Source organism: Malania oleifera, chromosome 13 (genome assembly GCF_029873635.1).
Source record: "Malania oleifera isolate guangnan ecotype guangnan chromosome 13, ASM2987363v1, whole genome shotgun sequence".
In the NCBI taxonomy this organism is placed as follows: Eukaryota; Viridiplantae; Streptophyta; class Magnoliopsida; order Santalales; family Ximeniaceae; genus Malania; species Malania oleifera.
In genome coordinates this window covers 77,574,981-77,647,069 of record NC_080429.1, presented here as the reverse complement: position 1 = coordinate 77,647,069, position 72,089 = coordinate 77,574,981, and the positions used below count along the sequence as shown (strand labels likewise).

General features: G+C 34.9%; 1 protein-coding gene across 2 annotated transcripts; it reads left to right on the top strand.

Moving 5' to 3' along the window:
• Positions 1–38,561: 38,561 nt before the first annotated feature.
• Positions 38,562–67,373, top strand: LOC131146633 (DNA mismatch repair protein MSH2). Of its 2 annotated transcripts, none has more exons than XM_058096343.1 (13): positions 38,562–38,746; positions 38,838–38,887; positions 39,026–39,058; positions 41,146–42,219; positions 42,577–43,131; positions 43,206–43,316; positions 43,440–43,529; positions 43,624–43,695; positions 43,849–43,959; positions 48,044–48,170; positions 49,416–49,621; positions 64,765–64,917; positions 66,544–67,373. In XM_058096343.1, exons 1-13 carry the CDS (start codon positions 38,698–38,700, stop codon positions 66,742–66,744), a joined length of 2,832 nt encoding a protein of 943 aa, XP_057952326.1. In that variant the 5' UTR covers positions 38,562–38,697; the 3' UTR covers positions 66,745–67,373. The 2 variants fall into 2 exon arrangements, with proteins under 2 accessions (XP_057952326.1, XP_057952327.1); XM_058096344.1 differs by having other exon boundaries at positions 38,603–38,746; positions 43,440–43,499.
• Positions 67,374–72,089: the final 4,716 nt, after the last annotated feature.

Sequence of the window (72,089 nt, the reverse complement as noted above, 5' to 3'; positions counted from 1 at the left end):
TTGTTTAGATGGCGAGATTGCTTATAAACCTAAACTCTAAACCCTAGAGCACCACTTTTTGTACATCTATTGGGAGCCTTGAACCTTTACACATCTCTTGAGAGCATTGAACACACTGCTAAGCTCTTGCCTATGATTTCAAAGCATTCACATCAAATCTAAGCTTGAGTTACATTGATTTTTAAATGGCGTTCCAGTGAATATTGTGCAAACAACTTGGGAATTGAGGTTTGGTGATAAAACTACTTGTTTGCTTATTCTCAAAAACTTTTTTTCTCTCACAAATTTATTCTTGAATATTCTTTGAAAGATTGATTTTGAGTTATTAATTATATATACATTTTGTGAAAGATCATTACTTGAGAAAAGTTTTTGTTTAAAACTAAAATCTTGGAGATAGTTTTAAATATATTTTTATTCAAAGATTTGCTATTTGATTAGTGCAAAAATTATTTGATAGCAAATACTAAAAGCTTCTAAATACATATTCCTGGAGAATTTTAAAAATATATATATTATTTAAATCTTTGCAAATATTCAAAGTCATATATTTATACAAAGATTCATTTTTACAAATTATTTGATAGCAAGAACATAGATCTGCACATTATTCAAGATTTTTTTTTAAAGGATCTTATTTTCTATTCTTGCATAAAGTATTCTGAAATCGAATCCTAAGATCTCATAAGCATTTACTTATAAAATTATTTTTGGAAGATATTGATTAAAGGGTAGATTTGTGAATCATCTCATTCTTCATATAAAGATCATATTGATACATACATATTGAGTTTCAAGTTTTATCATATAAAGTATGTACTAGAATTTCTATTGTACTCACTAGCTTTGTGCAGAAGCATTTGAGTTTTTGTAGAAATTGTAATTTTCTATTATATTCACGGTTTGGGCTATGAATCGGGGTTGAGGAGGAAGCTACACCTCTTGTAAGTAGCAAATTGTAAGGGAAGCTCCGTCCTCGTTAAAAGAGCGGATTTTTGGTGGAATCTTTGAGTAGGTTGCTCAAGGCGAGGATGTAGGCTTGGGTAGGACAAACCTCATAAAAAATCGTGTTTGTCTTCTCTCTTCCCTTAACTCACTTAATTTTCGCCTACATTTAAATTATCTATTTATTGTGCATGAATTAAGCATTTGATAAGTTTGTTTGTAAGTGAGTAAAATTGTATGTTTGATAAGAACACACATTAAATTGATTAATTGTGAAACATTAAGTGAGGTATTAAGTAGATTGCAAGTTCATAATTAATAGTTTTCCAAATTAGAACTTAAGGGACTTAATTTTTGAAAATACTCAATTCACCCCCCCTCTTGGGATAACACCGTAATTCACAAGTTAATTTGATTAAATTAGGATTATTGAATCAGGATTTGGGTGAGCGCCACAGGCGTCGTTTTGGAAGCACTTTGCATTTAGTTTATCATCTCAAGTGCTCAAAATCTCTCTTGCTCTTTAATCTGGTGTTGATTCAATACTTGAGAGATTTGTGGGAGGTTTGTGTTGTATCAAATATCCACTCATTCAATGATATTTGTTTGTAATTCTTTTTCATTTTGTAAGGGTTCTTTGTGAACCAAGTGTTAAAGGGATTGGTTCCCTTGTTTGGGCTCTTTGTGAGCAATAGGGATTGGTTCCCATGTGAAGGTTTTTGGTCAACTGGATTGCAAGGGTTCTTGGTGAACCATGCTGAAAGGTTCTGGGTAAGCAACGTGTAAAGGCTTCTCCACCGGTGAAGGGGGTTGATAGTGCATTGAGAATTCTTGAGTGTGTCTCAAGGTGTGGATGTAAGCAAGGGGTTGAACCACGTTAATATCATTTTTCAAGCTTCTCTTCCCTATAATCTTTAATTTACGTCTTGTGCATGATTTATATTCTTTATATTGTGATATAATTGTTTGTATCTTGCCAAACTTTATTATTTTGTAGAGGAAAGCCTAAATACGAAAAAGAGTCCATTCACCCCCCCTTCTAGACTCGACTTTAGGGCCACCAAATTATCATATTAGAATCCCCATAGACTTCTATGTGCGAAATTCCTATCTTAGTTGCCATCCATAATCCAATAATTAGGGTTTTATGCTTAGCGACATTATTTGAACAAAGCTTTCTAAGCACAAAAGAATATGGGAATATTTGTCATTGTGATGTGACAAACACTATACCAGTCTTAGCCCCATCCTTGCGAGCTGCCAACACCTCCCCATCTACAAGATCGTCGAAAAAGTTCCAATCTAATGAGACGAGATGATTTACCAAAAAAAAAATGTCAATACTTGTTCTTTGATAGCTTTTTTTGGGATATACACAAAGTCATATTGATGTAAAATGACTTCCCACTTTGCCAAACATCATGATAGGACAGGTTTTAAGATAATATACTTAATAGGATCGACTTTAACAACTATATGAACTATATGTGCTTGTACGTAATGTCTCAACTTATTGATAGGAAAGAAATGTGTCAAACACATTTTCTCAGCTAGCGAATAATTAAACTGAACTCCTGCAAGAGTTCTACTTAGATAATATAAGACTCTTTCCCTTCCTTTTTCATTTTCTTGTGCAAGCAAAACTCCTAAAGACTTCTCTTGGCCAGTGACATATAGTAACAATGGCTTCCCAAAACTAGGAGCACCCAACATAAATGGTTTAAGCAAATATTTTTTTTTATACTTTCAAATACATTTCCACATGCTTCATCCTATTCAAATGGTATATCTTTCTTCATCAAGCGATTAAATAGTTAACATCGACCAACTAAATTTGAAATGAAACAATGAATATAAGCGAGGCACCCTTGGAGACTTTTCAACTGACATAGATTTCTTTGAGGCATCTTCTGGATAACATTAGTCTTTGACTGATCTATTTTAATACCTTAATAGCAAACAACAAACTTTGACAATTTTCGTGATATGCACCCAAGGCACACTTTAAAGGGTTCATCTTGAGTTGATATTTCTAAGGACGATCAAGTATCACCCTCAAATCTTGTAAATGGTCTATTATAGACTGAGTCTTTACTATCAAATCATCAATATAACATTCAACATTCTTACATAGAATATTATCAATTTTTTTTATATTACATGTTGATAAGTGGCACATGTATTCTTTAATCCAAAGGACATGACCTTGTAACAATATTTTTTTTTTGGAGTTTGAAAAATAGTTAAGTTCTCATCTTTTGACGTCATCCTTTTTTGGTTGTAACTAGAGGAACCATCCATAAAGCTTGGGCTTTCAATCAATGCTTAGATATGCTCCGTTATCATGACAATAATTGGAAGTGGCCTAGTGGAGTTTCAAAAAATGTTGTTAATCTAAAATCCAAAAGAAGAAACTGATGATATAATTTCTTGGAACTTAACCTCCAATATGAGTTTGTCTTTAGCTTTGGAAGCTATTAGATCTTAAAAAAGTAAGATTACTTTGACCAATTCAATTTGGTTTAAGCGTCAAGTCCTAAGATTTTCTTTCATAACCTAGCTTGATGCACTAAACAAGTTGCACGCTCTCAAAAGAACTAAAAACGAAGATCATACTTCCTTTAATGATCAAAATTTTGGACAAACTTATGTGGATGTTCTTGTTGAGTTCGAAATTATAGGGGCTTCAAAATGCTAGGATCAACATATTAAATGGATGTCTTCCTTGGGCAAGTCTAGCTTTGATGAGTTTTGCATTTTTGTTTGAACTTCTTCCACCTATTACTATTGGAAAACTAGAAATTACTTGATTTTTGAAGATTTTTGGTTAATCTTGAAAGGGTTTCAAACCAAATAACTCTTGATGTTAGAGGGAGAGGCAAATGTATAGGATTGAGGATTTTTCATGTTTTACCTTATTCTTACACTTTGTGGCTAAATTGATCTTTGTCGTATGTGTTTGTACATTGGCTATTTTGCCTCCTTATAATATTACTGGTGCTTAATTATTCCCCAAAAAAAGTGTTGATTAAATAAGTGGCATTTGAATACTCACTTTATTATAAGTATTGTATGAATTTAAATTTGTTACATTGTATCAATAATTAATATGTTACAGTATATAAATAAAATTATATATAATAATTATTAAAAATTTATAATTAACAATTTAATTGATATTTAAAATGAATAATATCTTTAATTAATATTTAATTTTTTTGAGTAAAAAGCATATGATTATTATTTAATTAAAAATAATCTTATTATTACTGTATATCTATAACATATGATTATTATATTTTAACTTATATTAACTATAATATTATTAATTAAATTGATCTTTCAAATTAAACTTTATCTTAATTTAAAATAATATATGGTTTTTGTTTCCTTAATCTTCATATTTGAATTCACAACGGAGTGATCTATGAAGGATGATAGTGCAAAGAGGGGGAGGTAGTAGTGAGTGGTGTTACAGCTCGTAAAAGAGGAGGCAATGACAATGATGGTGTAATAACCCGAACTCAGAAAAAATAAAAGAAAGGGGAAAAGAAATTTTAAAAGGGTATCAAGCGGGGACTCGTCAACGAATTTGTTCTCCTCGTCGACGAACATCCTTCTGGGTTTCATCAACGTGTATACGAGTCTCGTGGACGAGGAATTACCAAGAGCAAGGAAAATTAGGGTTTTGAAATGCTTCGTCGACGAACATTTTGACCTCATCGACGAATATTCTTCTTGACTTCATCGACAAACCCACGTGTCTCATCGACAAAGGCCTGGTTATAAATAGGCCTTGGATTTTATTTTCCACATATTTCTCTCTCCTCTCTCATTTTCTCTCTCTGAGTTTCGTTTTCCCTATTTATTTTCTTCAAATTCGGCCTAGATTTACCTTTATTCGACGATCGGAAAATACCATGAGGTTTCTGGGAAGATTCTCTGCAACATAGGCGGAGCAAATTTTCAGTTTGGAGAACTTGGGCAACACTCCAAAACCAAGGTAAGTAAGGTATTTTGAAATTAAATTAAGTATTAGGAGTGTGCGGGCCTAGGAGATCATAAATGTTAAATATCCTGAGGTGAAACTAATTAGTTTAGGATTTTTAGAATACAAGGTCTCGTTTCCTGTTCAATTTTAGGCAGAATCTTGAGGAGCGGGTAAAGGGAAAACGTTATAGCTGCTTTTTATTAATTTTAAACAGGTTAAATTCAAGTATACAAATTTATATATTCATGTGAAACTTTCTGAATGGTTAGACTTTTGGATCAAAATATGATTTTAATTAAATATATCATATTTGGGAAAAACTGTGTGGTGTGGAAATAATTTTCATAATTAAATGGTTGCGATTACTGCTTGATTATAATCATTGTACGTTTGTGGCTACGGTTTAGGTTGTAAATTCTGCTTGGTTGTGAATATTTCTCAGCTGTGATTTTTGTTTGATTTTGAATACTGTGGTGAATGTGTTGATGTGCCTGGATTATGGATTATGCAATGGATATGTATAGTTCTATGGTTTATATAAATTGCGATATAGCGTTAGCAGTGGTGTGAGGAGGTCGTTATATCATAACTAATATATTCGCCATATAAAGTTGGAAGTTGTATAAGGAGGTCGTTATATGGGCATTTATATTTTGGGGGTAAAACATTTGCAGTGGAATAAGGAGTTTGTTTTACCAATTTACTATGAACGAGATTGTGTGTGTGTATTTGTAACCTGTGTGGTTGAGAAGCTTATGTAGTAGCCTGTGTGGACGGTATTCCTGTGTGGATGTGAGTCCTATGTGGATAATATTCCTATGTAGATGTGAGTCCTGTGTGGAGATTGATTTCTATGTGAATATGGACCCTGTGTGGGTGTGAATAAAGAATGTGTATATTTTGTGTGGATTGGTTGTGATATGAGTATACATGTGGATCTCTATGAAATAATTAGCATTGGATATGTGTAAATTTAATTACATAAGTATTTATGGTAAAGTAAAATTCTCCACCGAGGGCTTGTTGAGAAAGGCGAGTGCCTTGGTAATTTTCTATTGGTACCAAAGTAGAGGGAAGCTACTTGTATGGGCGGGTAAGTTTTCCTATTCTCGGAGACTCTGCCTAGATACATAACCCGATGGCTTACTAAGCAACGTGAGTGCCCTAGCATTAGTGTTAAAGTAGAGGGAAGCTACTTGTATGGGCGAGTATACTTCCTTATTCTCAGGAGTTATCTGTAAATGTAATTATGAATGTGTGTATGTTAGCAAATGTCAGTGGTGTAATTAATGATGTGGACTCTTTGGTGCTAATGACATTAAATAATAGATGATTACTTTTGAATGTACTGAACTCTCTACCACACATTGTTATAGCTTTTTCTTCCTTACTAAGAGGTGTCTCACCCCGGTGATTTATTATTCTTTTCAAGTCTTTTAGGTGATCGAGCTTAGAAAGCTCCTGGGTGGGGTTTAGTTTTGTGAGTGCTTAAAGGAACAGATATATGTTAAGTGTTATGTTTAATTTCTTTCCTAGATATATAATGTGGAGAATTTGGTTATATTTCTTTACGGGTTGAATATATGTATGTAGTACTCATGTATTATATCCGAGGTTGTTTAAATAGTACCCTGGGCCCCACTTGATGGGTTTGGGGGCGTTACAAGTGGTATCAGACCTTTAGGTTATAGATTCTGCAGACTCTAGGAGGATTAATACCAGAGTATAGGTTTGAGTTGTATAAAGGTAGGAATGGGTAGATTAAGGTATTGATAGAAAATTTGAGTTTGTTTCGTAGTTTGGAGGCAGAAATCCCTTGACGGATTTCTATGATTTTCTGAATCAGTCAACGGTTTTAGAAAATTACGGTAAATCCATCGACGGTTATGTTTCCAAGTAAAGAGACTGAAACTTGGAATTTGAATTTGAAGGTTAAGATTATGGTGGATATTTGGGTGTTGGATGTTTAATTGAGGATTTGAACATTAATTTGGTTACCTATTTTATGATTATTTCATATATGTTAAGATGTAGAAATTCTAAACTTGCCTTTGTTATATATTCAGGATGGATCCTAGAGGTAAAGGTGTGGACGATGAAGGAGGAAACGAGTTGGGATCTTCCAGGGTAGACGATATTGAAACCTCCCGACAGTTGCGAGGTATAGCTCGTCAGGTCAGGGAAGAGATAAGATGAGATTTTTGGTGATCGAGCTACCCACTAGTGTGTACGATTGATCAATTCACCCACTTAAAACCCTTTGCTTTTAAGGTTGGCACTGACCCGATCAAGGCTGAGACTTGGATGCAAGAGATGGAGAAGATATTAGCAGTGATGAATTGCACTGAGGAGTAGAAAGTTCTTTTCGCCACCTTCAAGCTAAACGGTAGTGACAAGCAATGAAGTTGTTGGAAGTGCAACAATCAGTACCTATGGCGATGACCTAGGGTCATTTCAAGCAGGTCTTCTATGACTGATATTTTCTCGCCACCACCAGGAATGCGAAGGCGGAGGAATTTTTCAACTTGACTTAGGGGCACCTCACAGTTCAACAGTATGCTGCCAGATTCCTACAACTTTACCACTTTGCACCATTCATGCTCCCAGATGAATATCAAAAGGCAAGATGGTTTTAAAGGGACCTAAATCTGAGGATTCATGAGCACATGGCATGTTTACAGATACAGGACTTCACAGAACTGGTGGATAAAGCCACCGTTGCAGAGTCGAGTTTGTAGAAAGGTGCAGAGGCATTAGAATGGAGGAAGAGACCCATGTCTCCCAGCCCTCATGCAAATATCAGGTAGGGGTCTTGGAGGGGAGATAGAGATACCACAGGTTAGAGGCCAGAAAGGAACGATCAAGGACGACAAGGCAATTAGTCACACCCCCACTATTTTAGATGCAATCAAAGGCATTGGGGAGAATGTCGGAGTAGGGGTGTCTTGTGCTATAGATGTGGCAAGTATGGCCATATAGGCCAAGAATGTCGAGAACCACAGAACAATGCACTTGCTCCAAATCCGAATCGAAGGAACAACCCAATGCCTCGTGGCGGCGACGGCCTGGGGCGTGTTTATATGCTTAGTACAGCTGAGGGGGACAATACTAAAGATGCAGGTAATATGTAACGTTTGCATAAGTAATCATCTTGTTTGACTTTGAATGATTTTATGCTGCATATGTTAGAACTAATTAAAATGTATGAATGTGGTTAGCTAGTTCTTCAAATTGTGAAAATATGAAATTAATGAATTTCGAGGACGAAATTATTTTTGAGGAGGGGAGAATGTAATAACCCAAACTTAGAAAAAAAATAGGAAAATAATTTTAAAAGGGGTATCAAGCAGGGATTCGTCGACGAACATCCTTCTGGGTTTCGTCGATGAGTACATGTGTCTCTTCGACGAGGAATTACCGAGAGCGGGGAAAATTAAGGTTTTTAAATGCTTCGTCGACGAACATTTTTACCTCATCAACGAATGTTCTTCTTGGCTTCGTCGACAAACCCACGTGTCTCGTCAATAAAGGCTTGGTTATAAATAGGCCTTGGATTTTCTTTTTCGCAAATTTCTCTCTTCTCTCTCATTTTCTCTCTCTAGGTTTTGTTTTCCTTACTTATTTTCTTCAAATTCAGTCTGGATTTAGCCCGATTCGATGATCGGAAACTATAACAAGGTTCCTAAGAAGATTCTCTGCAACATAGGCGGAGTAGATTTTCAGTTTGGAGTAATGGGGACACACTCCAAAACCAAGGTATTTTAATATTAAATTAAGTATTGGGAGTGTGCGGGCCTAGGAGACGATAAATGTTAAATATCCTGGGGTTAAACTAATTAGGTTAGGATTTTTGGAATATAGTGCCTCGTTTCCTGTTCGATTTTAGGCGGAATCCTGAGGAGCAGGTAAAAGGAAAACGTTATAACTGCTTTTTATTAATTTTAAACCGATTCAATTCAAGTATACAGATGTATATATTTATGTGTAATTTTCTAAATGGTTAGACTTTTGGATCAAAATATGATTTTAATTAAATATATCTTATTTGGGAAAAATCGTGTGGTATGGAAATAACTTTCATAATTAAATGGTTGCGATTACTGCTTGATTATAATTATTGTACGTGTGTGGCTACTGTTTGGGTCGTAAATTCTGCTTGGTTGTGAATATTGCTCAATTGTGATTATTGTTTGATTGTGAATACCGTGGTGAATGTGTTGATGTACCTAGATGATGGATTATGCAATGGATGTGTATTGTTTTAGGGTTCAAGTAAATTGCGATATAGCGTTGGCAGTGGTGTGAGGAGGTCGTTATATCGTACCCGATATATTCACCATATAATGTTGGCAGTTGTACAAGGAGGTCGTTATATGGGAGTTTATATTTAGGGGGTAAAACATTGGTAGTGGAATGAGGAGTTTGTTTTACCGATTTACTATAAACATGATTGTGTGTGTGTATTTGTAACATGTGTGGTAGAAAAGCTTGTGTAGTAGCCTGTGTGGATGGTATTCCTGTATTGATACGAGTCCTGTGTGGACGGTATTCCTGTCTAGATGTGAGTCCTGTGTGGACGTTGATTTTTGTGTGAATATGGACCCTATGTTGGGGTGAATAAAGAATGTGTATATCTTGTGTGGATTGGTTGTGATATGAGTATACATGTGGATCTCTGTGAAATGATTAGCATTGGATGTGTGTAAATTTAATTACATAAGTATTTATGGTAAAGTAAAATTCTCCACCGAGGGCTTTCTGAGAAAGACGAGTGCCCTAGTAATTTTCTGTTGGTACCAGAGCAGAGGGAAGCTACTTGTATGGGCGGGTAAGCTTCCCTTTTCTTGGAGACTTTTCTTAGATACATAACCCTAGGGCTTACTGAGTAAGGTGAGTGCCCTAGCATTAGTGTTAAAGTACAGGGAAGTTACTTGTATAGGCAAATAAACTTCCTTATTCTCGGGAGTTATCAGTAAAAGTAATTATGAATGTGTGTATGTTATCAGATGTCAGTGATGTAATTGATGATGTGGATTCTTTAGGGCTAATGATATTAAATAATAGATGATTATTTTTGTATGTACTGAACTCTCTACCATACATTGTTATAGTTTTTTCTTCCTTACTGAGAGGTGTCTTACCCCGGTGATTTATTATTCTTTTCAGGTCCTTTAGGTGATCGAGCTTAGAAAGCTCCGAGGCGGGATTTAGTTTTGTGAGTGCTTAAAGGAACAGATATATGTTAAGTGTTATGTTTAATTTCTTTCCTGGATATGTAATATGGAGAATTGGTTATATTTCTTTATGGGTTGAATATATGTATGTAGTACTCTAGTATTATATTTGAGGTTATTTAAATAGTTCTGTTGCGTGAATGGTATTAGAGACGTGTGATTAGTCTCATAACACCCAGGGCCCCACTTGGCGGGTTTGGGAGCTTTACAAGTGGTAGTAGAGCTTTAGGTTATAGATTCTGCAAACTCTAGGAGGACTAATGCTAGAGTATAGGATTGAGTTGTATAAAGGTAGGAACGAGTAGATTAAGGTATTGATAGGAATTTGAGTTTTGTTACGTAGCCTGGAAGCAAAAATTCCTTGACGAACTTCTATGATTTTCTGAATCAGTCGACGTTTTAGAAGACCAGGGTAAATCCATCGACAGTGATGTTTCCAAGCAGAGAGACTGAAACTTGGAATTTGAATTTGAAGGTTAAGATAATTTTGGATATTTGGGTGTTGGATTTTTAATTGAGCATTTGAACATGAATTTGGTTACTTATTTTATGATTATGTTTAATATGTTAAGATGTAGAAATTCTAAACTTGCCTTTGTTATATATTCAGGATGGATCCTTGAGGTAAAGGCGTGGACAATGAAGGAGGAAATGAGTTGGGAGCTTCCAATGGAGATGAGATTAAAACCTCTTGACTGTTGCGAGGTATAGCTCGTCAGGTCAGGGAAGAGATGAGATGAGATTTTTGGGGATTGAGCTACCCACTAGTGAACCAGGGTTGTACGATTGATCAATTCACCCACTTGAAACCCTTTGCTTTTGATGGTGGCACTGACCCGATCAAGGCTGAGACTTGGATGCAAGAGATGGAGAAAATATTAGTAGTGTTGAATTGCACTAAGGAGCAAAAAGTTATTTTCGCCACCTTCAAGTGGAGAAGCTGAACGGTGGTGGCAAGCAATGAAGCTGTTGGAAGAGCGGTGAGCAGTACCTAAGGCAAGGATCTGGGGTCATTTTAAGTAGGTCTTCTACAACCGATATTTTTCTACCACCACCAGGAATGCGAAGGCGGAGGAATTTTTCAACTTGACTCAAGGGTGCCTCACAGTTCAGCAGTATGCTGCTAGGTTCCTGCAACTTTGGCGCTTTGCACCTTTTATGGTCCCAGATGAATATTAAAAGGTGATATGGTTTGAAGGGACCTAAATCAGAGGATTCATGTCATGTTTGCAGATACAAGACTTCATAGATTTGGTGGATAAAGCCACCGTTGCAGAGTCGAGTCTATAGAGAGGTGCAGAGGCATCAGAACGGAAGAAGAGACCCATGTCTCCCAGCCCTTATGCAAATGCCAAACAGGGGTCCTGGAGAGGAGATAGAGATTCTATGGGTTAGAGGCCAGAAAGGAACGATCGAGGATGACAGGGCGATTCGTCACACCCCCACTGTTCTAGATGCAATCAAAGGCATTGGGGAGAATGCCGGAGTAAGGGTGTCATGTGCTATAGATGTGGCAAGTATGGCCATATAGCTCGGGAATGTCAAAAACTGCTGAACAATGCACCTGCTTTAGATTCGAATCGGAGGAACAACCCGATGCCTCGTGGCGGCGACGGCCCAAGGCATGTTTATATGTTTGGTACAGCTGAGTGGGACAATACTAAAGGCACAGGTAATATGTTACGCTTGCATAAGTAATCATCTTTTTTGACTTTGAGTGATTTGATGCTGCATATGTTAAAACTAATTAAAATGTATGAATGTGGTTAGCTAGTTCTTAAAATTGTGAAAATATGAAATTAACGAATTTCGAGGACAAAATTATTTTAAGTAGGGGAGAATGTAATAACCCGAACTTAGAAAAACATAAAAGAAAGGGGAAAAGAATTTTTAAAATGGTATCAAGCAGGGATTCGTCGACGAATTTGTTCTCCTCATCAACAACCATCCTTCTAGGTTTTGTCAACAAGTACACGTGTCTTGTCGACGTGGAATTACCGAGAGATTTGAAAATTCAGGTTTTTAAATGCTTTGTTGACAAACATTTTGACCTCGTCAACAAATGTTCTTCTTGGCTTCGTTGATGAACCCACGTGTCTCGTCAACGGAGTCCTGGTTATAAATAGGCCTTGGATTTTCTTTTTCGTGAATTTCTCTCTCCTCTCTCTGGGTTTCTTTTTCCTTTCTTATTTTCTTCAAATTCGACCTGAATTTAGCCTAATTTGACGATCGAAAACTACCACGAGGTTCCTGAGAAGATTCTCTACAACGTAGACGGAGTAGATTTTCAGTTTGGAGTATTTGGCAATACTCCAAAATCAAGGGGGTAAGTAAAGTATTTTAATATTAAATTAAGTATTAGGAGTGTGCGAGCCTAGGAAATGATAAATGTTAAATATCGTAGGGTTAAACTAATTAGGTTAGGATTTTTGGAATACAGGGTCTCATTTCCTGTTCAATTTTAGGCAGAATCCCGAGGAGTAGGTAAGGGGAAAACGTTATAGCTGCTTTTTATTAATTTTAAACCAATTAAATTCAAGTATACAAATTTATATATTTATGTGTAATTTTCTTAATGGTTAGACTTTTGGATCAAAATATGATTTTAATTAAATATATCTTATTTGGGAAAAATCGTGTGGTATGGAAATAACTTTCATAATTAAATGGTTGCGATTACTGCTTGATTATAATCATTCTACGCTTTGGCTACTATTTGGGTTGTAAATTTTGCTTGGCTGTGAATATTGCTCAGCTGCGATTATTGTTTGATTGTGAATATTGTGGTGAATGTGTTGATGTACCTGGATGATGGATTATGCAATGGATGTGTATTGTTTTAGGGTTCATGTAAATTGCAATATAGCGTTGGCAGTGGTCTGAGAAAGTCGTTATATCGTGACTGATATATTCGCCATATAACTTTGGCAGTTGTATGAGGAGGTCGTTATATGGGCATTTATATTTAGGGGGTAAAACATTGGCAGTGGAATGAGGAGTTTGTTTTACCGATTTACAATGAACGGGATTGTGTGTGTGTGTATTTGTAACCTATGTGGTTGAGAATCTTGTGTAGTAGCCTGTGTGGACGGTATTACTGTGTGGATGCGAGTCCTGTGTGCACGGTATTCCTATATGGATGTGAGTCCTGTGTGGACGTTGATTTCTGTGTGAATATGGACCCTATGTGGGTGTGAATGAAGAATGTGTATATCTTGTGTGGATTGGTTGTGATATGAGTATACATATGGATATCTGTGAAATGATTAGCATTGGATGTGTGTAAATTTAATTACATAAGTATTTATGGTAAAGTAAAATTCTCCACCGATGGCTTGTTGAGAAAGGTGAGTGTCTTGGTAATTTTCTATTGGTACCAAAGCAGAGGGAAGCTACTTGTATGGGTGAGTAAGCTTTCCTATTCTCGGAGACTTTGCCTGGATACATAACTCGATGGCTTATTGAGTAAGGTGAGTGCCTTGGTAATTTTCTATTGGTACCAAAGCAGAGGGAAGCTACTTGTATGGGTGGGTAAGCTTTCCTATTCTCGGAGACTTTGCCTGGATACATAACTCGATGGCTTATTGAGTAAGGTGAGTGCCCTAACATTAATGTTAAAGCAGAGGGAAGCTACTTGTATGGGCAAGTAAACTTCCTTATTCTTGGGATTTATTAGTAAAAATAATTATGAATGTGTGTATGGTATCAGATGTCAATGATGTAATTGATGATGTGGATTCTTTGGTGCTAATGATATTAAATAATAGATAATTATTTTTGTATGTACTGAACTCTTTGCCACACACGGTTATAGCTTTTTCTTCCTTACTGAGAGGTGTCTCACCCCGATGATTTATTATTCTTTTCAGGTCCTTTAGGTGATCATACTTAGAAAGCTCCGGGGCGGGGTTTAGTTTTGTGAGTGCTTAAAGGAACAGATATATGTTAAGTGTTATGTTTAATTTCTTTCCTAGATATGTAATGTGGAGAATTTGGTTATATTTCTTTACGAGTTGAATATATGTATATAGTACTCTAGTATTATCTTTGAGGTTGTTTAAATAGTTCTGCTGTGTGAATGGTGTTAGAGATGTGTGATTGGTCTCATAACACCTTGGGCCCCACTTGGGGGGTTTTGGCGCATTACAAATGGTGTCATGCAATCTACAAAGAAGAGGAATCAAAAAGGTGAGAAGTCGGGTTTGCTTGTTAAGAAGGAGGAGTAATAAGAGGATATTGGCCTAAGTGGCAACTCGGGAGGGGGCTAAATTGCATTGAATTAAAAATAAATACTTGATATCAAATTAAAAGAATAAATAAACGAAACAAGCAAATACACAACAATTGAATCAATTAAACTAAACAAATAAGGAAGAGAGAAATGGAAATTATTTTATAATGGCTTGGCAATCCTTGCCCACATCCACTCTCTCAAAGCAAACCACCTTGAGGTCCCACTGGTTAGATAATATCCTATATATTTAAGTAATATTTTAGTTAGGGGGCATTTTAGTCTTTGTATCATTATTAGGGTTAGGTTTATTAGTTCCAATTGTATTAAATTATGTAATTAGATTTTCTTTCTGTGCAGCAACTCTCTCTGTGCAATTGAATCTCTTCATTTCTCTTTTTCTCTCTTAATTTTTTCATTGGATCATGAATGTTTTCATGGTATCATAGCATAAACGATCCTAATCTCTTTCTCCTCTGAGTCATAGCTGCACGAACCCCCTTCAACAGGTAATTTCTCACCGATGACGCAAATCATTGCCGACGGTGAAGTCCCCCTCGTCGTCCGCTGCAGTTCCCACGTCGTGGAGCCCTTGAATCGCCTTCTTAGTTGCCATCGCACTCTTTGCAACTCCGACCCCCGAACCTAGATGCGAGCTCCACCAAGTAACAAAGAAGTGCAAGTGCGTCATCATAAAATGAGATCGAGACTTAACGTCTTGTGTGCAGATGTGAAAAAGAATTCTATGAAGGAAAAGAGAATAGGTGCAGCGAAAGATGACGTAATCGCTCCGGTGGAGGACAACAGACTGGGCACTAGAGCATCGGTGGCATAAGCAGTACTAAAGAGATAGAAAGCATAAACAAAGACTGCAAACAGCGTGATCGGAGAAGACATAGCCAAAGAAGTTGCCATTGCTGCACTGTTACTGTTAGGATTGATGGGTGTGGACCGATATTGGAATTGGTGTATTCCCAAGAAGGGGGTGTAGAGACCCAAAGATTGATAGTAATTAAATAATAAAAGGAAGGAGAGAAATAGAAAAATTTTAAAGGAGGACATACAGGGTCTCGTCAATGAACACAGGGCGCTCATTGATTAGCATCCTTCTTGAGATCGTCAACGAGGACATTCTCATCAACGAGGAGAAGGTGTTTGTCAACGAGCTCTCTTCATTGACTCGTCGACGAGATGACGTGTCTCATCGACGAGGCCATGTAGACAACACTTTTTATATAGTCCAAAACAGATTTCCTGCGAAGAAAATTATTTTGATAGTTTCTCTCTCTCTCTCTCTAAACGTATTCTCTTACTTCTCTCTAAATTTTCGGCTCCGTCTCTCCCTGGTTTGACGACCATAAGCTACCACAGTGATCCTAGGGAGATTCTCTACAACCTAACCGGAGCAAAATATTGATTTGAGAAGTTTCGGAACCTTCCCAAAGCCAGGGTAAGCATATTATTTGGGTATTGTTAGTATTAACAAATTTATTTGAGCTTAGATTTTGTATTATATGAGAATATACTAGAGTTTTGTGAAGTAAAATCGGGGTATTATATTTTCAAGAATAGTGTGTTTTGGGGACTCGAGTGGGTGGTATTATAGGAACTCGGGTAAAATGATACATGGTTTATAGTTTAGAAATTATGCAAATATTGATTTGGGGAGAATATGTATGTGATAATTATTAGGTAAATTCAGTTGTTTGATTGAGAAATTATATGCATATTGTCTTAGGATGTTGAAATTATGAATGACGCATGCATGGGATTGTAAATAGCGGTTAGTGCTAGATAGTCAAGTAAAGGAAATATGATATGCTAGCAAATTTTAGTATAGTTATCAGTATAAATTATAAGTTTTACCATATTATTATTCATATCATAAAATATTAGTATAACAGAAAATACATATTTCAGAGCATGTGAATCTAATTATTTTACTGTGTGGCGTGAGCTTGTAACAGATTAGTACAATATTTATACAAATTATAAATACCATGTTTTACAGTATATTAGCAGAAAATATCATGGAATATACATGTTCTATAGAATGATGAATTTTCAGTATACATATAGATTGAAATTTTACAAAATATTCAGAAACATGATTTATAGTATTTTCAAAATACCATGATTTACAGTATACGTATATAAACATATATTTTCAACATTTTCATAATACCATGATTTCAGAACCATATCACCCAGACACTCAGATATTCAGACAGATATTCAGATATACAGATATTAAATATTCAGTCAGTTATTCAGATTTTCATAATATTCAAATCAGTTTTATAGTATTATGGTTATTTCAAAATCATGGTAAAACAGTAATATAGAAATATCAGTTACATATATATATATATATATATATATATATATATATAGTATCGGACCCTGATGGAATAGATTCAGTTAATAGAGCACGGTACCGTAGCTATTTTCAGTTCAGAGTGTAACCATATAACTCAGATAGCATGTGGATTTTTAGCAGTCGATCGTGCCTATGTTGTGGATAGGATTCGCGTTAGTTAGGGTTGAGGAGGCCAATCTGACTTTTGGAGTTCAGTTGACTTATGCTGGTTATCCAGCCAGTGATAGGTCTTGCTTGCGGGCCGCACAACCCTATCTTGAGGGGTTAAATCATGACTTTCAATTATCCATCTAGGGAATTTTCTTAATATATATATATATATATATATATATATATATCCAAATTTATAGAAACCATAGACATACCTATTAATATTAAAAGTATTATGACTAGAAGAATCAGAAAAATAGTTTATGTTAAGTAACATAGGTATGAGCTATACTATACATTATTTATACGTGTTTTCTCAGACTCAGTTATTTGCAGTACTTCCAAATCAGATTTTACAATTATGTAAACTCATCTGACACACACTAGCAATAACATATTTCGTCTTACTAAGCGTTGTCTTGTCCTAGTGATTTAACATTTTTTAGGTGATCCAACTAGGCGAGCAGATCAGGCTCGCAGATAGAGGGGACTACAGTACTGCCCTGTCTGTAGGGTGAGTGTTTTTGGAAAGTCATTTTTGAGTAGTCCCTAAGTCTAGATGAGGGTATTTTGGGAATGCTTATGTATGCATATTTTGGGAAAAATTCTGACACTCTGGTATTGTATATATTGACATGGTTGTATGTATTCTGCTTCCTACTGCATAGGTAGTTTATTCTATCTCAGATTCCACGGTTCCTATTTGGACCGTGATGGTGGTTTAGTTTTATCAGAAGGAATCAGAGCAGTGAACTTTCATAGTTTTACAGTATATATATATTCTGTCTCAAATTCCACGGTTCCTATTTGGACCGTGATGGTGGTTTAGTTTTATCAGAAGGAATCAAAGCAGTGAACTTTTATAGTTTTACAATATATATATATATATAAGAAAAAAAATGGCATAAAAAATTAGGTCATTACAGGGGGTGAATTGGATATTTAAAAATTTCTTCCTAGGTTTCACTAAGCCAACAGTAGTAATACACAACCTAGGGTATGTCTAAACACAAACCAATTTAACAGATGAATTACTGAGCATATATTGAAACAAATTAACTATTCTCAGTAATTCGCAATCATTCCAAATGCATATGTAGAATAATCAGAGCATTAAACAATAACATATGGGTACGGAAAATAATTGGGGAAATATAAAGTGCACACACGATATTTTATTGGGGTTTGGCCAATATTTCCTATGTCCCCACCTTATGTCGCAGCTCAAGGATTCCACTAATTTCTGGCTTGATGGGTGGAGTGACACCATTTACCACACCTTACCAAGATGGTGCACCTAGTTCTCTTAACCGAGTCTGAACCAATCTGGTGTTCTCCTAATCGAGTCAGAACAATTCGGGACTATTCATAGGGCTAGTCTCCCTCTTCCGAACACTCGTTGGGAATACAACAGATAATCAAATATCTGTGTACAAATAGATGCTTCTTACACTAAGCAGATATGTACCACAATAAGCACAATGTAATCAATGCACTCACAAATGATAGAGATTTATGCTCAAATGAGATTAGGTTTAAACAGTATATTAACTCACAACAATATGTGTATCTATATGTATATGTGTGAGTAAGTGAGACCTTTGATTCAAGATAATATGTTCTCAATATGAATAGTCAAAGACTCTCTACAACCCTAAGCAAATATCACAATAATATTTTTCAAATATCAAGCACAATAGATATTAGGGTTTAATCTTACTAAAAATATTTTTATCAAAACACAAAGCGAGCTTATGCAACTTGCAATAAGGATGCAAGTTCCCAAGCTATGAAGAGTTTTTCCCACTCCAATATTTATAAGTGAAATACAATGGGAAAAAATTTAACCTACTCTCAAAAATCAATATTCAACAAATGCAAGTATCTGAGAGTTTAAGCTATGAAGAATGATGTAAAAATGTATGCACAACAATAAGAAATTAAACTTCCTTTCAAGTTGCAATTAGATTGCAAGCAAAGAGTATAAGCAAAGATTCTCCCCAAGGATAATTTTTCAAATGAGAGTGTAAGGAGAATGAGTAATATGCTTTGAAAGAATGAAAGAATATGAGCAAAAAGGAGGAGTATGGGTATAAAAATTTTTAGATAACTTTTACTAATGATCTTTTCTAATCTCATTCTAATTAAGACGAATGAGAGAGTATATATAGACATCCATAAAAAATAACCATTGAGGATACGGAAATATTTTTGAAAAAAATGAATGATTTTTAATTAAAATTAACCTCATTTATCTGTGGTAAAAATTGACCAACATGAGAGGTTCGGTCAACCAATGGCAAGGTTCGGTCGACCACTTTTATAAGTTTGGTTGACCAAGGCAAATTTGAACTACATGTTTGGTCAACCATCTCAGGGTGATTCTGAACCCTTTGTGCGTTCAGTCGACCAAGACAAAGGTCTGGTCGGCTACTTATCTAGGTTCGATTGACCATGACAAACTTGAACTTCATATTTGGTCAACCAAGTAGTTGGGGAGTCAAACACTCTATGGTTCGGTCGACCTAGGATGGTGCGCTCAATTTAGTATGGTCGACCGAGCGAAGTCAACATGTTGACTTCTGACCTGTTCGGTCGACCAAGACATTTGTACTACCAAGGGTTCAGTCGATCGAGACCACTTAAAAATGTACATTTGAGTTCATTTTGGTCTCTGTGCTTTAACAACCTTATGTGAACAAGCATATGACATTTAAGTCTAAGGGTATTGGTCAACTGAGGCTTTTTAATTAAGCCTAAAAATCCAACATCGGTCAACTGAAGTCTTTCTATGGTCTTTAGATTTCCCTATGGTCAAATTACTGCCTTTGAGCATTAACCTATCACACATGACATGCAATTATTATAGACCATAATATTACGGACCAAAAAGCTAAATGCAATTACAATAAGAATTAACTGTCTTCTTCTTTCTTCTTTTGCTCATTTGTCATCCATGGAATATGCCACACGAAATAAGTTTTATGATTCGTCTTGACTTCCATATCCCTATCCCTTATGTGTGATCTTAAATATGGATCTGTTCACATGCTAAATACACACAGAAGTTCATAGTGTTTCATCAGCATCAAAACATAGATCAAACTCAAAAAGTCAACAACTGATTTATTGGTAGTTTGGATTGTCAACTTCTCCACCAGCCTGGATGATTTGTTGGAGTTTGAGATTAATTGCAGCAAGGAAGTGGCTTTCTTGGCCCGAACCCATGTTTTTTCTCTCTTTATCATTGATATGCGTAAATAATATTTCTTTTACAACATCTTGGCTCCATTGGTTGATTGGATCTCAACAATTAATTCCTCTACATTTGAAGATGGATGGTGAAAGAGATGATTCTCTCCAAGCCATTAGTGCTAAATTGAATGGAAATAATTATTCATAGTCGCCATATGTTACGAAGAATTTTTTGATTGGAAAAAACTTGTAGGGATATGTTTCTGGTAATGTATCTATGCCCTCTGATAGCAAGAAAGAGAACTATGTATAATTGTTAGTCATTTGGGAGGTGAATAATTCCAAAATTATTACTTGGATTAATAATTTCATTGATTAGTCTATTAGTATATGCAACTAGATAAATTTTCTACAGCTAAGTAAGTTTTGGTTTATTTAGAAAAAATATACACGCAATCCAATTTTGTTAAACGATATCAGTTATAGATGGATATTAAAGCAGTAAGGCAATGAGATCAAAGTATTCAGTAATTTTACACTCTTATGACTAGTTTTTGGGATGAATTGACACTAATTGAACTTGCAGATCTTAGTTTGAATAAGTCTTACTGTACTTATAGAGACAAACAACGACTTATTTAGTTTTTTATGGTACTTCAAGATGAATTTGAGGCACTTCGTGGTTCTATCCTTCGTCGGAGCCCTCTTCCCTCTGTTGATTTAGTTGTTAGTGAACTAATGGAAGAGGAAGTGCATCTCAAATCACATGTGGATAAAGGTCTTCTCCCAGTTCCTACTCATACTATTTTGGTTGTCTCATCTAAGCAATCTTCTAATGGTCAAAATCGACATCAGAAAGTAGTCATTGATGAGTGTAGTTTTTGCAAGCAAAAGGGTCATTGGAAAGGGCAATGTCTATTATTATTAAGTAAGGGACAACAATGGTCTTTGAAGCGTAGGCATTATCACACTGCAACCACTACATCATCAGAAGAGTTGTCTCCCACCATACCTACACTATCTATTATTGCAAAACAGTTACAGAAGCTTCTTTCTACATCAAAGCCTAATGCCTTATATGTTTCTCCCTTCATAGGTATGTCCTCCTTATCCACTTCAGGTATATCTCCATCCACTTGGATATTTGATTCAAGTGTTACTCATCATATATATGTCAAATGACATCTCTATATTTACATCAATATCTTCTACCTTGACACATTCATCTATTTTGGCTACCAATGGTACCCCAATGCCATTGGTAGGTATTGGTTCCATCATTTCATCTTGTTTGTGTCTTTTAGATGTTTATCGTATTCCTTAACTTTCATTGAATTTTATTTCTATTAGTCAACTATGTGATTGTGGAAACTCTGTTTACTTTACTCCAACCTTATGTTTTGTGTAGGATCCACATTCCAAGAAGTTGATTGAGACAGGTTGTATGAAGGAGAGATTGTATGTGTTAGAAGTGCTTCAGATCAAAGAATTTGTTGGTTCTAGTGCTGATTTATCTTCAATTCGTTTGAGTTCAAATTATTCTAATTTTTATTTATGACATTCGCGCCTAGGATATGTTTCTAGTTTTCGACTGAGATTTTTGGCTTCCATGAGAGTATTAGGAAATTTATCTTCTCATGACCTTTCTAATTGTAGTGGTTGTAAACTTGGAAAATTCTCTTCTTTGCCCTTTAATAAAAGTACATCAATGTCTCTTGCACCCTTTGATCTAATTCATTATGATGTTTAAGGACCAACTCCTACTACCAAGCTCAAAGGGAGGGTCCCAATATTATGTTTCTTTCATTGATGATTATACTCGTTTTTCTTGAATATATCTTATGAAGATTTTTTTTTTTATTTCATTAGCATTTATAAAATGCTTCATGTTTTGGTTCAAACTCAACATTCAGCTATCATTAAGTGTTTTAGGTGCAATTTTTTTTGGGGGGGGGGGGGAGGGGGACATAATTCTACTAAGTTTTCTACCCTACTCACCTATGATGGCACCATACATCAATCATCATGCACAAACACTCCTGAGCAAAATGGTGTGGCTGAAAGAAAACATAGGCACATAATTATGATAGCTCAATCCCTTATCCTTTCTAGTAATGTTCCCAAAGTTTAGTGGGGAGAAGCAGTTCTTACTGCCACATATTTGATTAACATAATTCCTATTGCTATTACTTTGGGAGTTTCTCCTTATGAGAATTTGTATGGCAAGGCTCTAGAGTATTTTCATTTGAGAGTATTTGGTTACACATGTTTTGTCCTTCGTCCTCATACTGAGTGTTCTAAGTTGTATGCACGATCCTCTATGTGTGTGTTTCTTGGTTACGATGATGGACAAAAAAGAGATCATTGTTATGATCCGAAAACACAAAAAACTTTATGTTTCTCATCATGTCATCTTTCTTGAACACATTCATTTCTTCTCTATTCTAACAAGTTATTGCATCTTAAATGAGTATAACTGACCTTGCAAATATTGATCCATTTACTTGTGATATTGATTCAGAGACTTCCCCAGTTGCTTCCATTTCTTCCGCTTGTCCTTCATTTTATTTTGCATGTACAAATCCCCCATCCTCCTTGGCAGACTCCTCTTCATCTTCCGACCATGGGGACCTTGCATCTTCTCGTTATCCAATGCGACTTTGTAAGCTCCCTTCTCATCTTGATTCATATGTTATTACGTCTAATTCTTATTATTCTTCTAGTTTTGCTACTTTTTTAGTTTCTCTTCATTCCAATTGTGAGTGTGCTTCTTATAAGGAGGCGGCTCTTGACCCTCTTTAGCAACAAGATTATGAATGAAGAACTTGCTACTTTGTATAAGATCAGCACTTGGGAACTTGTACCTCTTCCTCTTGGTGAAACGGTAGTGGGATGTCATTGGGCCTATGACTCACTCGAAAAATGAGCAGCTCAAAAGTTATCCCAAGTATAGGAGTTCAGTCGTGTAATAATTAGCCCAAAGGCCAGATCGTCTCCTAAGGGAATGCAGTTTAATTCCAAATTTCATGAAATCCCAAAGAAAATAAGAAAATAATTTTGTACTGAACACAGTTCAGATTCGAGTTTCTAAAATGTTTGAGATTTTCTTTTGATAAATTAAAAGAATATGCAATTTAAATATGAGTCCTAACACGCACTAAATTCAACAACGAGAAATAAGAAGGGGCACAAGGACATAAACGATGACAAAATTAAATATCAAACACAACCCTACGTTTAATCAGCCAAGTAAGAAATAAAACTTACGCTCGAAATTTCGAATAAAAAAAACTAAAGACTAAAACTTTATTACTCTACTTAAGCATTTAGACACAAAATTAAACACCAACTTAAAACTTGAATCTAACCTAATCAATAACGTAAACAGAAATTGAATTTAATACAACGAAGGTTTCACCGAAAACGAACTTGACTCTTCAACAACTTAAATACTAAATTAAACTACGATAATAACTAGGACGTCAACTAACCCAAACTTAAGATAAATAAAACTCAACAAAATATTTAAATTCGAAAGGAAAGTTTTAACAAAGACAAACCAAACTTAAGAATAAAAATAATCCCAATCAAAACTAATTATAATAATGATATTAAATAAAAAAAGAAAAAAAAAAACAAGCTGAATTTGATAATGTAAATAACTCAACATAATTTAAATCCAACAAAACTTTAAATAAAATAACAATGAAAGTAACAAATAATTAGTCAAACAATTATTTCAATGCAAAAGAGAGAGAGAGAGAGAGAGAGAGAGAGAGAGAGAGAGAGAGAGAGAGAGAGAGAGAGAGAGAGAGAGAGGAAGAAAGAAAGATGAAGGGAGAGGGATAAAAGTGGAGCAAGCCGTGTGGGAGAAACTGGCAGCAACTCTAGGTTTGCAGAACCAACAGCAACTCTTAGGTTGGAGAACCAGCAGCAACTCTTGGGTGTGGCTGGCCGTGAGTTAAGGAACAGTAGCAAGACAGGCATGGATGTAGCAAGAGTGGAGCAGAGCAGCAGCAACAGAGGGCTTCAGCTGGTTGCAAAGTAGCAGCAGCAATAGAGGCTTTGGCTAGTTATAGAGCAAGCAGAGGAGGCTCAGCTGGGAGGTTTCACGGCAGCAGCAGGGAGCAGTGGCAGCTGGGTGCTCACAGGTAGAGGAAGTTGTAGCTGGGAAAGAGAAGAGGGGAGAGGGAAGAGAGAAAGGAGGAAGAAGAAGATGAGGAAAGAGAAAGGAAGAGCCGAGAGAGAAAGAAAGGGAGCTAGGAGGAAGGGAAGAACCGAGAGGGAGAGAGAAAAGAAGGGAGATTAAAAGGGAGAAGAGCTGAGAAGAGAGGAGAGGGAAGAGAGAAAAGATGAAGAGTTGGAGAGGGGTGGCAGAGAAGGAGAAGGGAAAGGAGAGGAGGAGCTGGGAGAATGAGATGGAAAATATATATATATATATATATAAAATAGGAGTGAGGTCCCAGCCCTACCCAGTGCCAACAAAGCGGCCGGGTCAAATGAAATTATTATTATTTTATTTTTTTTCATTTTTCAATTTCTTATTTCTTCTTTCTTCTTCTTCTTCTTGTTTTCTAGTGAACAAGCACACTTTTGGCCATCTTAGAACCTGTATCTCTTAAAGCTTGAAACGCAAAAGTTGTAGACAATTTTCTTAGCTTTTCACAGCATTTTGAATAGTCTCAATCAGAGCTCGGACGAGAAAATTACAAAATATGGTCGATTTTGGCTTCCAATAATTGCCCTGCGACAAAAATACCAACACCTAATTACGCAATTTAAGCTCGTAATCAGTCTACATGATCAAAGCTAAGTCTGATGGTTCTGTTAAAAGATATAAGGCCCATTTGGTTGGAAAAGGGTTTACTCAAAAAACCGATTTTAATTATAAGGAGACATTTGCACCAGTTGCTAAGATGTCATATGTACGTACTTTGATTGCAGTAGCTTCTATTAACCAGTGGAACCTCTTATAGTTAGATGTAAAGAATGTCTTCCTAAACAAGGATCTCAAAGAGGAAGTTTATATGTCTCCACCCCCTGGTGTTCCTCATCATCCAAGGCAGGACTGTAGATTGTGAAAAGTTTTGTATGGTCTTAAACAAGCTCTCAAGGCTTGGTTTGAGAAGTTCTCTTAAGTGCTTCGTTCTTTTGGCTTTTGCTCAGGTGATCATGATTATGCCTTGTCTACTCGTTCTATATCTGCTGGGCATATTGTTCTTCTACTTTATGTAGATGATATGATTTTAATTTGGAGATGATACATATAGGATTGCAAAGTTGGAATTACAGCTGCACCACCACTTTGAAATGAAAGATTTGGGGCCTCTGAGATACTTTCTTGGCATTGAGGTAGCCTATTATCCTAAAGGTTATCTCCTATCTCAGTCTAAATATGCAGAAGATATCATTCAAAAAGCTCGTCTTACTGATACTCGAACTTTAGAAACTCCTCTTAAACTTAATGTTTATTATAATTCTTTTGATGGGGTTCCATTGGCAGATCCAGCTCTATACCGTACTATTGTTGGCAGTTTGGTTTATCTCTCCTTCACTCGACCTAATATTACATATACGATTCATATTGTGAGTAATTTGTCTCCTCTCCCAATACAATCCATTGGGCTATTGTTCTCTGTACCTTATGTAATATCAAAGGGACATTATATCAGAGTATATTACTCCCTTCTATCATCTACTTTAGAACTTTGTGCTTATTCTGATGCTAATTGGGCTAGAGATCCTATAGACCACAATTTCACGAAAGGTTTCTATATTTTTATTGGCGACTCTTTCATTTCCTAGAAAAGCAAGAAGCAATCTCTAGTTTCTCGTTATTCTATTGAGGCCGAGTATCGTGCCATGGCTTCAACTACTGCTGAAATAATTTGGTTGCTTTGGTTACTTGCTGACATGGGTGTCTTAAATGTTGAACTCACTCCCATGTATTATGATAACACCAGTGCTATTTAAATTGCTCATAACTCTATCTTTTATGAACACACAAAGCATATTTAAATTGATTGTCATCTCACACGTCATCATCTTTGCCTTGGTACCATCTCTCTACCATTCATTTCCTCTACCATGCAGTTGGATGACTTCTTCACAAAGTCTCACACTATTAGTCATTTCCAGTTTCTACTTAACAAACTCTCGATGCTTCTCGGTGTGCCATCGTGATTTTAAGGGGGGATGTTAGATAATATCTTATATATCTAAGTAATATTTTAGTTAAGGGACACTTTAGTCTTTGTATCATTAATAGGGTTAGTTTTATTAGTTCCAATTGTATTCAATTATGTAATTAGGCTTGCCCCTTGTGCAGCAACACTCTCTCTTTGCAATTGAATATCTTCCTTTCTCTTTTTTCTCTCTCTTTTTATTTTATTTTTGCATTGGATCATGAATTTTTTCACCACTAACTCCTTGTTTTGACCAAAACAAAGAAACCAATCACACCCCTTGTTTTATATCGAGACAAGACAACCAAATACAAGAATGGTTACAACAAAAATTTCCTCACAAAGGAGGTTGTACAAGTTAAAGTTTAATATGTACAAGTTAAAGTTTTTGTGTTTCTCTCAAGATGAACAAGTTTAAGGCACATGAAAGATTAAGAGAAAAGAGGGAGTTTGAGCATTCAAAAATTCAATATATATAGTTTCTCTGATGTTCCTTACGCTTAAGAAGGCATATACAGAGTTTTTGGTCAAACTAGTTTTTTTTTGTCTGTTAGGTTGATATGTTTTTCAAACTGGACGACCTCTCTCATAGGTTGGTTGTTCAAACACCAGTTGTTACAATAATAAACTGACCGTTAAAGTGTCTAAAAAGCAAGACACTAGGCGATCGCTTTCTAAGGCAAGTCGACTATTTGAGCTTTCTCATCCTAAGCAGATCAAACTTCCAAACCTAGGCGGTCGACCGCCTGGGCATTTTTCCTAGGTCAATTGACCGTCCCTATTGGTTGATTGACCGCCCATCTTGACCAATTGACCATCCTTGGTAAAACAGCTTGGAACAATGTTTTCCCGGTTTAGTTGCTTTTATGTCATGACTTTCACATTATTAGAGATAAGAAAATTAAAACTCATTATAATTTTAGATAAATGAACACAAATACAGCAAATAAAGTCTTTAAATATTCTCCCTATTCTTCAACTCTAATGGCTTGAACTCGTTGATATGCAACTTAAAGTCTATTGTCGGCCCGGGTGTAAAGTGAAGGGGGGTGAATGGACTCTTTTGCGTATTTTGGGATTTCTTTACAAAATAAAACTCTTGACAAGATACAAGCAATTATATCACAATATATAAAATGTAAATTATGCACAAGATATAAACAATGGAGTATAGGGAGAGAAAACTTAACACCGGTATTTTTAACGTGGTTCGGAACCAAGCCTACGTCCACGCCTTGAGACCAACTCAAGGATTCCACAATCCACTATACACTCCTTCACCGGTGAAGAAACCTTACAACGAGAGAACAAATCCCTCAACACTCACCAAAAGCCTCCACACAGGAACAAATCCCACCGCTCACCAAAAGCTGCAAGGTTCACAAAGAAGCCTTGCAAATCGGTTCACCAAGAACCTTCACCAATTGGTTCACAAAGAACCTTACAATATGGTTCACAAAGAACCCTTTGCAACAAGAAGATGATTACAATAAAATGTTCCTTATTGAACTGATATCAAATACAATACAATCCTCATACTATTCTCTCGAGGAATGAATCACACAAGATTATAGAGTAAGAGAGAATTTGAGCACTTGTGATGAATAACTAAAATGCAAAGTGCCTAGGTTTTGTATTCAAAGATATTTTTTACTATGAACTTGTAAAATCACCAAAACCATTACTAAACAAGTCTATGGACTTGTATTTATAGCCAAAATCACGAGCTAGCCGTTATGTGACCGTTGGGAGTGAATCTCAAATGATTGGCTCGAGAACTAGCCATTTTCTAGCCGTTGGTGTTTAGGTCTCGATGCTAATCGTCGACGAATTGCACTCAATCGTCGACGAGTGACCTTCAGTATTCGACGAATTACCCCCTTTCGTCGACGAGTCCATCCAATTCGTCGACGATTGCTCTGTTTTTCAAACCAATAAGCCTTTTAATGAATGAACTCATTCTTAGACAAAACATGTGAAAGATATTAAGTCTAATGAAGATTAAAACTTGTCCAAATGAGTTTCCCTTTGAATATAAGATATCTTGTTTATGAAAACACATTTGAAAGTTCATTTGATATCTTATATGCTAGTATGTCCTTTATAAAAATATACTTGACTTTTATTCAGGCTTTAGGACATAAAACTTGTTTTGTCAAAATCGGGACCAAGTATGTAAGAGTTCAAAATATGAAAACTTATCCCTTATGAAAACATATTTTGTGTATAGGATTCTTTTGTCAAACTCTTTGTTTATCTTTGAAAACTATGAATGTTGAATTTGTGACTTAGTAAAATCCGAATACTCTTGTTTCCTAGTATGCATGTGTGTAATAACCAGAAAAAAGAAAATTATCTTTAAAAAATTAATTAATTAAAAAAATAAAATTAAGAGTAATTATTGATTAGTTAATTAATTAAATAAACAAATAAAAGGAATAAAAAATTAAATTAAATTAAAATTATTTATTATTAATCAATTAATTAAGTAAGTATTGTTAAAATTGATTTGTTGAATGAATAATATGATATATAATATAATATAATATAATATTATTATCATATAAGTTAAAGTAAGTAGGAAAAAAAATAAAAATAAAAAGAGAAAAGAAGGAAGCTTGAAGCTTCCTGCAGTGAAGCTCTCTCTCAGACCGTCTCGCTCGCCTCTCCGCCTCCGCCTCTCTCTCTCTCCTCAATTTTGTCGGCCTAACGAGGGTCGATCGAGAAACAGAAGGTGCTGTTGGATTCCAAATTCCGCCACCAACATGTTACGATTAGGCGGGGTGTACTCTTCGCTTGAGAGCTTGTTGAGAAAGGCGAGTGCGCTAGTAACTTTAGATGTGGCTATAGCTACATAACGTACTAGGGCAGAGGGAACCTACTTGTATAGGTGGGTAGATTTTCCTATCCTTGGGGCCTTCGCTGGTAAACCTTTGTTTGAATTGTGTGAGTACGAGATCAATTTAATACTTGAGGGCTTACTGAGTAAGGTGAGTGTCATGGTATGCTTCAATTGTGACCTTTAGGTTGCCAAATGTATCAGAGTAGAGGAGTGCTACTTATATGAGCGGGTAATCACCCCTATCCTTGGGTAATCTCGTGGTTTAAATCTTTTGTATGTGATTGATTAGGTTCAGAGAATGATTTCAGAAATTGTGTTAACAATTTTCAAATGTTAACTATTATGTTGTTATATAAACTCATGTTAGACACGTACTGTTTTAATATATCGTTTCTTCCCTTACTGAGATGTGTCTCACCCGAATATGAATTTATCTTTTTCAGGATTTCTTCGAGATCAAGCTTAGAGAGTTTGAGGTTTTATAGCATTTTTGGGAAATAAAAAGAGAAAATGGTATAAACATTTTAATGATATTTTTGGGAATGCAAATATTTTATGTTTTATGTTTTAATTCTTCTAAATATTATGAATGGTTGTGAAACATACTGGTATTGTGAATACTGAATATTTTTGGGAGATATGTGTATATACGGGAATACAGGTGGATGCATGGTTTATTATGGTGTGTAGGTAGATTTAAAAAACTCTGGTATTATAATTGTTAGAAGATTATAATTATGTTTTTTGCTACGTACATGATATTAGAATGTAGATTATCAGGTAAATGAATGGATTAGTAGCACTTCGGGCCCACGTAGAGGGTCAGGGCGTTACAGATGGTATTAGAGCAATGTCCAAACGGAAGTCGCCTAGATATGGAAATATTAGAGTATTAGGTTAGAAATGGTTTATAGCAGAGTATAGGATTAAGTTATGATAAGGATAGAAATGGGTAGATTAAGATACCGATAGGAATTCTAAGTTGTGTTTCATAAGCTTGGGAGAAGAAATCCCTTAGATGGTCTTTTGTATTTTTTTAAAGAAGTAGATAGCTTTAGAAAATCATGGTAAATCCATTGATGGTAATGTTTCTGAGTAAAGAAATAAGAACTTGGAATTTGAACTCGATGGTTAGGTTGGTTGATTTAGGGAGAAAAATTTTTGAAGGAAAATAATTTAGATGTTGTGGTTTAACAGTTTATGGTCAACTTGGGTGTTTGATATTTAAATTGGAGAAAACAGTTTATGGTATTGGGGAAAACAACAAGTACTACTAGAAAGAGGCGAACCAGCATGAGTGGGTATAAGTTTATGTTTAAGATAAATGATAGTTTTATTTCATTATGGATAATGTAGAAATCTATATAATGATATGTATTAAATTGTGTGAGATAATTAGTTAATAAATTTTATATATGTGGAAAATGATCGAGTAGCGAATTTCGAAGACAAAATTCTTTTAAATGAGGGATGAATGTAATAACTCAGAAAAAAAATTATTATTAAAAAAATTAATTAATTAAAAAAAATTAAAATTAAGAGTAATTATTGATTAGTTAATTAATTAAATATTATTAAATTAGTTAACTAAATAAACAAATAAAAGGAATAAAAAATTAAATTAAATTAAAATTATTTATTATTAATCAATTAATTAATTAAGTATTGTTAAATTTGATTTGTTGAATAAATAATATGATATATATGTGTATATATATATATATATATATATATATATAATATAATATAATATTATTATCATACAAGTTAAAGTAAGTAGGAAAAAGAAAAAAGAAGGAAGCTTGAAGCTTCCATCAGTGAATCGCAGAGAGAGAGAGAGAGAGCTCCTGCGCTCCCTCTCAGACTGTGTCGCTTGCCTCTCCATCTCCGCCTCTCTCTCTTCTCAATTTCGTCAGCCTAACGAGTGTCGATTGGGAAACAGAAGGTGTCGTTGGATTCATAACTTCATCACCGACATTTCTACAAGAGCGGATTTGTTGTGGGAGTGGCGTAGGCACCATTCCTGGGGTAAGGCAACTTTTCCCTAATTTCTCAATTTTTCATTAAATTTGCTGTTAAAATGATGATCAGGCACCACCACGGGGTCCTAATTGTGATTGTTGTCATTTTGTTTAGAGTAAATTTTCAATTAAGGTTTTCTAGGCCCCACTCCAAAGCGAGAGTGATATTTAGGAAATTGGTTATGTTTGAGGGTATAACCATTTATTTGGAATTTAAGGACCTAGTAAATATTAAAAAATATTTTATTTAGAATTAATTTAATGGAACTAGGATTTTTATTTCAAGGTTCGGGTGAGCGCCACAGGTATTTTTTGGGGTCCCTATTGGCGTAGTTCAAGAAATCAGGTAAGAGGAAAAATATATATTAAACCATAATTTTTATGAATTTAATGGAAAATGAATTATGTTATATATACGTGCATATGTTTCGGTATGTGTTTAAAATGTTAACCATTTAAATTATATTTTTCTGAATTTATGGCTGTTTATTAGATATGTATATGCGAAAATGAATTGATGAAAGTGAAAAATATTTTCAGGATAATTATGTAAGAAATGAAAGGTATTTTCAATATATAAACGTTAAATGTTGGTTGACTTATTTTACAGGTAATGTATGAATTTTATTACTAAATTGTGTGGCATAAGTAAATGTAAGTTTTGTGCAAATATATGCTAAATGTATGAGATGTAGGCTAAGTAAGTAAAGTATTAAGAATGAAATATGATATGAATCATGCTGCTTGTGTATGTTAATGTAATTATGTAAATAGCTTAAAGATGTTAGGTAAAATAACTGAAAGATGTTGGGTAAAACAGCTGAAAGATGCTGGATAAAATAGCTGAAAAATGCTGGGTAAAACAGCTGAAAGATGCTGAGTATGTAATGAAATGAAATGAAAATGGAAATGAATAAAACGAAAATTAAGTGTGAAATGTGAACAATGTAAAATGAGAAAGAGTCACTTAAAGTGGAATGAAATGAAATGAAATGTTAAAGTTATGAACATGAACATATGTGAATGGTTGAATAATGACATAAAAAATAATGTATTATGATATTAGAAGTATCTATGCTCGTAGAACATGTTATGATTATGCGGGGCGTACTCTTCGCTTGAGAGTTTGCTGAGAAAGTCGAGTGCGCTAGTAACTTCAGATGTGGCAGTAGCTATATAACGTACTAGAGTAGAGGGAACCTGCTTGTATAGGCGGGTAGATTTCCCTATCCTTGGGGCCTTCGCTGGTAAACCTTTGTTTGAATTGTGTGAGTACGAGATCAATTTAATACTTGAGGGCTTACTGAGTAAGGTGAGTGCTCTGGTATGCTTCAATTGTGACATTTGGGTTGCCAAATGTATCAAAGCATAGGGGTGCTACTTGTATGAGCGGGTAATCACCCCTATCCTTAGGTAATCTCATGGATTAAATCTTTTGCATGTGATTGATTAGGTTCAGCAAATAATTTCAAAAATTGTGTTAATGATTTTCAAATGTTAAGTATTATGTTGTTATATAAACTCATGTTAGTCACACACTATTTTAATATATCGTTTCTTCCCTTACTGAGATGTGTCTCACCCGAATATGAATTTATCTTTTTTAGGATTTCCTCGAGATCGAGCTTAGAGAGCTCGAGGTTTTATAGAATTTTTAGGAAATAAAAAGAGAAAATGGTATAAACATTTTAATGATGTTTTTGGGAATGCAAATATTTTATATTTTATGTTTTAAGTCTTCTAGATATTATGAATGGTTGTGAAACATACTGGTATTGTGAATACTGAATATTTTTGGGAGATACATGTATATATAGGAATACAGGTGGATGCATGATTTATTATGGTGTGTAGATAGATTTAGAAAACTCTGGTATTATATTTGTTGGAAGATTATAATTATGTTTTCCGCTGTGTACATGATATTAAAATGTAGATTATCAAGTAAATGAATGAATTAGTAGCACTTTGGGCCCCCGTAGAGGGTTGGGGCGTTACAATGTGCATTTTGCTCAACTATTTATTTAACTTCCTAGAAAGTGCTTGAGTACTTTTCGAGAGAGTGTCCATCTGATATTTTCTACTTGACGTCTACTCGGTCCGATCTTTGCCTTTTGACCAATACCTTCATGTATTTGTCACTTGTACATACTTAACATGATCTACAAAGATGAAATACACTAGGAATAATATATAGGTTAATATCATCAAAGCACATTAAACGTGATTATGTACCCACCAAGGCTAACAATCTCCCCATTTTTTTTATTATGTCTAACCTATTGAGATTTTACTTAATCTTTGCATTTGTGTTTGTACTTACCATAGCTTAATATGCAAAGATAAGTTTACCAAAAACCACTAATGGATTGTTATCATCAAAACATGACAATAAGATCATGTAGCCACCAAGGTTAACATCTAGTATAAAATAATTTGTTATCATCAATATTGGGTTGATAAAAACCTTGGGGGATAACAGAGGAGAGGATTCGAGGGAGAATTGCATAGAGAGAAGTGAGGAGAATTTGTAGAAAATTGCAAACTTGCTGAAATTCATCATAAAAACATAATTGTCAAATCCTCTCTATAATGTCCACTTATTAGTGGCCAACAACCATTCTTTAGATTATAGGTAGTTTCTAGCTCATAATTATATATTCGACTCAAGTTGTCCTACAATCACCTAAAATTGAATGGTATTGTAATGCCTCAAACCCACCAAGTGGGGCTCGAAGGTTACGTGTTTCATTCACTCGTTTTTGATACCATACACTACAATCATGCAACGGAAATAAATATACAACCTCAATTTAAATAGCAGAGTCTATCTATAAACCTCGAAAACAACTACATCCATCTATTTATATTACATCCCAATATTTAAAAACATAAACTATACATAAACTGTTCATACATTCACCCCAAAAATTACCAAAATTACAACCCTGCTTGGAGCTCTAAGTTTGATCACCTGATGGACCTGAAAATATAATCATTTGCTAGAGTGAGACACATCTCAGTAAGGAAGAATAAATCATAACAGTGTGTGGCAGAGAGTTTAAATAACAAAATATATATTCATTTGTAATTCACTATCAATGGCAATTGAGAAAACGCATCATTAATAACAACGCAGACATCTGATATCATACACTCACACATAATTATTTTTAGTGATAATTCCCGAGAATAAGGAAGATTACCCCCCATACAAATAGCTTACCTATGTTCTAATTCTAATATTAGGACACTCATCTTACTCAACAAGCCCTCGAGTTATGTATACAGGCAAAGTCTCTGATAATAGGGAAGATTACCCGCCCATACAAGTAATTTCCCTTTGATCTGGTACCAACTAATATTTACCAGGGCACTCGCCTTTCTCAGCAAGCCCTCGGGTGGGGAACTTTACTTTGTTATAAATACTTTTGTAACTAAATCTACACGCATCCAATGCTAATCATTTCACAAAGATCCTCGCATATACGCATATCACAACCAATCCACACATGATACACACACACACTTCATTCACACCCACATAAGGTCCATATCCACACAAGAAATACACAATCCACACAAGACTCACATCCACACAGGATATAACGTGGCCCACACAAGCACCACTCCGACTTCTGCAACACGTGGCTCACACAAACACCACCAATCACGAGTACCAATTTCCATGACCTACCCGTAGTATATTAGTAGAACAACCTTATCAGGCTTGTCAATGCTCTACCCCAATATATAATGACATTATACAAAAGTCCTCAGGCCTGCCAACGTATATCGTGATTATATCTAGGCAATATAACAAACTCCTTAGGCCTGCCAACGTTATATTGTGATACACACGAATGACCACACAAAATGACCTATTCACACGCATCACATTATTTATCACACAGTAATCACAAGCAACCAATATTCACAACCAATCTTTATTCACAAATAAACTGTATTCCTCGCCAATCAATACTCATAACAGCCCATAATCATATCTAGTTAAATTATGAAAGTTGTATCTCTACCACGTAATTTTACCATATATATATATATTATATAAAAATTCACTTTTTTCCAAATGCCTTACTATACAGAAAATCATACCTATATATATATATATATATACATATATATATATATTATATAAAAATTCATTTTTTTCCAAATGCCTTACTGTACAAAAAATCATACCTATATATATATATATATATATATATATATATATATTTGTAAACTCGAATTTAACAGGTTTAAAATTAATAAAAAAAACCCTGCTATATTTGATTCCCCGTACCTGGTTTCCTAAATTACGCCCACAAAGACCCCAAACGATGTCCATGGCACTTACCCGATCCCTAATTCAAAAACCTGAGTTTATCAACTCAAATCTCAATAAAACGCTATGATAAATTATATCATTTCCTATGCCCTATATATTTCATATTAATAATAAAACTTGAAATGCTATACTTACCTTGATTTTGGGATGGTGCCCCAAAATCCCAACTTAACAATCCATTCTAGCTACTTTGCAGAGAACGATCCTACGAAACTCTTAGTGGTTCTGGATCGTCAAAACGAACCTTAATGGAGCAAGAATCGAAGAAATAGAAGGAAGAAACTGTAGGGTTTTAGAGAGAAAGAAAGAAAGAACAATTTTTATTTCCTTTGAAAAATGCTCGCAGGACTTTCTATATATCACCACTGCATAGAAAATCGTCATCGATTTTCTCAAGCCTCCAAAAAAACGTCGTTGATTTTCTCTTTAACTAACCCAAATTTTACCGTTTACCTGTTACCGCTTTGCGGTAATTCCAAAACTATCACCGGTTTTCTGTTTTCTCTAGAAAACCGTTGCTGATTTTCTCCCCTTCCAGCCAAAAACCTCTTTTTCTCAATTATTTTTATTATTTTATTTTCCCAGGTCTCTACATATATAATTGTTTATCTAAAACACAGTGTACTTAAACTTTATGGAAACTTAATAATTTCTAAAGCGAAAAAGACGATGAGTAAGTTTTACAAATTAATTAATATTAGAAGATGAGTGAGTGGTTAAAGATAAAATAAAAGGGCAATGCTTCAACTTTACAAACATATTATTAGACTCTTGTATTATGTTGGTTGATAAAGGTAGCTGCTATAGGGTTGAGGGAGGATTGGAACGTGGATTAGGAAGCCAAAACTAAAATCAAACAATATATAATGAAATGGTTAGGAGCAAAGATCCTCGGCATGACATTTGGAATACACCTATTAAATAACGCAATATTAGTGTAAAACATTAGGCTTATTTGTATAGGTCCAAATGCAAATAAAATAGTATCTCATTCAAATCCTATGTAGAAGGGTTGCTCTCCCTCTAGGAAATATTTGATTTGCAAAATCTTTTAACATTTTAGGAATGCAATGCTCATGATATCTTGCTAGCATATTCGTTTTTATTTGAAATTTGAATTAAGCATAGTTGTAACCATGGATTACCACAAAATATAGGAATCCTATTCTCATTCTTGACCTCAATGTAAGTTTCATACGAACCATGTTCACATGATAATCTTATTTTTGGGACCAAATTACCTTTATTATTTTGGCCAATTGGTTGAAAATTCAACAATCTTGTCCAATTACTTCAATTAATTATATTATTAAGAGTTAAAAAAAAAAAATTGTGATGAATGAAATTTTAAAACATAAGTTTAGTTAGCTACTCATCATTAGGAGAATTTTGTGTTAAAAATATAATTATATTTATACCTTATTTTTATAGATGTGGGCCCCAAATGCTAACACAAACATCCGCTAAGCATTGTTGAAAATTTTACAATGTAAATCAAAAAAAATACATATATATATATATATATATATATAAAATAAATATCATATTTTCTAAAAACAAAAATAAAAAAACACATCGTTGCGTTTTTTTTTACTCCGCGAGCTACCCTCTCAAGAACACTTCTTAATAGAGAGACCAACTTGGGTAGAAAGAAAGTGCTTATAACACTTACTACTTAAAAATAAGCACTTAAAAAAAAAAAGTGACATTTGAATTATACTATAACAACAACTTATTGCAAAAAAGTATTTTTCTAGAGCTACCTTTTTGAGAATTATTTAAGCAAATTTTGAGAAACAATTTAAGGTAGCTTTTTGGTCAATTATAAATGACATTATATGTAAGTGGAGTCAATTTTGTAAATATAAAAAAATTTAGTGACTATTTTATAATTAAAAAATACATTAGAAGATAATTATTTATTAATTGATTATATATTATAATATATTAATTATTGATGAAACATTATTCAATTCTAGAATGAAAAAGAAGAACCATGTATTAATTTAAATTAATATTAAAAAATAAAAATATAATTTTAATTAATAATATTATTTTAACATAAATTAATATGATAATCATATGTTGCAAATACAAATTTAAAAAAAAAAACAAGATTGTTGTTAATAAAAAATTAATACTATATTATTTTTACTTAATAAAAATATTTAAATATTAATTAAATAACAATTAATTTTAAATATTATTTTTAAATATTAAAAATAACAATTACCATACTTATGAATTAAATTGCTAATTAAAATGAATCATATATTATTTTATTATGCATTATAACCTATTATTATAATGAAATTTTGGAATGAATAAAAAGAATCATATATAAATTTAAATTAACATTAAATAAACTAAAATTTTAATTTAGTTGTTAGTACTCTTTTTAATATAAATTAATGTGATAATATGTTATAAATGTACATTAGTAACAAGATTTTTGTTAATTAATAAATAATATTATTTTATTTTATTTAATACAAAATATTTAAAATTTAATTATAAAATTTATATATTTATCCTTTAAATTTTTAATTATAAAAATATTAATATTCTTATTTAAATTGTATTTAAAATTACATATATATTAGTTATTGTAATTCAATTATGGATTGAACCAGAATCATTTATTAATTTAATGTTAGATAAATTAAAATTTTAAATATAATTGATAATATTATTTCTATGACAATTTAATATGTTATAAATATACATTAATAATAAAATTGTTATAAATTTAAAAATAATAAACTTATATTATTTTTTTAATATAAAATATTAAAATTTTAATTATAAATAATTAAAATTATATTAAATTTGAATAAGATATAATATAAAATTTGTTTTGAAATTTACCTAAATTCCCTAAAACCCAAATTAAAAGGCCCAAAGTCAATATACCCCACAATGAGAGTACTTGAATATCCAGAGTGGGCTGACTTGGGTCCGGGTTGGAGATCCGACCTTTCACCATCCCAACGCGAAACAGCAAAAGGCCCAGTGAAGCGTGGCGCGTACGCGGCCCTCCTTTCGCTTTCCCGCCTTTACAGAAACCATATATTATATAGACACAGACTCGCGCTCTCCGAGCACGCGAACTCACACATGCACTCATCAGTTTAGAGATACAAGCGTCACCAAGCCCCCTCTCACTCTCTCCATGGACGAAGATTTGCAGGAACAGAACAAGCTTCCTGAGCTCAAACTAGGTAAAACCCTAGCTTTTAAAGTTAGCTTTTTGCACGGTTGTTGTGTTCTAACTTGGTAATGGTCTCATTTCCTGAATCGGAATCGTTTTAGATGCTAAGCAAGCTCAGCGGTTTCTTTCATTCTTCAAAACCCTACCCGATGTAAGCTCTCTCTCTCTCTCTGTGCGCGTGTCTGTGCGCGCGCGCGCGCGGGGGCATGCCTCAGAAATGAGGGCCCAAATTTGGATTGAACATGTGAAAAATGTTGAAATCCCTTAACTGGCTCTCGTTCTGTTGCAGGACCCGAGGGCTGTTCGGTTTTTTGATCGGCGGGTGAGTTAAAATTCCCAATAAAAAACTGCCCTGCCTCTACGTTGAGTGATGGTTGCTTTTGTTCATTTTTCCCTTCCATCTTGCATTGACCGATTATTGTATATAAGAGCTGGGCGTTCTTGGCTAGAGTATTTATTTATTTATTTATTTATTTTCCTTTTGAGATTTCAATGCTTTGGGTTATTTAATATTTTCCACTTTCTGGAAATAAGAAAACAGAAAATGTAAGCATGGCAGTTTATATCTGGAGAGGCAAAAAACATAAAATTTTATCCCCATTTCCATTTGTAAATTGTACATGCAAAGCCGAAACACAAAGTGGCATTTCTCAAATTTTGTCATTGTCATTTGTAAAGTTTTCATTGTTTGAGTTCTACGACCCAGTTTAGGAAATGTATCCCCGTAGGTTCTAAAATGTGGGAATTACATGATTAGATTTTGTAGCCCGTTTTGAAAGGAGTAACTCCATACTCTAAAGGTAACTATGTTGAGAAGTTCCACTTTTTTTTTGAAAATTTTCTATTTGTGCTATAGTTCATGAAAGCAAAGTTATACAATTGTCATCCCTCTCTCTCTCTCTCTCTCTCTCTCTCTCTCTCTCACTCACACACACACACACACACACGTTTTCTTTTATGTTTCTTTTAATTTAATAGGAACAATGACATACCCACTATTGCCTTTTGTTGATTGTTTTCTGATTTCTCTGAGTGACTTGCAGAGACATTTGAGCTCTCTACTTCACTAGCTTTTGCTGTCTCAAATGTTTTGCTTTTATTTTTTGACTCTAATTTATTCCAATTTGGAGGATGCCTTATTATCATTTTTGTATCTCTCTTCATTCTCTTAGTAAATTTATTATTTATAAAAGATTCATAATTTTATTTAGATGGAAAAGGAAAATTTATTAAGAGAGGTGAGTGTACAAAAGTGAAGGATATGGCATCCTCCTAGAAAACAAAAAGAAAAAATTGCTCTCCAAGAAAAAGAAAAATTTCATCATGGCAGCCTTTCATTACCGGTGCAATCATCCAAAGAAATTCTACCTAAAAGCTAAAAAGGTGAAGGCTGAAAGGAAGTGAGGAACACATCTCTACCCAAAAGCTTGGGTGCCACCTCAGGCAGTGGGCAATTTCCTATTGGTGAATTATTGGGGTTTCAGAAAGATTAGGAAGGGAGGAGGTTTATGGCACAGTGGTGTTTGCTATTTTGTGAGCCTTATGGATTTAGAAGAATGTAAGAATTTTCAAGGCTTGCACTGCCTCTCCGTGTTCGTTGTTGGACAGAGCAAAGTTCTTGGCCTTTTTTTGGGTCCATTCTGGCTTTTTATGGGACGTGCCGCTGTCTGATCCCTTGTTAGGGCTTCGAGGGCGACATTATTTTTTAATTTTCTGGTTCTTTCTTTTTTTTCTTTTGATCTTCGGAGGGCATCTTGTTCACCTCCTTTTTTGTCCTTCTGGATGATTGTTAATACATTTTTTTATTATATTTAAGAAGCTACATCTGTTCCAAAGCAATGTTGAGATTTGTCCTTGAAGACCCTTTTACTCTGTGTTTCCCATTAAACGTATCTTCATAAATTTTTCTGCAAAAATTTAAACAAGTTACTCCACGACATCCTGGCTACTTCATAGTGGAGAAAAAGATGGAAACTATTCTGCTGTGAAAATTGCTCATAACACACACATACACAGGGAAAGTAGACTTGTAAGGCTTTCTTACCAGCAATAGAGTCATTTTTATTAATTCTATTATGAATCAACGTCTAAGTGAAGGATTTAAGTTTAGGAGGAACTTTGAAAATGGGAAAAAAATCGTGGTTATGTTTTTTTTTTTTTTAAAGAAAAAAAAATTTAAAAATTTAGAAATGAAGCATACACAGTGCTTCATTTGTTCCCTTATTGCAAGGTATCAGGAAGGACAATTGTTCCTTCTATTTAGGTGAAATTTTTAAAAACATGGTTTCCTCAAATACCTCTTTTTGAATGAACTTGTAGAAAATCTTGTTTATTCTTTTGTATAATACTATTATTGTTGTTTTTGTTGTGTGTGTATGTATATTTATATATGTTTTTGCAACTCGACAGGACTACTATACTGCACATGGCGAGAATGCAACTCTCATTGCAAAAATGTACTATCATACTACCACTGTTTTGCGTCAATTAGGTAGTGGATCTGACGGTATTTCCAGTGTGAGTGTAAGTAAAAACATGTTTGAAACAATTGCTCGCAACCTGCTTTTGGAGAGAACAGACCATACCCTTGAGCTTTATGAGGGAAGTGGCTCAAATTGGAGAATGGTGAAAAGTGCAACACCGGGAAATCTTGGCAGTTTCGAAGATGTTTTGTTTGCTAACAATGAGATGCAGGACACTCCTGTGATTGTGGCACTCTTCCCAAATTTTCGTGAGGTTGGATGCAGTGTTGGGTTAGGTTACATTGATATAACAAAGAGGGTACTTGGATTGGCTGAATTTCTTGATGATAGTCACTTTACAAATGTGGAGTCAGCTTTTGTTGCTCTTGGTTGTAGGGAATGCCTTTTGCCTATAGGAAGTGCCAAGTTAAGTGAAAGTAGAATTTTACATGATACATTATCAAGATGTGGTGTGATGTTAACAGAAAGAAAAAAATCTGAGTTTAAGGCAAGGGATTTGGTGCAGGATCTTGGTAGGCTTGTCAAAGGTTCTATTGAACCAATTCGAGATTTGGTTTCTGGGTTCGAATATGCACCTGAGGCTTTGGGAGCATTGCTGTCTTATGCAGAATTACTTGCTGATGCTAGCAATTATGGAAATTTTACCATTCGACAGTATAATCTTGACAGCTACATGAGGTTAGATTCTGCAGCTATGAGGGCACTAAATGTCCTTGAGAGCAAGAATGATGCAAACAAAAATTTTAGTTTGTTCGGTCTGATGAATAGAACCTGTACTGCTGGGATGGGAAAACGATTACTGCACATGTGGCTGAAACAGCCTTTATTAGATGTAAATGAAATCAACTCAAGGCTGGATTTGGTACAAGCTTTTGTAGAAGATACTGCACTTCGCCAGGATCTAAGGCAACATTTAAAACGTATCTCAGATGTTGAGCGATTGACACGCAATCTTGAAAAGAGGAGAGCTAGTTTGCAGCATATTGTAAAACTTTATCAGGTATTTTCCTTTAGTTATCATTTGAAACACTTAAACTATGTCATTAACATAGTTGTACTGTTATATTTGCAGCCACTCAAGAAACATGCTGATATCAACTGACTAATCATGCAAATTGGTTTTTATCTGTTAAAAGAATTTTTATGTACTAATTACCGTATTGCTTTTTATATATTTTGGGAGCAATAAAACTGATCTTGCAGGAGCAATGAGTTCAACTTTCATACATGCTTAACAACTAAGTTCATTTTCCATGCATTGCAAATTTTTAATACATCTCCAATTATATGCATTTTGGAGTCTCAGCTGAGAGTACTTTATTTTTATTTTGCAATTGTTTTTTTTTTTTTAATGCAGTCAAGCATTAGGCTTCCATACATCAAAAGTGCCCTGGAGCGATATGATGGGCAATTTTCATCTCTGATAGCAGAAAGATATTTGGATCCCCTACGGCTCTGGACAGATGATGATCACTTGAATAAATTTATTGCTCTTGTAGAGACTGCAGTTGACCTCGATCAACTGGAAAATGGAGAATGTATGATTTCATCTGGTTATGACCCAAAACTGTCTGCACTGAAGAGCGAGCAGGATTCACTAGAACGAAAAATACACAGTTTGCATAAGCAAACTGCTGATGATCTTGATCTGCCTATAGATAAGGCTTTAAAGTTAGATAAGGGCACACAATTTGGGCATGTATTTAGGATTACAAAGAAGGAAGAGCCTAAAATTAGGAAAAAGCTCACTACCCAGTTTATTGTCCTCGAAACCCGAAAAGATGGGGTAAAGTTCACAAACACGAAGCTCAAAAAATTGGGGGACCAGTACCAAAAGATTCTTGAGGAGTATAAAAGTTGTCAGAAAGAGCTGGTCACTCGCATAATTGATACTACTGCTACATTCTCTGAGGTAATTATACATTACTATATCTTGTTGCTTATATTTATGGTTGTTCTGGATTAAAATAAATTATAGCTGTGCAGGTGTTTGAGTCTTTGGCTCAATTGCTCTCAGAGTTGGATGTGTTACTGAGTTTTGCAGACCTGGCTGCTAGATCCGTTACTCCCTACACAAGACCAGATATCACATCCTCAGTAAGATTCACTCGTTCACCAATTATTTTCTGATTTTGGTCACCTATTATGATTATTACATTTCTATTGTATTAGTAAAGTAAGATTCTCCCGGTATGCTTATCTTTAAGTTGACCACAACAGGATACAGGCGACATTATATTAGAAGGTAGCAGACACCCATGTGTGGAGGCTCAAGAGTGGGTAAATTTCATTCCAAATGATTGTAAACTCGTGAGTATTCAAGCAATTTTGGAGAAATACTTCTTTTTCCTTTTAATGAATGAAGTGGCTCACAACGTGCTTCTTTGTCTTTCTCACAAACCAGGTTAGGGGGAAGAGTTGGTTCCAAATCATCACCGGGCCTAACATGGGTGGAAAATCAACTTTCATTCGACAGGTGTATTTTTTTTGTTTTCCCAATCATATTTATTCTAGGCACCGATGCCTTTGCTCCCATAGTCCCATGTTATTGAGACCTTACCGGATTTAGTAATTTAACTCATTTAATTTACACTAGTTTGTCATTTGTTATGTATATTTGCACTAGCAGGTTGGTGTGAATATTTTGATGGCACAAGTTGGTTCTTTTATTCCTTGTGACAAAGCTAGCATTTGTGTTCGTGATTGCATTTTTGCTCGTGTGGGTGCTGGCGACTGCCAAGTAAGTTGTGGCATATTCTATCTTGACCTCTAGAACAATGAACTGAATATGTTAAAGTTGATTCTATGGTGTCAGTCTGTTGAGACTAATTTGTAGGTTGGGCTGTATTCTGATGATTGAAGCAGCTGTGATGTGTTTGAGTTCTGAAAATGCAGAGTTTTTAAATGTTTCCTGCAGTGAATTTTTTCTACTAGACATTTGAATATTTTTCCTGCCAAATTTGGTTATTGGAAAATTCCATTTGATTGCCTGATTTTAGCGCTATTGTAGTGTATTGAAGTCATATGGCAATGACCACATGCCACTCATGATGTGTGAAGTGACAACTAAGGACTCACTGGGCCAGGATCACTAATTAATACTAATCTAAAATACTAATGCTAATCTAATAATAATAGAATAGACAGTTTCTAATGTTGCTGACTTGCTGTACCCTGATCCATTTTTATAGTTTCATAAAGCTACTTTGGAACCAGAAAAATGCAAGATACATAGAATGATGTGTCTATGTTCTTGAATTGTGGATGTCTTGCTGTGTGCTCATACTTCTTTACTCACTAAGTGTATGTTTAACTAAATGAAGTGTCATGTGTTGAATACTAAATGAACTCCTGAATCTGTGAACCAGACTCAGAATTTAGTTGAACTGTTAAATGCTGTATATTGTTTGGCAGTGGTTCTGTTTATAAATTTGAATATGAAAATTTTATCTGTTTGGCCCGTTAATATTCTGAACATATTCGGAGAGTCTAAACCATATTACAAAACAAAAATATAAGAAACAACAATGAAAATACAAAAAGTGATCCAATTTCACAGATAACCAAAAAAATTGCCACTTGAAAATTCACGGAGAAAATAGTTTGCCTTCTAATCACAGAAAGAAATACAAAATCATTTTAATGCAAGGAGGGCTACTTTGATTAAATAACACATACTCAATTGGACTGGAACAGGAAAAAAATTCCAATGAAGAGCAGATGCTTTAATTAATTATTAATGAAAGGAGGACCTTTCAAGGTGGTTTGAGGCAGCTTGAAGACAGGAAATCGCGATCTCATCAATAATTAGACGACACAATAATTGCAATGAAGAGGAGCCATTTTTTCGCCAATCACCAGATTGCAACATATATCAGAGAGCACATATAGATGGATCAGCCACTAGGCAGCATAGTTAAAGGCAAAAGATTACCTAGAGCTTAGGTGAAAGGCGCGTAGCATACTTTTTTTGTTGCAAATGTAGGGCAGCACAATTTGTTGATGTTCTGTTGTAAACCAAATAATAGAAGGCGAGAAAATAAGGGGGTAAGGCAGTTTAAGCACAAAGTGTTAATAACAGAAATCCCAGGGGAAAAAGTGGCAAGAATTCACATGAAAGCAGATATTCCAAAAAAAGGCTGAAAAAAATACTAAAGAACTTAAAGAGAAAGAGGGGGGGGGGGGGGGGGGGGGGAGCAGAAAACTAGCTGTGAGATAAAGGAGAAAGCAGGAATAGAATAAATGCAAGGGATCATAAATTCACAGCTGCTCAGAGTGTTCATGAGCAACAAGCCAGAAGAAACAGAAGAAGATAGAAATGGCCCCGCAGGGGGGGGGGGGGGGGGCGCAGAGAGCTGGCTGTGAAAATAAAGAAGAAAAGGAGTGGAAGAAAGAAGATAATTCACAGCAGCTCTGACCCTGAGCAGCAGTCCAGAAGAAGAGGAAGAGGAAGAGAAGAAAAAAGATGAGAGTGAAACTAATGCCCTGATCAATCAAAAAAGAAGAAGGGCTGAGCTTTTCTTCATAATAGGGGACATGATCTGGTAGATCACCCTATCTACCCTGTCTTAGGCTTGTAAGAAGCTTAAGGTTGGAAATGGCCTTCAAACAAGATAGAGGAGCCTTGAGAGACGTTGCACTTAAAAAAAAATAAAACCTCTGATTCAGTGGGGCTCAAATGATGCACAGAAATAAGAAGGCTTGAATTAAAAGAGGATAAAAGACTAAGAATACAACAAATAACGAGAGCCATGCGCCTCGCTGTGCTTCAGAGTTATGCACCTCGATCTGTGTGAGGCACAGAGAACGATGACTCTCTACCTCCTCTGTGCCCTGTGCCCTGTGCCTGGGCACACATTGGACAACTGTGCTAGCCATATTGGAAAACGTTGTTGTGACCGCTGCGGTAGATTGATCAGCCAGTAGCAGATCAGAATATGCTGCTGTAACCATGGTCTTAAATTTCCACGAAACTGTCAAAATTTCCGTCGAAATTTCCGATTTCCGTCACCTTCGAAATCGAAATGGCAGTCGATTTCCGTCTTGCATAATTTCCGTCGAAATCTCAACGAATCATCCGAAATTTATCGAAACCTCGAAATTTTAGCGAAATTGGACGAAATTTATCGAAACCTCGAGAGTGAAGTGAAATTTTTCTTTTAATTTATTTAATTTATTTTATTGAAACAAAAGGTATCACAAGTGCTTTTGAAATTATATGAAAAAATAAACTTGTAATAATACTTTATTTAACCATTCATGTCTAAATTATCAATATTTGTATAATAAATAATATTTAAATGATTTATGAATTTCATTTGTATTAACTGAATATGTTTAATGTACATTACCTTACAAACATGTTTGATACACATACTATTTTACAACTTTTTCACCTCATACAAAACATAGATGTATTTAATTTGTAATATATTAGTCTTAAAACTTATATTTTTATGTTTGTTAACCATTTCTAAAGTTTCAGAAAGAATTCCATGTTTTACTACTAGTTTCTGTTATTTTTTCAAATCGAAATTGAAATCAAAACTTCCGTACTTTTGGAGCTTCGAAATTTGAGTCGAAATCGAAATTTAGGACCTTGGCTGTAACCACCCGCTGCCAGATCAGAAAACCTGCAGTTAACTAGGCCATGGTCAAATAAGGGAAAGCCCAATCTCTGTCTGGTCAGATACAATTAAGAGGCATTAAGACCCTTGCCAGTCAACCCTGTTTCTGAGTACTTAACTTTGTTCAGAGGCTATTAAGAGGAAACAAACGACATATAAAAGGAAAAAGAAAACTGCATATATATATATATATATAAGACTGAAATTCATGTCCTTCTCTTGATAATTACATGCGTGAGATGCCAAAATGAAGATCTAGCAAGTGATTCAATTTCTTCTTTTACTGACAAGCTGAATCATTGATGTGATTGATCTTGAAATAGAGCTTGAGTATTAACACATGCAATATTTTGTGTGTTTCTCATACGTGGTGGTTATTTACAGTAACCAATGCCTTATTGTTACTTGGTTTGGTCAGAGATCTGTGTGATGAAAAGTTAGTCATATAATTCATATAATGCTTTAATGCCATTGATGAATCGCAGGCAGCTGGATTAATTGCTTAGTCCAATATCCCTTTTAGAATGGGGTTGAATTTCCTTGACCTGAACTAAGCCAATTTATTGGGGGTTAATTCCAAAATGACCTGCTAAAAGTTGTGAAAATATTAAAAATACCAGAATTCCTAATATTTCATGGATGATGGTTAGAGTGAATTCAGGTTGATGGGGGGTCAAAGCCCCAACCAAAAAAACATAATTTATTTAAATTACCTGATCCAATTATTCAAATTTGATCTATTTTGTGGTGGTTGATCCAAATCTCTTAGCCTTGTGTTCGGTGGAAGATGTGAGTCCTATTTTAGTAACTCTTATTATGGAATAAAAAATGTCAGTTACATTAAAATTGTCTGGAAATAGCATTTTGGAACTTTCACCAGCTAAATAATCTAACATCACACAAAAGTGTTTATTCTAGCATACGTAATCTCTTTGGTAACTACAATTCAGTTGAGGTCTGCCACTGAATGCTTGGGGCTCATGTAAAAAACATATTTGGTTTAACATTCAGTTATCAAGACTTTAGCTGCCACTGCTTGCCCCTGGTGTCAGATATGAGGCAAGCAATTGTCAACTTGGCAATTGGCCACCTTGCTAAGCTTTCTTTCATATGATTGTTTTGTAGAGTGACAATGGAAGATTTTTGTATGTCCTTGTTCTAGATTTAAGGATGTGATTTTTTTTCTTCTTTTTGTAGCTTCGTGGAGTTTCCACATTCATGCAAGAAATGGTCGAGACGGCATCAATACTGAAAGGAGCTACTGATAAATCATTGATAATTATTGACGAATTGGGTCGCGGGACATCAACATATGATGGATTTGGTTAGTTTCATACTTTAAACATGTGGTTGCCAGCCCGTGTTTTCTATAATTTCATATATTCCCCTCTCCTATTTCTCTTTTTGAATTATTTCTTTATGCCTGGTTCTATTGGAGCTAGACAGGAGGCCTACAAAGAACATTTAATAATCCAACTGAAACCAGTTAAATCTAGTTCAGCTTGGATTGAAGGTTTGAAGCCAAAACGTTAGTTGGGCCTGAATTGGGAATCTGGAGATCAATTTTCCTTTTCCTGTTGTCTTCCTTACAAAGGAGGACTAAGCTTTCTTAACTCTTCCCCTTCTGAAACATTATCTCTGCTATGCGTCATCTATTCAGCTTGTTTTATTCTTCTTGTTAAACTGAAATTAAAATTTTTGTTTATTTCTTCTAACAGACATGGTAGTCTCATTTTTTTTTTTTTAATTTCTCATCTTGCTTTTGTTTCCAAAATAAACTTTTTAAGCTAATATAATTTCATTACCCAACACATATAATCATAAATGTCTCTGTTATTGTCTCTTCCATAGTTGTCGAGTCAAGTTTATTTATGTCGTAAAATTATTGGCAAGGCATTTGTTTTTTGGTGGACCCAAAAAAAATAAAAAAGTTTTCTGATATTTTGAGAACATAGAAAATTATGTGCAAGCAAATTTTTAATTATGTATTGGCCCTGGAAAATGCTGTAGTAAAAATTTTAGGATTATAACTTATGTATCTACTAGTATAAGAAATACACGATTCCCTAAGAACAGTGGAAGAAAGAAAAATGCCTATATATGTATGCATCCAGCTGCCTATGAAATTGGAACAAAATGCATGCATACAGATATTGTACTGTATTACTTGTCTTTGTTGTTGAATTTTTGTTGGTACTTTTGTTGAAGCTTGATATATATTGTTGGCCCACAACTTAACAACTTAAGCTTTTAGGTAAAGTGGTTGCTTAACATGGTATTAGAGCTATGTTTGCCAGTAGGTCTTGGGTTCTAGACTTCTATTCTTGTTGTCCATATCTCTTGAGTGGTGGTTGAAAATTGTCATATTCCTGTAATGGTTGTTATTCATAATTTTTATCTCTTCATGTGCAATCGGGCTGCACATGCAGGGGAGTGTTAAAGCTTGATATACTTTGTTGGCAAACAACCTAATAGTTAAAGCTTTTAGGTAAAGAGGCTGCTTAACAACTTTGGTCATTTTAAAACATGTTCTCAACTCTGTTTCATCAAGTTTTATGCTGCCTCTCAGGTCTAGCTTGGGCCATTTGTGAGCACCTCATTGAAGTCATTAAAGCGCCTACTTTGTTTGCTACTCACTTTCATGAGCTGACTGCATTAGCTCATGAAAATGCTGATAACAAGTTGTCATCTGAGAAGCAAATCGTTGGTGTGGCAAATTATCATGTCAGCGCACACATTGACTCTTCGAGTCGCAAGTTGACTATGCTTTACAAGGTAGACATGAAAGCCTACATATTTTCGCTGTCTTAAAAAAATTTATGTCATCTTTGTAGTGAAGTGACCTTCCTGTAGATCTGTTTTCAATTTGATTCTTCATTTATATGTTTGTCATCCATACATGATTGTGTGTTCAAATGCGGAGCAATTGTCCAAACTTTGCTTAGAAAACCCCACATGGGACGAGTGAGAGCACATTGTGGCGGAGGTGGCTCAAAAGATTCATTACCACCTTATCAAGTGGTTATGAAGTAGTGGATAAAACAATGGGGTGAAGAGGAGGCTAGTTTGAGCATGTTAGTGATCTTTTTGTAGTTTAATGCTTGCCTAGTAAACCCCTTTGCATTTCCAGCCCTAGGATGTTGTTAGAGGCAATCAGCCAGGGTTCTGCATTGCTGTAAACACCAAGGTTTATGCTTAGGAGGCTGCCCAATAATAATTTTTTTTTTTATCTGTTAGCAAATATAATTCCCAAATAATTGATTTTCTTTATTGCTAGTACAAATAGCAACAACAAGCCTCAAGTCCCACTAGGTAGGGTTGGCTACTTGAACCCTTTTCCGCCATTTCACCCAATCGAGAGTGTTTTCCTCCATTAGATTAAGGGCTATTACAACCTTCCTGACTACCTCATTCCAAATTATTCTGGGCCTACCCCTACCCCTTTTAATGCCAGAAATAATAACTAACTCACTCCTCACAGGTTCTCTCCTAGGCCTGCGTTTCAAATGCCGAAACTATTTAAACCGCCCCTCCCTTATCTTGTTTTCGATTGGTGCTATGTCTAAATTATTGCGTATGTGCTCATTTCATGCTTTATCTTTTATTTTGTCTATTGCTAGTGTGTCTCATTATTACTAAATATAACCAAAATTAGTTGGCTGGCTGCAGAATCAAGTATTAAGGATTAAAAGAAAAAAATAGAAGGAATAGTTAGGATGCAATCGTGGATTAGAAGTTTTATTTTGTGAAAACAATGTGGAAGAGATGTTAGAGTAGTATGACTATTTAATCGTGTTTTATGGATTTAAAAATTGTTATTTTCAATTTTATTCTACCTATTAATAGCAACGACAACCACCATCACCACAAAGCCTTAATTCTTACTTGGTGGCTTTGGATATACAATCCTTTTTTTGCCATTCCATACGGTCTAGAAAATATCCTCAGTAGGGGAGACCCCAGCTAATAATTTCTACAGATCCATGTAATAGAGATTTGACAAAGTTTTAGGCTAACCGATCATCTAATGCACATGTCCTCTGTCCGGGCTTGTGACTGGCATAGGCTGTGTGGAAAGGTTTATATTGCTAAGCAATGGACATGCAGAGTTCTTTATTTCCTATTGCTTCTCAAAAGAGAAAATTGTTATTTTTAATTTTCTTATGTATTGATTTGATGAGAGCAAGTTGTTTGGATAAATGGAAGGACTTGATGATTAATATATTTTCTCAATTTATAGAGCAATACATACTAATTTGGGTATTGTGTGATTGTCACATTCTCTCCCTCCTCCCATTGTGGGCTGTGGTTGCATGTTTCAAGAAAAAATGGATTTAGTAAATGTTCAAAACCTCATATATGCATGACTTTTTCACATGATTACTCTAAAGTTTTAAATAAATGACAAGCTTGCGCATGCACTCATGCAAGTATATTTGATGAGTAAACAATTATTCAATTCAAAAAGGCACCTTGGGGGTGGTCGGCAGCGCTGCCAGCCCATGTACATAGAATCATTTCAATTTTCAACAAAAAGAAGTAAAATCTTTTGCAGTTGTATTTTGAGCCCTATACTGGTAGTATAATTCATCCATGTATATGTAAAATTCCTACAGGTGAACTCTGTATCCTCCAAAATTCCTAGTTCTTCAAAACTCCTATTCCACATTCCAAAAAATGGAGAGGAATCAGATTGAGAACTTTCTCCCTCTCTTTCCTAGTTTTAAGGCCTGACCAAGCTTAGAGTTCTTGATGAACAGAGTCAATTGAAAATTGTTCCTACCTCGTGATGCCCAAAGCCAAATCCCATAGCATCCTCTCCTTTTATTTATAATATATGTCAAGTACAATATCAATGACTATAATATCCTTACTAACTCACACTTACTAACATTACTCCAACACATAATAATAATGCTAAATGACTAAACAACCATTAACACCCCTGCAAATTGGAGCATATGTATCATATGCTCCTAGCTTGTTACAAATGAATTTCACATGGGCACCTTCCTAGGCTTTAGTGAACAAATTAGTAAGCTGAAACTCAGACTTCACATGAGGTGTCATAGTAGTCAGAGGCGCGAGGCGAGCTGAGGTGCAAAGGGTATTTGATTTTGAACATATGAATATCTAGTAATATTAGAATTTAAAATGCCAAAACATTCAGTAGCAAAATTGGAAATTTAATGAAATTGCCAAGGCCAAAAGCATCAACAATTCAACATAGTTCAACATCAAATTAAAAGAGTACAATAAAAGATTTCAAGGTCTAAAATCTAACTATCAGCTTAACTTTAATTCAATACTGGTGAATTTTTAAGTTATGTTGGTCAAACAACCTTAGTTTAATACTTGTTGATTATTATATTAATTATTACGAATCTTCAACTTGCTCTTTTTTTCTCATTTTGTAAAATATTTTTTTTTGAAGTTTAAGATTAAAATAAAATTATCAACTAATATTATGAGAAGCAGCAGGCAGCAGATACATATAATATTATAAGAAGAAGCAGTACGCAGCAGTAGTTAAATTCAGTAAAAAGAATATTATGTATTAGTTATAAACTTACATTAAACTACATATTTAATTACATATAATATTATAAGAAGCAGGCAGCAGGCAGCCGGCAGCAGAAAGAGGAAGAAGCAGCAGCAGCAGGCAGCAGGATGCAGAAAGAAGAAGAAGAAGAAGAGGAAGAACTGAACAAGAAGAAAAAGAAGAAGACGACTTACGAAGGTTTGAAGGGAGCTTGCTGCTGGTTCGAAATGTCAAAGACGAAGTGACGAACTCATGCTACTGGTTCGAAAGCTCGCAGACAAGCTTGCGAAGGCTCCTGCTAGTTCGAAATGTGGAAGAAGAAATCGCGAAGGGTCGTGCTGGTTCGAAATGTTGAAGACGAACTCATGGTGCTGGTTCGAAGGCTCGAAGACGAGCTCTCGAAGGCTTCTGCTGGTTCAAAGGCTCGCAAGCAAAATCACGCTGCTAGTTCGAAGGCTCACGAAGGCTCCTACTGGTTCGAAATGTGCAAGATGAACTCGCGAAGGGTCGTGGGGCTTCGAAGTTTGAAGAGGGCTAGGGCTTTTGTTTGTTTGAGTCGAATGAGGGTTAGGGCTCAGGCCTCTAGTTATTTCTTTCATTTAACAGACTCAAAATTTTCAAGGCGGGCCTCACGGTGCCTAGCGCCCCTCTGCGCCTCATTGTGCCTCTTGCAAGTTGCCTCGCCTCACATGTTATGAGGCGCTAGCTTCCTCGCCTCTCTGCGCCTCACGCCTGAGGCGCGCTTTTAACTACTATGCTTGTTGCAATGAACTTTTGTACAAATTTCTCCAGAATAAAGTGGCATTCAACTTCATTGTGCTTTGTTCGTTCATAGAAGATCGGACTGGAGGCAATATGAATAGCAGTTCGATTATCACAAATCAACTCCATAGGCTAAGAATGTGGAAAACCTAGTTCTATCTATATTTGGTTGAGTGATTGAGATAACTCAACTTTTCAACAAGTCTCCGATATCGTCCAGGGTTAGGCAACAAATCACCTATATCTAGCACTAACTATTGGGATCCATGGTGTATCAATAGGTTTGGATTCCAATAACCCATCTCCTTTAAAAGGTCAAGAACATACTTTGTGACAAGACAGTTCTAGTACAAGATTGTAATATTTCTATATCAAAGAAGTACTTTAATGGTCCCACGTCCTTGGTCTAAAACTTACTCTTTAGGACAAGCTTTAGGTTCTGGATGCCTCGATCATCATGACTAGTGATCACAATGTCATCCACATACACAATAAGCAAAATCCTACCAAATGGAGTATGACGATAAAATAAAGAGTGATCTACTGCACACTGTCAGAGGCCAAACTCAAGTATCATAACACTAAATTGGCCAAACAATTCTCGGGGAGATTGTTTTAATCCATGATTTCTTAAGCCAACGCATTGAGCCTTACTCTATTTGAGCAACAAACCCAGGTAATTGCTCCATATATACCTTCTCATGAAGATCACCATGTAGGAAAGCATTCTTCACATCTAACTGATGTAGAGGCCAATGACAAGTAGTGGCTAAAGATATGAATAGACGTACTAGGGCAAATTTAGCAATCGAAGAGAATGCGTTTGAATAATCCAAATTGCACACCTGACTATATCCCTTAGCAAAGAGGCAGACCTTCAAACAAGCTATAGAACCATTGGGATTTACTTCCACATTGTACACCCAACGACAACCAACCATAGACTTATTTGGAGGAAGAGGTACCAAATCCCAAGTATTATTATCATGTAGCGCACGCATATCTTCAACCATTGCAATCCTCCACCCAAAATGGGATAGGGCTTTAGAAATAGATTTTGGAAGAGCAATAGAAGGCAAAGTACTAGGAAACAGTATTATGAGGATGCCAGGAAATACTAATGAACAAAATTAGAGATTGGATATTGGGTACAAGTGCATTTACCTTTTGAACAATTATAGGAGGATCAATATAATGGGAAATAAGATCATTTGATGAGGGAACTAGAGGTGTAGTAGTAGAAGCTAGAGGAGACTCCTCCATTGAGTCGCTGTTTGGAACCCTGCAAATTGGGATGATCCAAGCGACGAGAACTCAAACTAGATGAAGATGTTGGAGGATTGGGCAAAGATAATAGGTTGAGATCTGTAAGGCAAAGTAGAGGAATGGACTGATCAAGGTCAACATAACTCAAGGAATTAGAATAATATAGTGTAGACTCAAAGAAGGTGACATTAGGAGAGACAAAGAATTGATGTAAAATAGCGCTATAACATTGACATCCATTTGAATATAGGAATAGTCCAGAAAAATACATTTGAAAGCACGAGGGTCCAATTTATCCGTTCCTGGATTAATTGATGGACAAAGGACATAATTGAATATACGAGGAGGAAGGGAGAACAAAGGAGTCTTAGGGAAGATAACTGAATATGGGATTTTACCACAAAGGACAAAGGATGGCATTTTATTGATGAGGGAGCAAGTTGTGTGGGGGAGGGCAAGAAAAATCGAAAAACTGAACCAAACCACAAAATTGAACCCATACTGAATTGAAAAATCAATTAACCATTTTTTTCGCTTCGGAATTTTTTATTTTTTCAATTTTTAGTTCAGCCCATTTAATAACTGGAATTAAAAAAACCAAACCAATATGCTATAAATATATAAATATTATATATATATATATGAAAATAAATATTATATATAATATTAAATAAAAATTTAAATATTTTAAATTTGAAAAATTGTATTGATCTAATATTCATGCCTAAATTTTTATTTTGAATATTTTAAATTTATATGTTGATTATTATGAAAGAAAAAAAATATTATTTATAATGACTTGAAATATTCAATTATACTTCATGCTTTAGTTAGGTTAACCAACGGATATTAGTCTAAAAATTGGTTAATCAAAATTCGATTAACCGATTTAAATAGTTTGGTTTCAGTTCACATTTTCTAGTGAACCAAAACTTCAGTTCAGTTAACTGAACCATGCCTAACCCTAGCCATGAGCACATCACTCCAAAAAACTTTTTGGACATTCATTTAGTACAACAGTGTATGAGTGACCTGAAGAATATGCTTGTTTTTCCATTTTGCAATTATATTTTTTTGTGGAATGTGGGCACAAGAGGACTGATGGATCATTCTAGAATTAGTCATATAGGTAGTGAATTGGATACTGAAGTACTCCTTATCATAATCACTATGAAGATTTTGAGTGACATATCAAATTGAGACTTCATTTGAGAACAAAAGACATAAGAGATATTAAACAACTTGGAATGATCTTTCATTAAATATAACCAAATCATCTTGGAGTAGTTATCAACAAATGTTACAAAGTACTGAAATCTAAACTTTGATGTGAAATGACTAGGACCCTAAATATTGGAATGGACTAGCGTGAAAGGACTAACGACTTGTTTGTCAACTCATGAAGCAAAGGGAACACGATGATGTATTTCCAGTTGAGAACACTCACACTTAAGATTAGACATAGAACTCAGTGTAGGAACTGATTTTTTCAACTTGTCTAAGGACAGATGACCAAGGCATCAATGGATTAGGAGTGGTGTAGTTGCGGCTGTCTAGGCAATGGGAGGAGAAATCAACTCAAAGTAGTAATGCTCATGAACTTCACATCTTGTGCCAATTGTCTTCCTTGTCTTCAAATCCTAAATAACCACAAAATTAGGAAAGAAATTGAAGGAACAATTTAGTTACTTTGTAAGCTTACTAATTGGGATGAGATTGAAAGGGGATTTAGGAATGTATACAAAAGAAGAAAAAGAGGTGGAAGGAGTAGGATTTATTGTTCCTATCCCTTCAATTGCAATAGTGAACCCATCAACAAAGGTAACTTGAGGCAGATTTTTTAGGATATTGGAGAGCAGAAAAGAACTAGTGGGGGAAGATACCAAATGACATATAGACTGTAGGATAACCTTTTTGGGCAAAAGATGCAATGTGATAAGGTGTTTGTTGAGACGATTGATACATGGAAACCTTGAATACCCCTCCTCTAATATAGTCATAGTACATGGTTCACTCAAACATGTGACTAACGAGGGAACCATTCTTTTGGGAATTGCAAACTCCATCCCAACATTAACAAACTTAGACCAATGATAAAAAGAATAGTTGCTGGAACAATCAAAACAATCACGAACAAGGTGATCCACCATAAATGAGTCATGAATAAATCAGTAGAAGGCTACCACAGCACCAAGAAACTTAGACACAGCCCCAAGAAACCAACACACAGCATTGGAACAATTGGACAGGTGAACCACCAAAACTACCATGGACAAATGGTACAAACATACATGACACTGCCACAACCTCACAAAAACAGCTTATGAACATCACCATTGCTCCATGAGAGTCACCAATAGCCTTCGCTAACCTGAACCATAACTAATGGATCACCACAAGTGCATGGCCAAAACAAAGATTGGATCTTTGAGCAAAACACATGCCCAACAACTTGACCAAAAGGAATTAGAACATCGAATCAAAAACACTGCAAATCCTACTGTTTCAGACCCAATAAACTCAATAATTATTGACAAAAAGCTTCAAGAAGCATCAAACAACCATTCCTCGAGTATTGCCACATAAGCAATTTTTAAAAAGTTAGATCTTTGGACAAAAAAAACATCATGAAAAACTCAATTAATATGTTTATAGAGGGATTCGAGCACTGTTGGATGAATTCAGGCCAAAAGCATGCCTGAAAGTAGCTTTACACAGCGGCGTGTGGGGTTGGCCTTGGCAACCTTCAACCAGCGTGTGAGGGAGCGTGGCGCACAGTCTAGAAGTGGGATTTCAGTGGGGCGGGGGCAGATAGGTAGTGTCTGTGGGTGACCATTGGTAATGTCTCCATCTTTTGGAATTTGCAAAATCCATCCCAACATTCCCCTCTTTCTCTAAACTAAACTAGTTAGAATGGAACTCATAGAAAAGTTAAGAAAGCTCCAGCTCTGAGTCTTGAGCCACTCTTTCCAATTTAACATTCTTGAAAGTTCCTTTGTGGTGTTAAAAACAAGATAATAAATCCAATGCCACCAAAAATACAATTTGGAAAATAGAGCTTTATAGTTGTCCTTCACATTTTCTATCTTTTTCCAGAATTTATTCTTCCCCATTTCCCACTGTAAATTCCATTTGAAGGTACGCCTCTTCCCATCCTTGTCCCATCCACTTCAATACACTCATTCCATATGGTTCTTTAACCTCTTTAGTGGTCTACCCATTCCTATTAAGTCCATATTTGTTTTTCAATGACTTTCCACCATAGGTGCTCATTTTCCTCCATGAAATGCCAATTCCATTTCCCAAGGAAGGTTTTATTGAAGGGAATAAGATCTTTAACCTCCACTCTCCTTGAGAAATATGTGGTTTAAATATACTCCTACTTATTAAATGGTATTTAATGCCCTCTCTCCCATTCCCAAAGAAACCTCTTTTGAAAATTTGTTTCAGCCTCCTAGCTATTGAACAAGGAATTGGGGTAAGTCTTCCCTCCCTTTGACACATTTTTCATGTGTAAATTTTTTTTTCTCAAATTTCTCTAAAATGGGAACCCCCAAAAGAATTTCTCTAAGAAGTTTCCTCCAAGAGGTAGCCAAATAAATTGAAGGAAGATTCCCCTCCTTGCACCTTAAAATATCAGCCAACAAATTGCCATCCATACGGTGCCTAATTAGGATCAACCATGGTTTTAAATAGTGCTTGTGATGTGTCACGCTCCCACATTGGATGTGTATTAGGGAGATCTTGAGCTTATAAGGATGATTTTAGCTCCAATTATGTGAGACGCCTTTTATGGGACAAACCTATGAGGCCAGTGGGCCAAAGTGGATGATACCTCATCGGAGTTGGACCCAATATCGTTACATTTGGTATCAGAGTCATCTTGGGGGTGCTATCATGTGGGTGGATCTTACATAGAGGTGTAAACCACTCTGATGAGGGCATCAAAGATTGGATGGAAGAGCACGTCATGGTCCTACATCTGATGTGTGCTAGGGATATCTTGGGCTTATAAGGATGATTTGAGCTCCAATTATGTGAGGCACATTTTATATGACAACCTGTGAGGCTAGTGGACCAAAACGGACAATACCTCGTAGGAGTTGGACCCAAGATCGTTACATGATGGTATGTAATGAATTTTTGGCAGCCACCCCAAGTTTCTGACAATTATCTCGTTTAGCCCTTTTTAAGCATAAGTTGCTGTCATTGGACCATGGTTCGAAATCGCGATTATGGGTAATGTCGCGTAACGGTCATAGGTGTCGCGGGTGTTACGTAACGGGAAGCGGTCATGAATTTGCTTCACGCATGCACAACCATGCCAAAATTGAACAATAAGCATGAAATCCATTAATAGATTACTTTTAATGAATTTTGATTGCTTTTATTCAACCTACCAATGCTTTTTAATAGGCATTATGATTTTTATATTAATTTTAGTGCATTGTTTACAAGAAAAGTCATTTTTTTAATAGTTTGCACTATTTTAATGGGTTAAAAATGTTGAAATGTAATTAAAATGAAGAATCAATTAATTAGAGACATAAAATTACTAAAAATGAGTCAATACTTAATATGCACATACATGAATTTGAAAAAAATGATTGGTATCAATAGTTGAATACATAAGTACAATAGTACAATATAGCATATGTCACCACCAAAAAGAATGATGTGGTGGGTCTTCATAATCTTCATTTCTATCTTGAGATTGGGATTGGGAATTATCTCCCCATCCTTGTGGGAATATATAGCAGAATAAACTCATGTTCACATTATTTCGTTGTTGCTCTTGAAAATCTATTGGTGGTGAAAATCCAACTGATATAGGAGGTGCATAATCTCCTCCTTGACCATATTTTGAATAATGTCCATAAGTTGGAGTTGGGGCTGACTCTGGGTATGTGTGTAAGAAGACTCACTAGATCTTGATCCTAGATGAGGCGCATAATATTAATTGTAGTGTTGAGGTCGTGGATATGCTTGATAAGATCCATATGATTGTGATGATGAATCATTTAAACCAAAGTCTCCAAAACTACAGACCACACCATATGAGTTTCAGCTGAATCATGCTCTCAGTGTTGGTGACTTCTTCTACTTTGTCTACCATGACTCCCACTAGGGTCATCACTAGTAGCACTCCTTTTGGGTTGTGAAGTTTGGTACTCTGGAGGAATACCCAAGTCATAATTTTTGGGTATATCATGTAGTCCATAATGACTAGGAGGATATGTATCCCCTACAAATGATGTCCTTGTATCATACCCATAATCATATTCTGCACCGCCACCACCACCATCACCCCCAGCCCTAGTCCCAGCACCACTAGGCCCACTACCACCATCATCATCACTTGGTAAGCTCAAAACCAAGATTATCATCACTTTGTATACGTTCAAGACTTGAACTTGAATCATGTACATTTATTGGTGGTTGATTACCTCCTTTTGCAGTACCACCAACCTCTTCATCTAACCAATTTGAGTTGTCCTGATCATCGAGTGATGGTACCTCTCTCTCTTGTAACCATGGACTCAAAGGATCATCTTCTTAAAAAATATAGTCCAAATTGATAGGGTTAAAACTATCTTCAATGTCCTGTTGGCTTCTTCTCATTGTATGTCTCAACTTTAACCTCATGTTGTAATGTATGAAAACAAGTTTTTGTAATTTCATGTGCTTTTGTCTATTTCTTGTTTTCGTATGGATGAGGCTAAAGGTGCTCCAATTACGCTCACAATTCGAAGTTGATGTGGTCTGACTAAGAACTCTGATTGCTATTTTTTGTAGCTTAGGAGCACATGCCATAATGAATCCACCATTTGACTACATAAATAATTGAAGAAAAACACATGTCAAAATAATGTATTTTTGAAAAGTCAAATTTGAACATAAAAATGGCAAAATAGATCCATTCATCCATTATTTAGCTACATTTATCAGGATTTGTTTGTTTCACTGTCCTTTGAGCCAATGGAGTTCTAAGTGTCTCCTGCCTATCTCAATATAGCAACAACTAAAAAATGAGGATTGTGAAGTATAATTAATTAATTAAATATACATTATAGAAAGTATGACAAAATATTAAAATAATTCATTATTCAGCAGAACCAATACTTGATTAATAGCCCGAATTTTAGTGCCTATATCGGGTACTAGCTTGGTTATCACTTCTTTAACCTCATCCATAACTTCTTTAGGAACTTTAGAAGAGGGTGAGACACCATAAAGAAATTAGGGGTTCCAATAATATCCTAAAATTAAATTTACAAATATATTGATCAAATAGTGTATCAGTGTTTTAACTTTTAATTCAACTACACATGATTTAAAAGTTGAAATAATAAGAAATTGTATTTTATTTACACTTACCAACTGCATGTAAGTCTTGATGCAGTTGAAAATTCCACCGATTATCAATAATTTTCCAGTAATCTTTGTAGAATCGGCACTCTTTTTGAATTGCCAACTTTGCCCTATCAATTGCCTCATATATGAAACCCATAGTTGGTGTTTCATCACCATCAACCAACTTAAAAACTTTCGCTAAGGGTTCCTTTAATTATATCAGAGGTCTTTTGCCAAAACTCTTTCCCTAAGATAATCTTTTTCACATCATATGCTGGGCCAAACTTTGCCATCTTAAACCTTGAGTTTTTCCAAGCATCAGATGTGAACATTTCTCTCATTGCTTGTTTATGCCTAACAATGGACTTCAAGGCAATAAAGTTGGTGACAAATCGAGTTATGGCAGGATGAAGCAATTCTCTATTATTTTTGAATTTTTCTTGAAATTCATTGTCCACATGTGGTTGTAAATAAAATAGGTTATTATTTTTGCATTTTCTAAGACCTTCACATTGCTTTTCTTATCAATGTCTTCAAGAATAAGGTCTATGCAATGAGCTGTACATGCTGTCCAGTAGAGATTGAGCCTCTTTTGCATTAATAATTTCCCTGCCGCCTTCATTGCATTTTCAGTTACTACTTGGACAACATTTTTCTCTCCAATTTCTTCAACCACCTCGTCTACTAGTTAGAAATTAAAGTGCAGATTTAACAATTACTATTACTTAATTAAAAACATGCAAGTCATCAAGTAGCTCAAGTCAATTAAAATTAGAAAATTACTTGAAATAATATTTAGCTGTTTGGCTCGGCATATCAAAGGCATCAACTGATTAGTGGAAAACAGTGCTTCTATTGCAATAAACTAACAAGTTTATTATGTGTTTTTTTATGAGCCCGAACCAAACATCACACATTGTGGTTACACCTATCTCCTTCCAAATGCCAGTGAAAGAAGATATATAATTTTTCCTTTCCTGATACTTTTGTTCTAGATATATTTCAATGACCTCATAGGGTGATGGGCCCTTCACTCCTTTTCTAACATTTGTAGCAACATTAAGCATCGATTGCATAAATGGAGAGTCAGCTACGCTCACTACAATTCGATTATAAATTTGGAATTTGCCCATTGCGTTCAAAATTTTGGTATTTATTTTTGGTTGCTTGACACTCCTACTTCTTTCTAGAGTAAGATCCATTGCTTTTAATTTAGCTTTAGGGGCATTAGGATTAATTCATTGTCGTCCATTGCCTCCAGCTTCTCAAACACTTTGTGAACAAGCTCTACCAAAACCACCGGCACTGCCATTACCAGAGCCACCGCCCTGTTCATAATAATTACCACTTCCACTGGTTCTTGCCCTAAATCTTTGCCTCTCTTCCCATTCTTGTTGTGCTCGTATGTTTTCTTGTCAAGCAAATCTCATTGTTTCCTCATTTGAATCTCTTCATCGCTCAAATTTTCAAAATCTCCTCTAATTTGAGCTTCTACTTCTTCTTGCCTTTTTTGTTTGTCTTTCTTCTTCTCTGCATATTGTTGTAGATGTTTCATCATTTCTTCCCTCACCTGCGTGGTTACACTTGGACACGAAGACACCTGACCTTTTTTATGTGTCAAGTGTTGTTTCAATTGTGTAATTCCTCATTTAATTGTTTTTCCGCATAATAGACATAAGACAACATGTCTACTACCTTCCATTGGAGTAGAAAAATGCAACCAATGTCTTCACTAGGTCGCTCTTCACTTTCTATTTTATCACGTGGCATCTTGGTGCTTGATTATATGACTTCTACACAAGTAAAAATAAAAAGTTATGGTCCTTATACAATAAATTAAGAATAAAATGGTGCATAATTAATTAATTAGTTAATTACATAAATGATGGATTAAATTTAAACTTTAAGTTGCTAACTATAAAAAATTTTAGTTGATTTATACATATATAATACAATAATTTATATTACAATTTACAATTTAAACATCCTAGGAGGATTGATCTTCACCCTTGTAGAAAAGGCACAATCTATCTCTAAGAAAAGGCTTGAGATTGCTTGAAATAGCTGACTTGAATGGACCTCCTCATGATCCTTTTAGCATTCCTCGTGATCCTTTTAGCATTTTTTGAAAATTGAAGTTATTGACCTTCAACTGTAAAGCATCTTTGCCTTTCGTCCATGGCAATTCTCGCCGCTGACGTCCTTTTCCCACTGGGGATTCGCTGCATCACGGCGGACACTGATGCACCTTGTGCCTGAGCCCCACCTCCTCACCACCATCAAGATCGCTCAAGCCATAAGATCTACTAGAATGGTTGGTCAGTACCTAGACATTAAGGGCCTGCTAGAATCTGTTGAGTTCATGCAGGAGAAGAAGTTCGGGGAGATGGGTGAGCACTCCACTGAGTGCAGCGAGCTGAGCTAGAGAAAGGAAGGAAGAGAGAAAGGGTAGGATTGGTGATCTATCAGGCTACTTAGGGATATGATTGTGGAATAAAATAATTTGACCAGGGACATTTTTGACTTTAAGAAAGAAAGAGTAAGGAATGGAATGCTCGTTCTAATGGAGAGGTGGAGTGTCTATTCCTTTCATAAAAAGAATGCTCTTTCCTAGGGAATTTCCATTCTCATGTTATCCTATATAACCAAACAAAGGAAAAGAATTGGGATAAGAATTACAATTCCAACCAAACATGCTGTAGGAGTTTTAATCCATAATATATTTGTGTAAAATGAACCAAGAAAATTTTGCCTAGTCATTATTCTCTGTTTATGTGATTTTTATTAATAAGTTTGTGTTACTTGTCTATAACCCAGTGCTTGCAATTACTTTTAGGAACAAGAAAAATCTGATTCTCCTTTTCTTTAAAAATTGTGATTGCACTAATGATGGGCAGCAAGAAGGCTAGTTTTGATAAGTACAAAAGATTGTGTAGCTGTGGTTCTAATAGTCATGGTTTTCAAACCTGGACTGGATGGTTCGACCCAGTTCAACTGGAACCAGTCACCAGGCTGATCTTGTCAATACCCCAGAAACGAAAATTGGGCGAATCAGTGTTGACCTGGTCCAAACCAGCATGAACCTGTCTGAACGAGGTTCAAAGATGGGTCAACCTGACCCTTAAAAAAAAAAAAAGGAATAATGATGGGGAAGGTGGGAGTACAGTGGCTTCAACCCATGACCTCTTCCTTGAACATGCTCCTCCATTGCCACCATGTTGATTGAAGTGTTTTGTCCCTTAACAGGTTAAATAATATAGATAGATAGCTAGAAACACATGCACAAAGCATCATGCCCACATAATTATGTAACAATAAAATATTATAACAATAAAGTAGTAAATTAGAATAAGTAATAAAAGTTTGAACAATATTTTTTGGAAAATAAGAAAAAGTAATACAACTTTATTTAGATGATTATTTGAATTTTTTTTTGTTTTAATTAGCTAAAAAAGTACTTTACTGAATGCTTTTATAATTTTATATATATATGGGATTAGTGTGATATTATTTTCTAATATAGATTATACAAATAACTAAATACATATAAATAAATAAAATATTATAATGTCATGTTGACATCACCTGTTCAACCCACCGGTCCAACCAGTTTGACCAACCCAATGACTTTATCAGGTCTTTCACCAGTCTGGGTTTCAAAACCATGCTAGCAATCATTTACAATTTGACATATTCCAATATTGAAGAGCATGTGAAATACTTCTGCAAGTTGATTATTCCTTAGAACTGCATCACTTTATGCTTGATGTTTGAATGATGTATTTCTGGATTGTTGCATGCATTACTCTAAAAATCTATTGTATTGATACCCATTTTGCACATAGTTTGGTGGAGACCACATTTTATAAGAATAATAGGATTGAAAGATTCCAATTTCTAAATTTACTCTACGAAGCCTGTTATATTTTTACTTGATGTTTTATATTTTAATTAATGTGCTCACTAATAGCCCTTACCTGATCACACTTTCCAGGTTGAGCCAGGGGCTTGTGATCAAAGTTTTGGTATTCATGTTGCAGAATTTGCAAATTTTCCCGACAGTGTTGTTGTTCTTGCCAGAAAAAAGGCCAATGAGTTGGAAGATTTCTCTCCTATGGCACTGATTTCAGATGATGTTACAAAAGAGGTCTATTCTTTAATGATCTATACATATGCTCATGAGATGACAAAAGATAATTGTGTTGCCTCTTATTGTGGAAATATTTTTGCTCCTAGATGATAATAATAAATACGTGCATTTATGAAAAATGATGGAGGTCATACAAGTCAATACATTGAGGTCAACACAATCTAGAAAAAAATATATATAGAAATGTCAACTGTTATACTGCTGCAGTTGGTCCATTGAATGCACATGTATCAACTGCAAACATTCAGGTCAATAAACTGTCATTATAGTAAGTGATCCAAATATAGTATTTGACTTTTTTGTTAAGGTGAATTCCATGTTAAATAATTTTTCATGAAGTTTTTTATTTCAAGCACAGCATTATGTATTTGTGCAAATCTTTCTACTTGTAACAAACTTAATTCCATTTATCATTTTAGCAAAATGATTTATTGATGAAGTTAAACATCATCTTTATTATCAGACATTTGCTCCACTTCAAATTTTAGTTGAGATCAAAAGTTTTTGTGGTGTTCTTAAGGGTGAAATTGACTCCTGTGGTCCTATTTATTGATAGGTAGTTTGTGCATGCAGCCTGTTTGACCTTGTTAGCTGTTTAAATTGCATTTTCATATTCTTTTAATAATTGTTTTGAAAGAATGAGTTTATATTATTATTGTAGAGCTTGGGTTTGGTTGCTGATAATGATTCTGATTGACTTGGCTTTCTGATAGCCGTAAGTCAATTTAGCACTTTTGCATTTGTGAGGAAGAAACATAAAACCAACCAACATATGAAAATATTCACTGCTGCATGGTGAACCTGACTGTCGAGATCAGTGATTAGAGATTATAGTTGGTAATGCTTTTGGGGAAATGTAGCCAGCTCATGTGGCTGATGCAACAGGGAAGATCTTTGATTATATTGATAAGACATGTGTCATGAGTCCTAGATGCTAATTGCACTTCAAGACATGGAATTATAGTGAGAAGAGAATTAAAATTCTCTTGCTCCATAGCTCTTTTGTAGTGATATGAACTTTTATAGGGTGAAATGATGAGAATTTATCAAGCATCCTTGGAAACTTTGAAGGTAACCAAATGAAAGAATGTTACTAAAAGCTATAGAACATTGAGTGCAAGCTCCAGAAGTTTTAGATAAATTTTTGTGGTGCAAAGGTGTTACCTGTTCTCTTTTAATAAAAATGAAAGATTGTTACTGAAGGCTATAGAACATTGAATGCAAGCTCCAGAAGTTTTAGATAAATTTTTGTTGTGCAAAGGTGTTACCTGTTATTTTTTAGATTATGAGAATTTTCATTCCATGTGTTGATTAAAAATAAAATTAAAAACATAGACTGATGTTCCAAGATGAGGATTATTGTCAGTGATGCGGATGTGTTCCAGAAGAAGTTCTGACCTATTGGCAGCAATCAGCTGATCAAGCATCTTTGACAAAAATGAAAATCAGAGAATGCCTATATATTCTCAATACAAGGGAATTCAGATTGATGAAAAGCTATCAAATTGCTTGATTTTCATGTCTAGTTATGCATTTGAGCTGGAATGTCTTTTATCTTGCGATCTTTTCATCGTTAGTCTACTAAGTTGAAGGTATTTTGTTTCTGCAAATAATGATATACAGGTAGGGTCGAAACGGAAGAGAGAATTTGATTCCCATGACATGGCTAGAGGTGCTGCCAGGGCTCATCAATTCTTAAAAGAATTCTCTGAATTGCCATTAGAGTCAATTGACTTGAAGGAGGCTCTGCAGCAAGCGAGCAAGTTGAGGAATGACTTGGAGAAAGATGCAGTGAAGTGTAGCTGGCTCCAGCAGTTCCTATAGTTACTAGTTGAAATGCTGCCCTTAACCCACCTTTTTCTCTTTTACATCCACTGCTGTAAATTAATTGCTTCTCAACGGATTATTGGAAAATGGTACACCCAGGGAGGGAAAGTGCTCAACAAGTGCTGATTTTCCCACTGCCTATTCTGCCTATTCTGACATCTAAAATACAACTGAAGGCTTCAATTTCAGATGGCATTGGTTTGTCTTTTGGGCAGTTGGTACTGTTCGGCTTTGTTGCAGAGTTGCCAGTTGGTTTTACCTTTCTTCCTCCTGGTTTTTGAATTTGTTTAGAGCAAGGAAACCAGTCAGAGCTTCCCAATTTATGAATATTTATCACTTAAAATGTGTTATGTCTATGGGCCAAAGGTAGGTTGTGTGAAAATATCATGTTTGCGTAGCGTTTCTTTTATTTTGAACTAGTCTCCTGATATCTGATGGGTGTACAAATGTTGGAGAGGTTTTGTTAGAACTAGTTTGTGGAGATGGAGATTTGAGATGTTTCCTCGTCCCAGGAAAATGAGTCAGATCATTTTGCCTAATTATTAAAGTTAGGCGTTTTGTAATTTCAACAGCTTAATGTAATGATTTTGGTCCAACTTTAATGTTATATTGCCCATTTTAACTCATGGCTTTATGGTTTTGTTCAATAAAGTGTCTTATAAAGTTAAAATTTGAATCTATTTTTAAATGACAAAGATCTCAATACATACTCAAGTGGGACTCCCATCTAATTTCTAATGTGCCTATAATATCTACTTACATGGCAGTGCTAGAGGGTGGCTCGGGTAGCTTTTGAAGCAAATGTCATTATTTCAACAACTTTGGTGAGGCATGACTCGTTTTGGCCATTGGCTTTATGGTTTGGTTTTACAGGAGACTCAAGATTTTAAAGCTTAAGCCATATTTATATGGTCAAAACTTTTTTGGTGCGCAACCAATATAAAATCATAGTGTAAGATGAACCTGTGATCACTAAATTATACTCTAAAGTCATCATCGAAGATTCCTAACTTTAATTTTATACAATTTAGTCACTCACTCAGTCTAAGTATACAAGGTATTTTTGGAAACATGAATCTTGAGTTTCATATTTAAATTTAGAGAGTCCAGAATAGAATTTGAATTTCAATCAAAAACATACTATATTCCTAAACTCCAAATACATGAATACAAATTCCCCATCCACCCATGAATTTGAAACCTAATTCTTTGTAAATTCTTTTAAGACATTCGATTCTCTCCCAGCAAAGCTACTTCTACATGCCGCCATAGCCATTCCCGAAGCTCCTTCATCCAATTGCTGCTTTCGTCTCTCAAATCCGCTCCTGATCTCACCGGCCTTTATGCGCAAAGCTTACTCTTCCTATGCCATATATATATCCGAATTCAATCTGAAATCTCTGTACTTCTTCATTGTCTCAATTATTTCCACTCTTCCCCCAAACATAGTTAAGGCATTCACTGTCAATTTCCCAATCTTAGGCCACTTACTCAATTCTGTTCCACTTAATTCTCCTTTCATGGCTACATATCTTTCCGGCTAAGAAATGGAAAATCTTTCTCCGGTTACATGAAGCCAATTTTTAAGTTTTTGATAGCCAAGTTGTTCTGCGACTCCTCCATGGTCACATTCATGTGCAGGCACCCTAACATGCTCCAGTAGCATCCATTCTTTAATTTGAAATACATATATTTAAAAATTCATTGTTTGAATCAGAGCTCTCCACGGGCTTCTTAAATGTTGTAGTCTCTAATTTGAAAAAGAAAAATAAACAAACAAATAAACGAACTCTAAACACAATAAGGAGTCACAAAAATAAAACAGAAGTTTTCTAATAAAGAATTTGGAAGACTTATCACTTTCTCATTTTGTCTTTATTCCAACACCCAATGAGCTTATCAGTCAAATTTTGATGTTTGGGTTTGGGGCAGTATTTTAGTATAGAATATATTGTGTGTGTTTGGGACAGTATTTTAACTCCTCACTTGAATTTTTGGAATGGCCTGAAGACACTAGTGGTCCCGATAAAAATAAAAGGTTGTATACCTAAAAAAGGATGAGAAATTAATTCAGACTTTCCTTGATTTGCATAAATTATGAAAGAATCCATCACCTTTTTAGGCAATGAGTTATATAGGTCTAAGTAAATGGGTTAGTCATGCGATTGAAGATGCAATGGTTAGAGAATTAAGATTGAAGATCGATGATAAACTTTTGAAAATACAGTATCTAAGTATGATCAAGAAGCACGAGACAATAATAAAAATTGGTTCTAATCGCATGTTAACTAAGTTTTTCTTCACTGTTACTGATAATGAAAAGGAAGAACGAGTGAAAATCATTCTTAATTAGTTTTAGTTTTATTATGTGGATGTTAGCTTTATTTGACAAACTATTGAACTTCTTAATAGAGTAGAGCTTTTTAATTTTTGTATGCACTTAAACATGTGATATTGATATAATGAAAATGTTGGGATTTATTTTGTTTACTTTCTTTTTTTGAATTTTATGTGTATTACAAATGAATGCTTTAATTTTTTTCCTGTAGTTAAAAGTCATCTTTAAGAGAGTTTTTCTTTTTAAAAAAATTATTATATTTTTACATTTTAATGTATTTTTTAAAAATTAATGAGTATTCCATTTCATTATTAATTATTTATACCAAAGGTGGGAATGAAATGGAGAATGGGAGTGTTCATTTCATTCTAGTTTGATTCTATGTTTGTCTTTAAGCAGTGGAATGTTTATTATGCATTATAAGCTATTAATTATTAATAAAATATAATTAAATTCTTGAATTAATAAAAGGAATCATCTATAAATTTTAATTAATATTAAATTAACTAAAATTTTAATTTAATTATTAATAATATTTTTAACATAAATTAATGTGACAATCATATGTTATAAATGTATATTAATAATAAGATTATTGTTAATTAATAAATAACTTGATGAGAATCGACAAGCACCATTAAAGGATCCATTGCATGTTCGAGTTGAGCCTATCACTAGAGAGAGATCCAAGAAGATCAAAGAAACACTTCATGGGATGATTCAAGATATTTGGGCTTATTCAAAAATGGGGCACTCCAAGCTTGGCCGAAAAAAAAGATGAAGGCTTAATAAACTTAATTCAAGTTTTTGATAGAGTTGATCTTACTTAAATGCTATAATCTCCTTAATAATGGTGTGCTATTCAAATATGAGATTTTACTTTTTGACTTAAAACTTTACATTTAATTTGTAATTTTGTAAGACAACTTGTTTGGTTGCATATGCATGTCTTTGTCAGTTGTGTTATTATTAATTGTGTTAGGTTGAAAGTTGTTGTAATCTTGCAAAACAACTTGTTTGCTTGCATGTGCATGTCTTTGTAAGTTGTGTTATTATTAATTGTGTTAGACTGAGAGTTGTTAAGAGTTGTTGGAAGTTTTTAATGTTTTGTCTCCCAAGTTATGCCTATAAATAGTCTTCTCATTGTAAGAACAAAGACATGATGAAATAAAAATGTGAGGGTTTGTTTCTTCTTGATTCTATAGAGAACTTGTTAACTTACCAAGTAATTTTCCTTGTGACGTTCAAATTTTATACTTTCGATTCGTGATTTAATTACAATCACTGGGTTGAAGTTTGTTACTTTATACATTCGGTTCGTGATTTAATTATAATCATTGGGTCAAAGTTTGTTACTTTATACCTTCGGTTCGCGTTTAATTTATAAACATTGGGTCGGGGTTTTCTATCAAAAATTTGAATTTTAGCTTTCTTAAGTAAACATTCCAATATTGATTGTTGCGTTTCAATGCGTGTCAGTTGAGGTTCATATCATTTGGCAAGTATTCTAATATTGTTTGTTGGGTCTCAAAGCGTATCGATTGAGGTTCGCATCATTTGGTATGAGAGCTTAGGTGTTCCTTTCCTTAGGCAATAAAGTTGGAAAGAAAGAGTCCAAATGTGGTTTAATAGGGCTTCCAGGTTCTCTCAATTGGGTTCATTGATAAGTTTGATTCCTTGTTTAGTAGTTTGGTGGCTGTGGAGAAGGAGATGTATGACTAGAATGGGAGGAAAATTAGAGAGTAGTACTGATGTGTGGCTTTCCATTAAGTATTGGGTGGGGGTTTTAAGTAGGAACATGACAAAAATGGTTCAGTTAAAGGATGCAAATTTTCGGGTATTGTAGAATCTGGAAGTGCAAATTGTGAATAAAAGAATTAAAACTATGCAAAGTGTGAGATGGCCAAAACCGAGGCAAGGGAGGTTGAAACTAAATTTGGATAGGAGCAGCCTGGGGAACCCAAGGCCGGCGGGTGGTGGTGGCATCCTTAGAGACCATATAGGTTCATTTGTGTTTGGTTTTTCAAAATATTTTGATTCTTGTTCAAATAATGAAGCTGAATTGAGAGCTATGTTAGAGGGAATAAAGATTTGCAAACATTTGACATTTGGGCCATACCTGTATCGATATTGAATGTGATTCGAATATTGTAGTTAATTGGATAAGAGTCAGGAAGTGCTCCTTGTGGTATTTGTGGGATTTTTGGGAGCAGCTTATTGGTCTGTTGGAGGGAGTGGATTTTTCGATAAATCATTCGTATAGAGAAGGGAACAAAGTGGCAGACGCCTTGATTTGACAAGGTGCTATGGGGAGGAATAGTTTGTTTATAAATAGTAGTCAACTTCCTAGAATTAGCAATGGTATGTATAAATTGGAGAAGATGTGTACGGATTATATGAAGTATGTTTAGCTGATTTCCTTTTGGTTTTAGCTTATGCTTTATGTTGTATATCTTTTGTTTTGTTTTGTTGTGTGAGGATTGTTTTGTACGTCATGTTTTGTTTTGTTTTATTTTGTTTGGACTTGTAACCTGGTTTTTGGTTGGATGTTAGTGTTGTTTTTTAGGAGGTTTTTAACGTGTTGTCTTTTGTTATCTCTCATTGATTGTCTTGTAACCACGGTATTCTTTCGCCAAAAGTGAGGGGTTATTAATAAATAAATGGAGGTGTCGCCCTTCTGTTTTTTTTTAAAAAGAGAGAGCTTGGGTTCTAAAATCAAGTTTTCTATCCTTTTATATTTTGTTTCTTGTTAACATTCTATCTTGTTTTGTTTATGTTCATTATTCTTTGTTCTTATTTTGTAATGTGTACCAAGTGGAAAAAAAGAAAGGAGGCATCAGAAAGAAAAAAAAAAAAAAAGGAGACGTCAAAAAATGAAAATAAGGCAAAAAAAAAAAAAGAAGAAGGTGATATTGAAGCAATAGATATCATTTGGTACTTACCAAAGTTTTTTTTTTTTTTTTTTTTGAATCGTGACTTTTGTAGTTTCATTTCCCTAAAAAAT

Coding starts and splice junctions, on each gene's coding strand:
- LOC131146633 (XM_058096343.1), top strand. CDS start 38,698: ATGGACGAAGATTTGCAGGAACAGAACAAGCTTCCTGAGCTCAAACTA. Junction 43,696..43,848: donor AATCAACTTTCATTCGACAG/GTGTATTTTTTT, acceptor TTGCACTAGCAG/GTTGGTGTGAATATTTTGAT. Junction 43,960..48,043: donor TGGGTGCTGGCGACTGCCAA/GTAAGTTGTGGC, acceptor TTCTTTTTGTAG/CTTCGTGGAGTTTCCACATT.